Source organism: Triticum urartu, chromosome 3A (genome assembly GCF_056163025.1).
Source record: "Triticum urartu cultivar PI428250 chromosome 3A, HENAU_Tu73, whole genome shotgun sequence".
NCBI classification, from domain to species: domain Eukaryota; kingdom Viridiplantae; phylum Streptophyta; class Magnoliopsida; order Poales; family Poaceae; genus Triticum; species Triticum urartu.
In genome coordinates, this window is record NC_141875.1 from 618,708,754 (window position 1) to 618,780,842 (window position 72,089).

The 72,089-nt window shown below is 45.1% G+C and overlaps 2 protein-coding genes across 4 annotated transcripts; both read left to right on the forward strand.

Moving 5' to 3' along the window:
• Positions 1-22,668: 22,668 nt before the first annotated feature.
• On the forward strand, positions 22,669-27,537 carry LOC125545460 (tetratricopeptide repeat (TPR)-containing protein). 3 transcript variants are annotated; one of them, XM_048709399.2, is made up of 12 exons: positions 22,670-22,965; positions 23,396-23,469; positions 23,541-23,605; positions 23,811-23,903; positions 23,981-24,082; positions 24,180-24,344; positions 24,446-24,534; positions 24,604-24,725; positions 24,885-25,069; positions 25,830-26,114; positions 26,241-26,388; positions 26,830-27,537. In XM_048709399.2, the coding sequence occupies exons 1-12, from the start codon at positions 22,784-22,786 to the stop codon at positions 27,168-27,170; spliced, it is 1,851 nt and encodes a 616-aa protein (XP_048565356.2). In that variant the 5' UTR covers positions 22,670-22,783; the 3' UTR covers positions 27,171-27,537. The 3 variants fall into 3 exon arrangements, with proteins under 3 accessions (XP_087369737.1, XP_048565356.2, XP_048565357.2); XM_048709400.2 differs by having other exon boundaries at positions 24,888-25,069; XM_087513611.1 differs by having other exon boundaries at positions 22,669-22,965; positions 24,446-24,725; positions 24,888-25,069.
• A 1,580-nt stretch (positions 27,538-29,117) lies between these two features.
• Positions 29,118-37,640, forward strand: HIT1 (Membrane trafficking VPS53 family protein). Its single transcript, XM_048709401.2, has 24 exons — positions 29,118-29,470; positions 29,648-29,742; positions 29,979-30,035; positions 30,247-30,397; positions 30,515-30,585; positions 30,746-30,870; positions 31,423-31,583; positions 31,690-31,831; positions 32,052-32,115; positions 32,482-32,670; positions 32,759-32,800; positions 32,908-33,012; positions 33,102-33,161; positions 33,393-33,470; positions 33,993-34,100; positions 34,189-34,254; positions 35,033-35,110; positions 35,204-35,337; positions 35,906-35,999; positions 36,104-36,181; positions 36,257-36,319; positions 36,670-36,738; positions 36,848-36,943; positions 37,052-37,640. Exons 1-24 carry the CDS (start codon positions 29,422-29,424, stop codon positions 37,391-37,393), a joined length of 2,517 nt encoding a protein of 838 aa, XP_048565358.2. The 5' UTR covers positions 29,118-29,421; the 3' UTR covers positions 37,394-37,640.
• Positions 37,641-72,089: the final 34,449 nt, after the last annotated feature.

Genomic DNA, 72,089 nt, shown 5'->3' on the forward strand with positions numbered 1-72,089 from the left:
TTGGCAGACTTGGCAGTCTCAAGGGCCGCCGCGAGCTCGGACGCTTGGGTCTTTGACTCAAGCTCCAAACTCTCATGTTTTTTCATGAGAGCCTGAAGCTCTTGCTGCACCTCGCCGACCTGAGCCCCAAGTTTCTCTCGCTCGGTGCGCTCCGCGGCCGTTTTCTTTTCGGCCTCGGACAGCACCTGCTTGAGGGTCGCCACCTCAGTCGTGGCCCCTATAATAAGCAGTGCAATCCTGTTATTTTTTGCAATCACGCCTCTCTATAGGCACTTTTTTTGTAAGGTATTTCCTACCTTCTTTTTCCTCGAGCTGCCGCTTGGCAAGGCCGAGCTCTTGCTCGGTCCGCTTGAGGTCCTGTTTCAGGACACCCACCTCCGCAGTCAGTGCGGCGGTGGATAGCAGCGAAGCCTGCACACGCATATTGACTCTTTATTGTTAGACTCCTGCGAAATTTACTAGATCCTCTATTCGGCTTTTCTTTCCGAACGCCAAATAGAGCATCAGGGGCTACTGTCTATGCGGTTATATTTTTACATATTTTTACTTACCTCGAAGCCCGTTAGGAGGCTAGCGCAAGCTTCACTCAGTCCGCTCTTGGCGGACTGAACCTTCTGGATCACCGTACTCATAATAGTACGGTGCTCCTCGTCGATGGAGGCGCCATCAAGCACCTCGAGCAGATTGTCCGGCACCTCCGGTTGGACGGAGGCCGCCGGCTCAGAAGGCTTGCTCCTCTTGGAAGGAGTTCGCCTACCGCGGTCCGGAACTGTTGAAGATTCCGGCGCGGTGTCCGGCACAAAGCCGGACTTGGAGCCCTGGGGGTCTTGTCCCCTTTACTCCTGGGGTCCGGGAGGTCGCCCTGCGGATCCTCCAGGACCACCTCCTCCTGCCCCGGAGCTCATTGCGACGCCACTTCGGCGTCGTCCACAGTGCGGGGGGAGAAAGAGGGCGGAACTGAGTTCACGTCCGATGAATCCAGGGAGCCGCTCGACGACTCGTTGAGTTCGGCCCGGGGCGGGCTGCATATTATGTTCGACATTAGGGAGAGCTGTGCAACAAAGGAACATCATGAGTTATTCTGATATCCGAACTTACGATTTCGCCGGACGCTTGGCCCTGTTTGGCCACTCCTCTTTGCTCTCTTCGGCGTTGGGGGCGTAGTCTGGCGGAGGGGTCTTCATTTTCCTAGACCCCTCGGCCTCCCCCGTTGGGGCGGCCTTCCTCTTCTCTCCTCCCCCCGCTGGGGGGGAGAGGTTTCTTATTCCTCCTCCTCGTCTTCACGGGGGGAGTGCGTCTCGGACTCGTCGGACGACGAGTCCGACACCACCATATGCCGGGAACTCTTTCGAGTCCCCGTGGCCTTCTTCTTCTTGGCCTTCTTCTCCGGCACCACATAAGGTGCCGGAACCAGCAGCTTCGCTAGTAGAGCGGGGGCTGGGTCTTCGGGCAAGGGAGTCGGACAGTTAATCGATCCGGACTTCGCCCGCCAAGCCTGTCAAAGGTAAGGGAGCTTAGATCCCGCATAGAGTCAAACTATGAAAAAACTTAACATCCTGTAAAAGGTGAAAATAGCTTACCTCGCTAGCGTGACGCTGCGAGCTGTAACCGCGGTCCTCGGAAGCGGATGTGGGAGCCTCGGCGCCTTTGGTTAGCACCTTCCAGACATCTTCATACGTTGTGTCGAATAGCCTGTTAAGGGTTTGGTGCTGCGCCGGGTTGAACTCCCATAGATTAAAGCCCCGTTGTTGACACGGGAGGATCCGGCGGACGAGCATAACCTGGACTACATTGACGAGCTTGATCGGCTTGCTCACCAGGGACTGGATGCATGTCTGCAGTCCGGTCACCTCTTTTTCGTCGCCCCACTACAGGCCCGTCTCTTTCTAGGACATAAGCCGCGTGGGGGGTCCGGATCGGAACTCGGGGGTTGCGATCCATTTCGGATCACGCGGCTCGGTGATGTAAAACCACCACGATTGCCACCCCTTCAGGGTCTCCACGAAGGAGCCCTCGAGCCATAGGACGTTGGCCATCTTGCCCGCCATGGCGCCTCCGCATTCCGCCTGGCTGCCGCGCACCACCTTGGGCTTGACATTGACGGTCTTGAGCCAGAGGCCGAAATGGGGGCGGATGCGGAGGAAGGCCTCGCACACGACGATAAACGCCGAGATGTTGAGGACGAAGTTCAGGGCCAGATCGTGGAAATCCAGGCCATAGTAAAACATGAGCCCCCGGACAAATGGGTGGAGTCCGCGGAGGAAGTGGGGAAGAAATACTACCCTCTCATGGGGCCTTGGGGTGGGGAGAAGCTGCCCCTCCTCGGGAAGCCGGTGCGCGGTGTCTTTGGACAAGTATCCGGCCTTCCTTAGCTTTTTGACATGGCCCTCCGTGACGGAGGAGACCATCCACTTGCCTCCCGCTCCGGACATTGCTGGAGAAGGTTGAGGTGGGAAGTGCGGGCTTGGGCGCTGGAGCTCGAGTGCGCAGGAGATGGATAGGCAAAAGAGGAAGAAGGCGGAGGTAAAAGGGTGGATCCTTATCCCCTTATATGGGCGGATGCGGTTGTGCGTCCCCGCCAGCCTAGTAAAACTCGCTTGCCCCCCAAGCGCCGTGATAAATGGCGCGGTTGGGTTACCCACGTCCGTATTGATGAGAATCCCGTAAAGGGGGTACACGATCTCTACTTTAACAAGACGTGCCAAGGAAACCGCCTCGCAAAACATGCTGAGGTGGAAAAGTAAAAACGATTCGAGTAAAGGACTTGGCCATAGTGTGATGACGCACTACGGAATACGTCGGTAGATTTGATTTGTGTCAATATTATTCTCTCTATGGCAATATGTGGAACCATATTTTGCAGAGCCGGACACAACTCTTGGTGTTTACAATCTTCTACGAAGGACTTGGAGGAGGAACCCGCCTTGCAATGCCGAAGACAATTTGCGCGCCGGACTCATCGTCATTGAAGCCTGGTTCAGGGGCTACTGAGGGAGTCCTGGATTAGGGGGTGTTCGGGTAGCCGGACTATACCTTCAGCCGGACTCCTGGACTATGAAGATACAAGATTGAAGACTTCGTCCCGTGTCCGGATGGGACTTTCCTTGGCGTGGAAGGCAAGCTTGGCGATGCGGATATTCAAGATATCCTACCATTGTAACCGACTTCATGTAACCCTAACCCAATCTGGTGTCTATATAAACCGGAGGGTTGTAGTCCGTAGGCAATCAACTCCATATACAACAATCATACCATAGGCTAGCTTCTAGGGTTTAGCCTCCTTGATCTCGTGGTAGATCTACTCTTGTACTACCCATATCATCAATATTAATCAAGCAGGAGTAGGGTATTACCTCCATTGAGAAGGCCCGAACCTGGGTAAAAACATCGTGTCCCTTGTCTCCTGTTACCATCCGGCTTTGACGCACAGTTCGGGACCCCCTACCCGAGATCCGCCGGTTTTGACACCGACAGCAGGTCTCTTCCGCCCTTGCTGACGAGGCGGAGAAGGAGGAGGCTGGCTGCTCGGGCGCGTCGGTGCAGGCGGAGAAGGAGGCGGAGTGCCGCCATGCGCTGGAGAAGGAGCCGGTCGAGTTCCCTGATCGTCACTCGCCGAAGGAGGAGTCGGTGGAGGAGGCGGAGTGCCCTGATGTCGCTTTGACTGAAAAACAGCAAATGATGTCAGAACATGTTGGAAATTGATGACGTCGCTTTGAATGCTGCATACTGAACACACAAGAAGTCTGGAGTTCAAATAACTTTAAAAAACATTGAAGTGCCCGTGTAATAGATGAGTTCTCGTCCGAAACCCTGATACTCCGAAAGAGATTATCCAGTTTGTACACGAAGTGCGTCCAGTTTTTGCCATGACCCTCTCTACTCTTTCGCACATGCTATGCGGGTGAAATGATGATGCCATGCCAAGTTTCAACAATTTCACAGTTCATTTTGTAGTTATTTTCAATTTCACGGTCATTTAGCTCTCTAAACAATTAGGTAAATTACTGAAAAACAACAAATGATGTCAGAACATGTTGGAAATTGATGATGTCGCTTTGAATGACGCATAATGAACACACAAGAAGTCCGGAGTCCAAATAAGTTTAAAAACCATTGAAGTGCCCATGTAACAGATGAGTTCTCGTCTGAAACCCTGATACTCCGAAAGAGATTGTCGAGTTTGTACACGAAGTGCGTCCAGTTTTTGCCGTGACACTCTCTACTCTTTCTCACATGCTATGTGGGTGAAATGATGATACCATGCCAAGTTTCAACATTTTCACAGTTCATTTTGTAGTGATTTTCAATTTCACGATCATTTAGCTCTCTAAACAATTAGGTAAATGACTGAAAAACAACAAATGATGTCAGAACATGTTGGAAATTGATGACGTCGCTTTGAATGACGCATAATGAACACACAAGAAGTCCGGAGTCCAAATAAGTTTAAAAAACATTGAAGTGCGCATGTAACAGATGAGTTCTCGTCCGAAACCCTCATACTCCGAAAGAGATTGTCCAGTTTGTACATGAAGTGTGTCCAGTTTTTGCCGTGACCCTCTCTACTCTTTCGCACATGTTATGCGGGTGAAATGATGATACCATGCCAAGTTTCAACATTTCCGCAGTTCATTTTGTAGTGATTTTCAATTTCACGATCATTTAGCTCTCTAAACAATTAGGTAAATGACTGAAAAACAGCAAATGATGTCAGAACATGTTGGAAATTGATGACGTCGCTTTGAATGTTGCATACTGAACACACAAGAAGTTCGGAGTTCAAATAACTTTAAAAAACATTGAAGTGCCCGTGTAACAGATGAATTCTCGTCCGAAACCCTCATACTCCGAAAGAGATTGTCCAGTTTGTACACGAAGTGCGTCCAGTTTTTGCTGTGACCCTCTCTACTCTTCCGCACATGCTATGCGGGTGAAATTATGATGCCATGCCAAGTTTCAACATTTTCACAGTTCATTTTGTAGTGATTTTCAATTTCACGGTCATTTAGCTCTCTAAACAATTAGGTAAATGACTGAAAAACAACAAATGATGTCAGAACCTGTTGGAAATTGATGACGTCGCTTTGAATGATGCATAATGAACACACAAGAAGTCCGAAGTCCAAATAAGTTTAAAAAATATTGAAGTGCCCATGTAACAGATGAGTTCTCGTCCGAAACCCTGATACTCCAATAGAGATTGTCCAGTTTGTACACGAAGTGCGTCCAGTTTTTGCCGTGACCCTCTCTACTCTTTAGCACATGCTATGCGGGTGAAATGATGATACCTTGCCAAGTTTCAACATTTTCACAGTTCATTTTGTAGTGATTTTCAATTTCACGGTCATTTAGCTCTCTAAACAATTAGGTAAATGACTGAAAAACAACAAATGATGTCAGAACATGTTGGAAATTGATGACGTCGCTTTGAATGATGCATAATGAACACACAAGAAGTCCGGAGTCCACATAAGTTTAAAAAACATTGAAGTGCCCATGTAACAGATGAGTTCTCGTCCGAAACCCTGATACTGCGAAAGAGATTGTCCAGTTTGTACACGAAGTGCGTCCAGTTTTTTCCGTGACCCTCTCTACTCTTTCGCACATGCTATGCTGGTGAAATGATGATACCATGCCAAGTGTTAACATTTTCAAAGTTCATTTTGTAGTGATTTTCAATTTCACGGTCATTTAGCTCTCTAAACAATTAGGTAAATGACTGAAAAACAGCAAATGATGTCAGAACATGTTGAAAATTGATGACGTCGCTTTGAATGCTGCATACTAAACACACAAGAAGTCTGAAGTTCAAATAACTTTAAAAAACATTAAAGTGCCCGTGTAACCCTGATACTCCGAAAGAGATTGTCCAGTTTGTACACGAAGTGCGTCCAGTTTTTCCCGTGACCCTCTCTACTCTTTCGCACATGCTATGCGGGTGAAATTATGATGCCGTGCCAAGTTTCAACATTTTCACAGTTCATTTTGTAGTGATTTTCAATTTCACGGTCATTTAGCTCTCTAAACAATTAGGTAAATGACTGAAAAACAACAAATGATGTCAGAACATGTTGAAAATTGATGATGTCGCTTTGAATGATGCATACTGAACACACAAGAAGTCCGGAGTCCAAATAAGTTTAAAAAACATTGAAGTGCCCATGTAACAGATGAGTTCTCGTCCGAAACCCTGATACTACGAAAGAGATTGTCCAGTTTGTACACGAAGTGCGTCCAGTTTTTGCCGTGACCCTCTCTACCCTTTCGCACATGCTATGTGGGTGAAATTATGATACCATGCCAAGTTTCAACATTTTCACAGTTCATTTTGTAGTGATTTTCAATTTCACGGTCATTTAGCTCTCTAAACAATTATGTAAATGACTGAAAAACAACACATGATGTCAGAACATGTTGAAAATTGATGACGTCGCTTTGAATGATGCATACTGAACACACAAGAAGTCCGGAGTCCAAATAAGTTTAAAAAACAATGAAGTGCCCATGTAACAGATGAGTTCTCGTCCGAAACCCTGATACTCCGAGAGAGATTGTCCAGTTTGTACACGAAGTGCGTCCAGTTTTCGCCGTGACCCTCTCTACTCTTTCGCACATGCTATGCTAGTGAAATGATGATACCATGCCAAGTTTCAACATTTTCAAAGTTCATTTTGTAGTGATTTTCAATTTCACGGTCATTTAGCTCTCTAAACAATTAGGTAAATGACTGAAAAACAGCAAACGATGTCAGAACATGTTGGAAATTCATGACGTCGCTTTGAATGCTGCATACTGAACACACAATAAGTCCGGAGTTCAAATAACTTTCAAAAACATTGAAGTGCCCATGTAACAGATGAGTTCTCGTCTGAAACCCTGATACTCCGAAAGAGATTGTCCAGTTTGTACACGAAGTGCGTCCAGTTTTTGCCGTGACACTCTCTACTCTTTCTCACATGCTATGTGGGTGAAATGATGATACCATGCCAAGTTTCAACATTTTCACAGTTCATTTTGTAGTGATTTTCAATTTCACGATCATTTAGCTCTCTAAACAATTAGGTAAATGACTGAAAAACAACAAATGATGTCAGAACATGTTGGAAATTGATGACGTCGCTTTGAATGACGCATAATGAACACACAAGAAGTCCGGAGTCCAAATAAGTTTAAAAAACATTGAAGTGCGCATGTAACAGATGAGTTCTCGTCCGAAACCCTCATACTCCGAAAGAGATTGTCCAGTTTGTACACGAAGTGTGTCCAGTTTTGCCGTGACCCTCTCTACTCTTTCGCACATGTTATGCGGGTGAAATGATGATACCATGCCAAGTTTCAACATTTCCGCAGTTCATTTTGTAGTGATTTTCAATTTCACGATCATTTAGCTCTCTAAACAATTAGGTAAATGACTGAAAAACAGCAAATGATGTCAGAACATGTTGGAAATTGATGACGTCGCTTTGAATGTTGCATACTGAACACACAAGAAGTTCGGAGTTCAAATAACTTTAAAAAACATTGAAGTGCCCGTGTAACAGATGAATTCTCGTCCGAAACCCTCATACTCCGAAAGAGATTGTCCAGTTTGTACACGAAGTGCGTCCAGTTTTTGCTGTGACCCTCTCTACTCTTCCGCACATGCTATGCGGGTGAAATTATGATGCCATGCCAAGTTTCAACATTTTCACAGTTCATTTTGTAGTGATTTTCAATTTCACGGTCATTTAGCTCTCTAAACAATTAGGTAAATGACTGAAAAACAACAAATGATGTCAGAACCTGTTGGAAATTGATGACGTCGCTTTGAATGATGCATAATGAACACACAAGAAGTCCGAAGTCCAAATAAGTTTAAAAAATATTGAAGTGCCCATGTAACAGATGAGTTCTCGTCCGAAACCCTGATACTCCAATAGAGATTGTCCAGTTTGTACACGAAGTGCGTCCAGTTTTTGCCGTGACCCTCTCTACTCTTTAGCACATGCTATGCGGGTGAAATGATGATACCTTGCCAAGTTTCAACATTTTCACAGTTCATTTTGTAGTGATTTTCAATTTCACGGTCATTTAGCTCTCTAAACAATTAGGTAAATGACTGAAAAACAACAAATGATGTCAGAACATGTTGGAAATTGATGACGTCGCTTTGAATGATGCATAATGAACACACAAGAAGTCCGGAGTCCACATAAGTTTAAAAAACATTGAAGTGCCCATGTAACAGATGAGTTCTCGTCCGAAACCCTGATACTGCGAAAGAGATTGTCCAGTTTGTACACGAAGTGCGTCCAGTTTTTTCCGTGACCCTCTCTACTCTTTCGCACATGCTATGCTGGTGAAATGATGATACCATGCCAAGTGTTAACATTTTCAAAGTTCATTTTGTAGTGATTTTCAATTTCACGGTCATTTAGCTCTCTAAACAATTAGGTAAATGACTGAAAAACAGCAAATGATGTCAGAACATGTTGAAAATTGATGACGTCGCTTTGAATGCTGCATACTAAACACACAAGAAGTCTGAAGTTCAAATAACTTTAAAAAACATTAAAGTGCCCGTGTAACCCTGATACTCCGAAAGAGATTGTCCAGTTTGTACACGAAGTGCGTCCAGTTTTTCCCGTGACCCTCTCTACTCTTTCGCACATGCTATGCGGGTGAAATTATGATGCCGTGCCAAGTTTCAACATTTTCACAGTTCATTTTGTAGTGATTTTCAATTTCACGGTCATTTAGCTCTCTAAACAATTAGGTAAATGACTGAAAAACAACAAATGATGTCAGAACATGTTGAAAATTGATGACGTCGCTTTGAATGATGCATAATGAACACACAAGAAGTCCGGAGTCCAAATAAGTTTAAAAAACATTGAAGTGCCCATGTAACAGATGAATTCTCGTCCGAAACCCTGATACTCCGAAAGAGATTGTCCAGTTTGTACACGAAGTGCGTCCAGTTTTTCCCGTGACCCTCTCTACTCTTTCGCACATGCTATGCGGGTGAAATTATGATGCCGTGCCAAGTTTCAACATTTTCACAGTTCATTTTGTAGTGATTTTCAATTTCACGGTCATTTAGCTCTCTAAACAATTAGGTAAATGACTGAAAAGCAACAAATGATTACAGAACATGTTGGAAATTGATGAAGTCGCTTTGAATGATGCATACTGAACACACAAGAAGTCCGGAGTCCAAATAAGTTTAAAAAACATTGAAGTGCCCATGTAACAGATGAGTTCTCGTTTGAAACCCTGATACTCCGAAAGAGATTGTCCTGTTTGTACACGAAGTGCGTCCAGTTTTTGCCGTGACCCTCTCTACTCTTCCGCACATGCTATGCGGGTGAAATGATGATACCATGCCAAGTTTCAACATTTTCACAGTTCATTTTGTAGTGATTTTCAATTTCACGGTCATTTAGCTCTCTAAACAATTATGTAAATGACTGAAAAACAACACATGATGTCAGAACATGTTGGAAATTGATGACGTCGCTTTGAATGATGCATACTGAACACACAAGAAGTCCGGAGTCCAAATAAGTTTAAAAAACAATGAAGTGCCCATGTAACAGATGAGTTCTCGTCCGAAACCCTGATACTCCGAAAGAGATTGTCCAGTTTGTACACGAAGTGCGTCCAGTTTTCGCCGTGACCCTCTCTACTCTTTCGCACATGCTATGCGGGTGAAATGATGATACCATGCCAAGTTTCAACATTTTCGCAGTTCATTTTGTAGTGATTTTCAATTTCACGGTCATTTAGCTCTCTAAACAATTAGGTATATTACTAAAAAAAACAAATGATGTCAGAACATGTTGGAAATTGATGGTGTCGCTTTGAATGACGCATAATGAACACACAAGAAGTCCGGAGTCCAAATAAGTTTAAAAAACATTGAAGTGCCCATGTAACAGATGAGTTCTCGTCGGAAACCCTCATACTACGAAAGAGATTGTCCAGTTTGTACACGAAGTGCGTCCAGTTTTTGCCGTGACCCTCTCTACTCTTTCGCACATGCTATGCTAGTGAAATGATGATACCATGCCAAGTTTCAACATTTTCAAAGTTCATTTTGTAGTGATTTTCAATTTCACGGTCATTTAGCTCTCTAAACAATTAGGTAAATGACTGAAAAACAGCAAACGATGTCAGAACATGTTGGAAATTCATGACGTCGCTTTGAATGCTGCATACTGAACACACAATAAGTCCGGAGTTCAAATAACTTTCAAAAACATTGAAGTGCCCATGTAACAGATGAGTTCTCGTCCGAAACCCTGATACTCCGAAAGAGATTGTCCAGTTTGTACACGAAGTGCGTCCAGTTTTTGCCGTGACCCTCTCTACTCTTTCGCACATGTTATGCGGGTGAAATAATGATGCCATGCCAAGTTTCAACATTTTCACAGTTCATTTTGTAGTGATTTTCAATTTCACGGTCATTTAGCTCTCTAAACAATTAGGTAAATGACTGAAAAACAACAAATGATGTCAGAACATGTTGGAAATTGATGAAGTCGCTTTGAATGATGCATACTGAACACACAAGAAGTCCGGAGTCCAAATAAGTTTAAAAAACATTGAAGTGCCCATGTAACAGATGAATTCTCGTCCGAAACCCTGATACTCCGAAAGAGATTGTCTAGTTTGTACACGAAGTGCGTCTAGTTTTTGCCGTGACCCTCTCTACTCTTTCGCACATGCTATGCGGGTGAAATGATGATACCTTGCCAAGTTTCAACTTTTTGACAGTTCATTTTGTAGTGATTTTCAATTTCACGGTCATTTAGCTCTCTAAACAATTAGGTAAATGACTGAAAAACAGCAAATGATGTCAGAACATGTTGGAAATTGATGACGTCGCTTTGAATGATGCATAATGAACACACAAGAAGTCCGGAGTCCACATAAGTTTAAAAAACATTGAAGTGCCCATGTAACAGATGAGTTCTCGTCCGAAACCCTGATACTACGAAAGAGATTGTCCAGTTTGTACACGAAGTGCGTCTAGTTTTTGTCTTGACCCTCTCTACTCTTTCGCAGATGCTATGCGGGTGAAATAATGATACCATGCCAAGTTTCAACATTTTCACAGTTCGTTTTTAGTGATTTTCAATTTCACGGTCATTTAGCTCTCTAAACAATTAGGTAAATGACTGAAAAATAACAAATGATGTCAGAACATGTTGGAAATTGATGACGTCACTTTGAATGACGCATAATGAACACACAAGAAGTCTGGAGTCCAAATAAGTTTTAAAAACATTGAAGTGCCCATGTAACAGATGAGTTCTCGTCCGAAACCCTGATACTCCGAAAGAGATTGTCCAGTTTGTACACGAAGTGCGTCCAGTTTTTGCCGTGACCCTCTCTACTCTTCCGCACATGCTATGCGGGTGAAATAATGATGCCATGCCAAGTTTCAACATTTTCACAGTTCATTTTGTAGTGATTTTCAATTTCACGGTCATTTAGCTCTCTAAACAATTAGGTAAATAACTGAAAAACAACAAATGATGTCAGAACATGTTGGAAATTGATGACGTCGCTTTGAATGATGCATAATGAACACACAAGAAGTCCGAAGTCCAAATAAGTTTAAAAAATATTGAAGTGCCCATGTAACAGATGAGTTCTCGTCCGAAACCCTGATACTCCAATAGAGATTGTCCAGTTTGTACACGAAGTGCGTCCAGTTTTTGCCGTGACCCTCTCTACTCTTTCGCACATGCTATGCGGGTGAAATGATGATACCTTGCCAAGTTTCAACATTTTCACAGTTCATTTTGTAGTGATTTTCAATTTCACAGTCATTTAGCTCTCTAAACAATTAGGTAAATGACTGAAAAACAACAAATGATGTCAGAACATGTTGGAAATTGATGACGTCGCTTTGAATGATGCATAATGAACACACAAGAAATCCGGAGTCCACATAAGTTTAAAAAACATTGAAGTGCCCATGTAACAGATGAGTTCTTGTCCGAAACCCTGATACTCCGAAAAAGATTGTCCTGTTTGTACACATAGTGCGTCCAGTTTTTACCGTGACCCTCTCTACTCTTTCGCACATGCTATGCGGGTGAAATAATGATACCATGCCAAGTTTCAACATTTTCACAGTTCATTTTGTAGTGATTTTCAATTTCACGGTCATTTAGCTCTCTAAACAATTAGGTAAATGACTGAAAAACAACAAATGATGTCAGAACATGTTGGAAATTGATGACGTCGCTTTGAATGATGCATAATGAACACACAAGAAGTCCGGAGTCCAAATAAGTTTAAAAAACATTGAAGTGCCCATGTAACAGATGAATTCTCGTCCGAAACCCTGATACTCCGAAAGAGATTGTCCAGTTTGTACACGAAGTGCGTCCAGTTTTTGCCGTGACCCTCTCTACTCTTCCGCACATGCTATGCGGGTGAAATGATGATACCATGCCAAGTTTCAACATTTTCACAGTTCATTTTGTAGTGATTTTCAATTTCACGGTCATTTAGCTCTCTAAACAATTATGTAAATGACTGAAAAACAACACATGATGTCAGAACATGTTGGAAATTGATGACGTCGCTTTGAATGATGCATACTGAACACACAAGAAGTCCGGAGTCCAAATAAGTTTAAAAAACAATGAAGTGCCCATGTAACAGATGAGTTCTCGTCCGAAACCCTGATACTCCGAAAGAGATTGTCCAGTTTGTACACGAAGTGCGTCCAGTTTTCGCCGTGACCCTCTCTACTCTTTCGCACATGCTATGCGGGTGAAATGATGATACCATGCCAAGTTTCAACATTTTCGCAGTTCATTTTGTAGTGATTTTCAATTTCACGGTCATTTAGCTCTCTAAACAATTAGGTAAATGACTGAAAAACAACAAATGATGTCAGAACATGTTGGAAATTGATGACGTCGCTTTGAATGATGCATAATGAACACACAAGAAGTCCGGAGTCCACATAAGTTTAAAAAACATTGAAGTGCCCATGTAACAGATGAGTTCTCGTCCGAAACCCTGATACTGCGAAAGAGATTGTCCAGTTTGTACACGAAGTGCGTCCAGTTTTTTCCGTGACCCTCTCTACTCTTTCGCACATGCTATGCTGGTGAAATGATGATACCATGCCAAGTGTCAACATTTTCAAAGTTCATTTTGTAGTGATTTTCAATTTCACGGTCATTTAGCTCTCTAAACAATTAGGTATATTACTAAAAAAAAACAAATGATGTCAGAACATGTTGGAAATTGATGGTGTCGCTTTGAATGACGCATAATGAACACACAAGAAGTCCGGAGTCCAAATAAGTTTAAAAAACATTGAAGTGCCCATGTAACAGATGAGTTCTCGTCGGAAACCCTCATACTACGAAAGAGATTGTCCAGTTTGTACACGAAGTGCGTCCAGTTTTTGCCGTGACCCTCTCTACTCTTTCGCACATGCTATGCTAGTGAAATGATGATACCATGCCAAGTTTCAACATTTTCAAAGTTCATTTTGTAGTGATTTTCAATTTCACGGTCATTTAGCTCTCTAAACAATTAGGTAAATGACTGAAAAACAGCAAACGATGTCAGAACATGTTGGAAATTCATGACGTCGCTTTGAATGCTGCATACTGAACACACAATAAGTCCGGAGTTCAAATAACTTTCAAAAACATTGAAGTGCCCATGTAACAGATGAGTTCTCGTCCGAAACCCTGATACTCCGAAAGAGATTGTCCAGTTTGTACACGAAGTGCGTCCAGTTTTTGCCGTGACCCTCTCTACTCTTTCGCACATGCTATGCGGGTGAAATAATGATGCCATGCCAAGTTTCAACATTTTCACAGTTCATTTTGTAGTGATTTTCAATTTCACGGTCATTTAGCTCTCTAAACAATTAGGTAAATGACTGAAAAACAACAAATGATGTCAGAACATGTTGGAAATTGATGAAGTCGCTTTGAATGATGCATACTGAACACACAAGAAGTCCGGAGTCCAAATAAGTTTAAAAAACATTGAAGTGCCCATGTAACAGATGAATTCTCGTCCGAAACCCTGATACTCCGAAAGAGATTGTCTAGTTTGTACACGAAGTGCGTCTAGTTTTTGCCGTGACCCTCTCTACTCTTTCGCACATGCTATGCGGGTGAAATGATGATACCTTGCCAAGTTTCAACTTTTTGACAGTTCATTTTGTAGTGATTTTCAATTTCACGGTCATTTAGCTCTCTAAACAATTAGGTAAATGACTGAAAAACAGCAAATGATGTCAGAACATGTTGGAAATTGATGATGTCGCTTTGAATGATGCATAATGAACACACAAGAAGTCCGGTGTCCACATAAGTTTAAAAAACATTGAAGTGCCCATGTAACAGATGAGTTCTCGTCCGAAACCCTGATACTACGAAAGAGATTGTCCAGTTTGTACACGAAGTGCGTCTAGTTTTTGTCTTGACCCTCTCTACTCTTTCGCACATGCTATGCGGGTGAAATAATGATACCATGCCAAGTTTCAACATTTTCACAGTTCGTTTTTAGTGATTTTCAATTTCACGGTCATTTAGCTCTCTAAACAATTAGGTAAATGACTGAAAAATAACAAATGATGTCAGAACATGTTGGAAATTGATGACGTCACTTTGAATGACGCATAATGAACACACAAGAAGTCTGGAGTCCAAATAAGTTTTAAAAACATTGAAGTGCCCATGTAACAGATGAGTTCTCGTCCGAAACCCTGATACTCCGAAAGAGATTGTCGAGTTTGTACACGAAGTGCGTCCAGTTTTTGCCGTGACCCTCTCTACTCTTCCGCACATGCTATGCGGGTGAAATAATGATGCCATGCCAAGTTTCAACATTTTCACAGTTCATTTTGTAGTGATTTTCAATTTCACGGTCATTTAGCTCTCTAAACAATTAGGTAAATAACTGAAAAACAACAAATGATGTCAGAACATGTTGGAAATTGATGACGTCGCTTTGAATGATGCATAATGAACACACAAGAAGTCCGAAGTCCAAATAAGTTTAAAAAATATTGAAGTGCCCATGTAACAGATGAGTTCTCGTCCGAAACCCTGATACTCCAATAGAGATTGTCCAGTTTGTACACGAAGTGCGTCCAGTTTTTGCCGTGACCCTCTCTACTCTTTCGCACATGCTATGCGGGTGAAATGATGATACCTTGCCAAGTTTCAACATTTACACAGTTCATTTTGTAGTGATTTTCAATTTCACAGTCATTTAGCTCTCTAAACAATTAGGTAAATGACTGAAAAACAACAAATGATGTCAGAACATGTTGGAAATTGATGACGTCGCTTTGAATGATGCATAATGAACACACAAGAAATCCGGAGTCCACATAAGTTTAAAAAACATTGAAGTGCCCATGTAACAGATGAGTTCTTGTCCGAAACCCTGATACTCCGAAAAAGATTGTCCTGTTTGTACACATAGTGCGTCCAGTTTTTACCGTGACCCTCTCTACTCTTTCGCACATGCTATGCGGGTGAAATAATGATACCATGCCAAGTTTCAACATTTTCACAGTTCATTTTGTAGTGATTTTCAATTTCACGGTCATTTAGCTCTCTAAACAATTAGGTAAATGACTGAAAAACAACAAATGATGTCAGAACATGTTGGAAATTGATGACGTCGCTTTGAATGATGCATAATGAACACACAAGAAGTCCGGAGTCCAAATAAGTTTAAAAAACATTGAAGTGCCCATGTAATAGATGAATTCTCGTCCGAAACCCTGATACTCCGAAAGAGATTGTCCAGTTTGTACACGAAGTGCGTCCAGTTTTTCCCGTGACCCTCTCTACTCTTTCGCACATGCTATGCGGGTGAAATTATGCTGCCGTGCCAAGTTTCAACATTTTCACAGTTCATTTTGTAGTGATTTTCAATTTCACGGTCATTTAGCTCTCTAAACAATTAGGTAAATGACTGAAAAGCAACAAATGATGTCAGAACATGTTGGAAATTGATGAAGTCTCTTTGAATGATGCATACTGAACACACAAGAAGTCCGGAGTCCAAATAAGTTTAAAAAACATTGAAGTGCCCATGTAACAGATGAATTCTCGTCCGAAACCCTGATACTCCGAAAGAGATTGTCCAGTTTGTACACGAAGTGCGTCCAGTTTTTGCCGTGACCCTCTCTACTCTTCCGCACATGCTATGCGGGTGAAATGATGATACCATGCCAAGTTTCAACATTTTCACAGTTCATTTTGTAGTGATTTTCAATTTCACGGTCATTTAGCTCTCTAAACAATTATGTAAATGACTGAAAAACAACACATGATGTCAGAACATGTTGGAAATTGATGACGTCGCTTTGAATGATGCATACTGAACACACAAGAAGTCCGGAGTCCAAATAAGTTTAAAAAACAATGAAGTGCCCATGTAACAGATGAGTTCTCGTCCGAAACCCTGATACTCCGAAAGAGATTGTCCAGTTTGTACACGAAGTGCGTCCAGTTTTCGCCGTGACCCTCTCTACTCTTTCGCACATGCTATGCGGGTGAAATGATGATACCATGCCAAGTTTCAACATTTTCGCAGTTCATTTTGTAGTGATTTTCAATTTCACGGTCATTTAGCTCTCTAAACAATTAGGTAAATGACTGAAAAACAACAAATGATGTCAGAACATGTTGGAAATTGATGACGTCGCTTTGAATGATGCATAATGAACACACAAGAAGTCCGGAGTCCACATAAGTTTAAAAAACATTGAAGTGCCCATGTAACAGATGAGTTCTCGTCCGAAACCCTGATACTGCGAAAGAGATTGTCCAGTTTGTACACGAAGTGCGTCCAGTTTTTTCCGTGACCCTCTCTACTCTTTCGCACATGCTATGCTGGTGAAATGATGATACCATGCCAAGTGTCAACATTTTCAAAGTTCATTTTGTAGTGATTTTCAATTTCACGGTCATTTAGCTCTCTAAACAATTAGGTAAATGACTGAAAAACAGCAAATGATGTCAGAACATGTTGAAAATTGATGACGTCGCTTTGAATGCTGCATACTGAACACACAAGAAGTCTGAAGTTCAAATAACTTTAAAAAACATTGAAGTGCCCGTGTAACCCTGATACTCCGAAAGAGATTGTCCAGTTTGTACACGAAGTGCGTCCAGTTTTTCCCGTGACCCTCTCTACTCTTTCGCACATGCTATGCGGGTGAAATTATGATGCCGTGCCAAGTTTCAACATTTTCACAGTTCATTTTGTAGTGATTTTCAATTTCACGGTCATTTAGCTCTCTACACAATTAGGTAAATGAGTGAAAAACAACAAATGATGTCAGAACATGTTGGAAATTGATGACGTCGCTTTGAATGATGCATAATGAACAAACAAGAAGTCCGGAGTCCAAATAAGTTTAAAAAACATTGAAGTGCCCATGTAACAGATGAATTCTCGTCCGAAACCCTGATACTCCGAAAGAGATTGTCCAGTTTGTACACGAAGTGCGTCCAGTTTTTGCCGTGACCCTCTCTACTCTTTCGCACATGCTATGCGGGTGAAATAATGATGCCATGCCAAGTTTCAACATTTTCACAGTTCATTTTGTAGTGATTTTCAATTTCACGGTCATTTAGCTCTCTAAACAATTAGGTAAATGACTGAAAAACAACAAATGATGTCAGAACATGTTGGAAATTGATGACGTCGCTTTGAATGATGGATACTGAACACACAAGAAGTCCGGAGTCCAAATAAGTTTAAAAAACATTGAAGTGCCCATGTAACAGATGAGTTCTCGTTTGAAACCCTGATACTCCGAAAGAGATTGTCCAGTTTGTACACGAAGTGCGTCCAGTTTTTGGCGTGACCCTCTCTACTCTTTCGCACATGCTATGCGGGTGAAATGATGATACCATGCCAATTTCAACATTTTCACAGTTCATTTTGTAGTGATTTTCAATTTTACGGTCATTTAGCTCTCTAAACAATTAGGTAAATGACTGAAATACAACAAATGATGTCAGAACATGTTGGAAATTGATGACGTCGCTTTGAATGATGCATACCGAACACACAAGAAGTCCGGAGTCCAAATAAGTTTAAAAAACATTGAAGTGCCCATGTAACAGATGAGTTTTCGTCCGAAACCCTGATACTCCGAAAGAGATTGTCCAGTTTGTACATGAAGTGCGTCCAGTTTTTGCCGTGACCCTCTCTACTCTTTCTCACATGCTATGCGGGTGAAATGATGATACCATGCCAAGTTTCAACATTTTCACAGTTCATTTTGTAGTGATTTTCAATTTCACGGTCATTTAGCTCTCTAAACAATTAGGTAAATGACTGAAAAACAACAAATGATGTCAGAACATGTTGGAAATTGATGACATCACTTTGAATGACGCATAATGAACACACAAGAAGTCTGGAGTCCAAATAAGTTTTAAAAACATTGAAGTGCCCATGTAACAGATGAATTCTCGTCCGAAACCGTGATACTCCGAAAGAGATTGTCCAGTTTGCACACGAAGTGCGTCCAGTTTTTGTCGTGACCCTCTCTACCCTTTCGCACATGCTATGCGGGTGAAATGATGATACCATGCCAAGTTTCAACATTTTCACGGTTCATTTTGTAGTGATTTTCAATTTCATGGTCATTTAGCTCTCTAAACAATTAGGTAAATGACTGAAAACAGCAAATGATGTCAGAACATATTGGAAATTGATGACATCGCTTTGAATGTTGCATACTGAACACACAAGAAGTCCGGAGTTCAAATAACTTTAAAAAACATTGAAGTGCCCGTGTAACAGATGAGTTCTCGTCCGAAACCCTGATACTCCGAAAGAGATTGTCCAGTTTGTACACGAAGTGCGTCCAGTTTTTGCCGTGACCCTCTCTACTCTTTCGCACATGCTATGCGGGTGAAATGATGATACCATGCCAAGTTTCAACATTTTTCACAGTTCATTTTGTAGTGATTTTTAATTTCACGATCATTTAGCTCTCTAAACAATTAGGTAAATGACTGAAAAACAACAAATGATGTCAGAACATGTTGGAAATTGATGACGTCACTTTGAATGATGCATAATGAACACACAAGAAGTCGGGAGTCCAAATAAGTTTTAAAAACATTGAAGTGCCCATGTAACAGATGAATTCTCGTCCGAAACCGTGATACTCCGAAAGAGATTGTCCAGTTTGTACACGAAGTGCGTCTAGTTTTTGCCGTGACCCTCTCTACTCTTTCGCACATGCTATGCGGGTGAAATGATGATACCTTTCCAAGTTTCAACTTTTTGACAGTTCATTTTGTAGTGATTTTCAATTTCACGGTCATTTAGCTCTCTAAACAATTACGTAAATGACTAAAAAACAACACATGATGTCAGAACATGTTGGAAATTGATGACGTCGCTTTGAATGATGCATACTCAACACACAAGAAGTCCGGAGTCCAAATAAGTTTAAAAAACATTGAAGTGCCCATGTAACAGATGAGTTCTCGTCCGAAACCCTGATACTCCGAAAGAGATTGTCCAGTTTGTACACGAAGTGCATCCAGTTTTTGCCGTGAGCCTCTCTACTCTTTCGCACATGCTATGCTGGTGAAATGATGATACCATGCCAAGTTTCAACATTTTCACAGTTCATTTTGTAGTGATTTTCAATTTCACGGTCATTTAGCTCTGTAAACAATTAGGTAAATGACTGAAAAATAACAAATGATGTCAGAACATGTTGGAAATTGATGACGTCACTTTGAATGACGCATAATGAACACACAAGAAGTCCGGAGTCCAAATAAGTTATTAAAAATAAAAAAAGAGGTGCAATGCTGGTTAATTTGCTTCAAGCCTTTCGGAATAGTGTAGACTGCACTGCACATAGCTCAGTTCAATCTATGCTATTCCGAAAGGCTTGAAGCTAATCAACGTGCAGGTGAGCATTGCGCCTCTTCGTCATTGTCTCTGCACTCACGGCTTATAAACCGTTCATACTGCCTCTCCCTTGGCGAGGTGGGACTAAAAATCAGCTTAATAAGAAACTCTAGTACCGGTTCATGCCATGAACCGGTACTAAAGGTCTTTGTGGGGGCCCCAGCCTGACCACAGCCGCACTGGCCTCATTAGTACCGGTTCGTGGTATGAACCGGTACTAAAGGTTGCCCACGAACCGGTACTAATGATGTTCGCCCGCCTAGCCGTTGGAACCGGCACTAATGGTCACATTAGTGCCGGCTCAAATTCAAACCGGCACTAATGTGCTTCACATTTGACCCTTTTTCTATTAGTGAAAATCCAACAAAAAATATACTTCTTCCGACTCTGCCCACATTGCTTTGGAAAACAACAAACTGTCATTTGTTTTTTAGGGGTATTTGTGAACAACAATACTTTTGAGGCATTTGTGAACAACAAATGAATAAGGCAATAGTTGCTGCCGGAAAATCCATTCGCCCATGCCGCGCCTCAAAGAATAGCTGGGCCTACCTCAGTGCACTGATACAGCCGTAGCAGCCTCACTCGGTTCTGAGGTTGACAACTGGTACGAGGTTCCGGCTCTGATCATGGACTGCTGGTCGCTTGATACCCCCCCCCCCCGAGATAGAGATAAGGCCGAAACTTGCCTGCATTACCTTTTTCATGGCTTGACAATTATGAGAAGAAAAAAAATGACAAGGTGAACATGGCCAGCCTTGTTGCTCATACCCACGGCAAAGAAGATGAGGCGGAACCAAAACTATGGGAAAAGCTAAACGTTTGTTATAATGGGGTTGATAGTTATCTAAATAGTATATGAACCATGTATTCAGATGATAATTATTGAAATATAGTGTCCGACATCTATTAACAAATTATTTTTTATTGGTGTTGATGATACATTTCATAAAATATAATTGTAGGCAATATTTTAAGACAAATCTAAAATGGTCTATGATATGATGTGGTATCATCCACAAAATATAATTATGAACAAAACTTGACCAAGTTCATATGGTATTGTAAATGTTTATCATTTTGTCTATAAACTTGGTCAAAGTTCAAAAAGTTCGACTTTATCTAAATATTGTATGCACACTATAATTTGGTAGGTAGGAGGCGTTGTGGTAAAATAGTATAGTGTGTCGAACGAGAAAAATATAATAACAAATAAATCATAGACATAACTTTATATTGGGATTCTACAAATATATAAATAAACAAAATGATAATTCAATATATACTAGTATATGACTTCAATGCATCAAGGGGTGATATCTAGGAGTATTATGATACTAGTATATGCTACCAAATATTACGAGAGATCCGAGATCTAAACACCTGGGTTTTTTTTTTACATATGACACATATGAAGAGGAATGGAGGAGTAAAAGGTAGCAAAAAAAATTCTATAGACTAGGCAATCTCATAAAACTTTGACTTGGGACAATGCTAAAACTTTAGATATTTTGGAACAAAGTCAAACTTTGTGAACTTTGAGTCTGTATTGAATTATCACTTTATTTATTTATTTATTTATATATTTTTAGAATTATACAAACTCGACGGTCTCCTAGGGCTTGGTGGCGGCAATAGCTCTTGTCACAGACAATGAGATCTACAGGAGGCAATTCTCCTACCGCCTCCCGCCGCCCCCTCTCCTTCGGGTTCCTCACACTTCGTGCGCTCGGCGACGAGTCGACCTTCACATTGACCGCATGTTCAGAAAGACAGAGTCACCAACCTTCAACTTCGTGCTTCTCCAGTGAGCAATGTGGCTGAGAAGCGGGTCGACATTCATCCGTTCATATTCTCCGCCATGGAGCAGTCATCACTGGGGTGACAACCATGGCGTACGTGGTGCTCTCCTTGGTCTTCAAGGATGAGATGATGCAGTTGCTGTCAGCCGAAACACCGAGCGACATCTTGAACACCTACTTTGATTTCGTCGGGAAAAGCAACATCATGACACAACGTGTGACGTTGTCGCTATGTTTTTTCTTTGTGTGTGTGTGGGGGGGGGCAATTGCCCCAGCCTTACAGAAAATATAGTAGAAAAATGAAAGTGTTTTGCTCACTCCAAACAAGTTATTTCGTGTTTTGCCTCCCCCAAATTTTTGTGTAGTTCTGCCACTAATGGACGAAGGATGCGTTGCATTTGCGACCATCAACGACATCAGCATCATTGGCAATGTCCAGCAGCGGCGGTTCGAGAATCTGTAGACGTTGGTTGAGGCCACGTCAGTTTCTAGGCAGACGCTTGTTGATCGATTTCGCACAGACATGGGTATGTGAACGTTGTACTAAATAAGTAAGCCTTGTGCATTAGGATGTGTGTTTTTGAGTGAGTTCATGTTAAACCCGAGTAGTATCTGCTTCATGTTGAGTTGAGTCGGTGATTTTTTTTTAGAAACACCAATTATAATGTAGGCGCACACACACTACAGTATGCCTGTGGAACGTCGAGCTGAGTCAGTTTTTTTTAGAACCGGAAAAGGCAGTGGTTTTTTTTAGGCAAGGAAAAGGGAATAGTTTTTTCTTTGAGAAATGGTTGCTGCCATGCATTCGACCTTGTTCATGCCTCAACGAGTAGCTGGGCCTGCCTCAGTGCGGCCCATCACAGCTACACGCCGTAGCAGTCTCACTCGGCCCACTGTACGCAGTCCACGGCGACGTACCACCGCAGACCCGGCCTCACTCCCATCGACCCACAGGGAGGACATCTCGTCGCTACTGTACGCGGCAGCGCATCCGCAGGCCGGAGCTCGCCCCCTCGCCGGAGACACGGGCGGAGACGATGCTGGAGGCCCAGCCTCCGCCGCCCTCGAGGGCGATGATGCTCGCCGACCTCAACGTCGACCCGCCGGAGAGCGACGGCGAGGATCACCCACCAACCCCCAAACCCAACCCCGCCATCGCCGCCGCGGCCGTAGCAGCCGCCGCCGCTGCTCCGGTGGTCCCCGTCGACTCCTCCACTAGGTACGAGCATAGAGTTCGAATTCGATCTGACTGTGCTGGACTGCTGCTACTCGTGGGTTCATCCCCCCTGCAAATAGTTTCGAATTGGGCGTTCTTCCTCGCGCACTCACGGTCGTCACTCGTAGGTCATAACCCTAGGATGTGCTCTCTCTTTCTTTTTTTGCGTGGGAGGGTGATCCTGCCATAACATTGAACTTCTCTGGCGAATTGTGTTGAGTTCAGCACGATCCCTTTACATGGACTGCTAGGTTTACTGCACATGCTCATCCAACGAAGTTCGAAGCTTGCTTAGCAGTCTTTTAGAATTAGCAGTTTAGCACACATCTCTTCAGCACTTGATGACCTTTATTATCACTTGCCTGGTAATTTCCTGGTTCTCTGTTGAGTGCTTAGGCCATATGCATTGATAATTTGTATATTTTACTTGCAGGAGTTGCAACGAGGAGGGTAGTTTGGCAAAAAACACGACCGTGGTGAAGGAGCCTGATACTGTTGAATGCGAAGGTAAGGCATGCTAAGCAGTGGAAGGAAAGTTTTCTGTAGTGAATTGATTACTTAGGGTTCTTTGTGAACAGATGTCGAGCAACATTGTCCAGGGGCTTCCGTTTCACGCGAGGAGAAAGTTAGCAACCTGAAAGCTGTGAGTATCAGAGATGCCACCGGAGAATGAGCATTCATAGTTATTTTTTATATCTCTAATACAAAAAAGGTTAAACTGCATTTAGACTCCATTTAATATTGTATCGACCACGGGGTTGTCATCCCATCGCTTTGAGTGCAAGTTGGTGATTTGAAGGGGAATTCCCAGTATGATTATGGTTACAAACTTAATGTTCGTTTTGCAGGCTCTAGTAAATGTTGCCCGGAAGATGCCTAAGAATGCTCATGCCCATTTTATGTTGGGTTTGATGTACCAAAGGCTTGGTCAGCCACAGAAGGTAAATGTTCCTTCACCTCGGAAAGTTAAACTCTGTAACATATGCATAGAGCTTAATCGACTCCTGAAATCTGCCAGGCAATAATAGCATATGATAAGTCGTCTGAAATATTGCTACAAGATGAACAAGAAGTGCGGAGGCCTGATTTACTCTCATCAGTGAGGATTCACCATGCTCAGGTTCATCAGCCTACCTTCTGTTTATGTTTTTCTTGCTACTCTTCTTCTGGCTGTGTATTCCCCCAACTGCCACTTGATGCAGCTATTTCTCATGCAGTGTATTTTGCAAGCAAGCATGGGTGATAGTTTTGACGAAGAGCTTGACACTAGTGAATTGAGTGAAATCCTTGTTAAGCTGAAGAGTTCAGTTGAATTGGACCCCAGGCAGGCCGCTGTTTGGAACATTCTCGGTTTAGTTCTTCTTCGGGGTGGTCAACTTCAGGTACTAATATGCTGATTGTGGTGCGATTCTTTCGATTTGTCACATGTCAGTGCCTAAAAGGAAATTTCTTGGAATACTACCTGATTGTTCACCCTGTCCAGAGTGCTATCTCAGTTTTTTCTACTCTCGCGACTGTTGCTCCAGATTACCTGGACTCGCTTGCCAATCTTGGTGTTGCATATATTCAAAGGTGTGAACTTGAAATTACCATTCCCATTTTCCTTTGTTTCACACTGTTAATATATTTATCAATTTTCAGTGGGGATCTAGAATTGTCCACAAAATGCTTTCAAGAGCTCGTTCTGAAAGATCAAAGTCACCCAGCTGCTCTGGTGAACTACGGTGCTCTCCTTCTATGTAAATATGGGTCTTTGGCCGCAGGTACACGAGCAACGTCTTTGCCATAGTCTTCTCTTTTTAGTCTTTTCATATCTTATCTTAAAGCTGTGTGGTCGCCATTTAGAACCAAGCTTATCTATATCATGGTATTTTGATGAGTGGATATTACTTTTAGTTGCTGCCTAATACATTGTCACATAGCAGGGGCAAGTGGTACTGTCAGTGCAGGGTCTTATCTGCATCAGAAAGAAGCCTTAGTTGCTGCAAAAGAGTGCTTACTTGCAGCTGTGAGGTCTGATCCTAAAGCTGCATCGATATGGGTCAATCTTGCAAATGCATATTACATGGCTGGTGAACATAGAAATTCAAAGAGGTGTTTGGAGCAGGTAACAACTGTTGTTATTTAGTGTTGCTGAAATGAGTTGTCATATACACTTGTTTATTGATACTGTATATCTTATAAGCACACTAGGTACCAGCTTTTAGTAATTTTTTAATGACAATTCATTCTTTGATGTGTCTTGTCTCTTTTCCGTGTGCAAATTTCTGTATGTGTGTTTTTTGGAGGTGGGGGGGGGGGGGGGGGGAGGTGCATGAAGTCCATTGCTAAGAACACTACTATGGTTCATCCAAATAAACTGTGGCCTGTTTGCCAGCTGGTTACCACGTGTGTTGTGACATGATGTCCTGCGCTTGTTATATTGGAGTTATTAGCTACTCCCTCCGTCTCATAATATAAGACGTTTTTGCAAGCTAACATAGCTTGCAAAAACGTCTTATATTATGGGACGGAGGTAGTAGTTCTTGGCGCTTGCCCTGCCAGTACCTCAAACTGGACTAGTCACGGAGCTTCCAACTGGTTTAAACTGTGGATCCTGGCTGTTATCACTGAGTTTGTGGTATAGTAACTTCAGTGAAATTTACAATATTCAAGTTGAGAAATGCTTGTCCACCAGCCAATCTCCCTCCAGCTCCACCATTGCCTAACACTGTAGCGTACTCAATACCATGAAGTACTTCCTTTTTGTTATGGTACTACTTACTAGATGGTCCCAGTGTTACAACATTTCATTGTGACGAAGTTGCTGATGGTTTGGTAAATGGGCAAAGTAGATATCACATTCTTTTTTTTTCTATTATTTGCAGGCAGCAAAATTTGAACCCAATCATATGCCTGCCCGGTATGCTATTGCAGTTCACCGTATCAGAGATGCTGTAAGATTGCAATGTTCTGATGATCAGCTTATCTGGGCTGCAAATGAGATGGCAACGGTTCTAAAAGAAGGAGACACTTCAGTAGTTGATCTCCCAGTTGCATGGGCGGGGTTGGCAATGGCTCACAGGGCACAGCATGAAATTGCAGCTGCTTATGATGGTGAACAGACAATTCTAAATGAGGCAGAAGAGCGAGCTCTTTATACACTAAAGCAGGTGACGTTTGCAAACTATCACCACCACGAAACCATTCACTTCATCCTGAACTGACAAAGTGCAAAATATGGGTACTGGAAAACAGCAGCAAAAATTGATAATATTATATTGACATCTTATTTGCAGGCAATCCAAGAGGACCCAGATGATGCTGTTCAATGGCATCAGCTTGGCTTATACAATATGTGCACAACTCAGTTTAGTCGATCTGTAAATTTTCTCAAGGCTGCAATAGCTCGTTCCCCAGAATGCTGCTATGCTTGGTCTAATCTCGGTAAGTTTGAAGCTCAGTTTAGTCATGTACTCCCTCCGTTCGGAATTACTTGTCTCGGAAATGGATGTATCTAGAACTAAAATACGTCTAGATACATCCATTTCTGCGGCAAGTAATTTCGAACGGAGGGAGTATATATCTTGAGTAAGCAAGCCAGCAGAATGTTATTTTTTTATGTTTGTCAATGTCATGTGTCATATGCTTAAATAAACGGTCTGACATTTTCTTGTTAGTATACTTGGTTAAAGTTCCATCAATCTTCAAATTTTATCAAGTTATCTGATTATTCTAGCAATGCTCTCTAAGTCATACCTTTGGAAAAGGAACTTCACCGCCATAGTTGATTTACCAGAACTCCCAATCATTATCTGTGATTCCCTAAACATTATTTCTGAATTAACTGCATGACTAATGTGTATGCACCGATGGCTGTTTACACAGGTATTGCGTTACAGTTATCGAATGATCCGTCCTCTGAAACTGTGTATAAACGGGCACTAGTGCTATCGTCAAGCCAGCAGTCGTACGCAATCCTCTCGAACATTGGGATCCTTTATCGGCAGCACAGGCTGTATGAACTTGCAAGAAAGATGTTATCCAGGTCTTTGGAAATTTGTCCCGGATACGCCCCAGCCAACAACAACCTGGGGCTTGTGTTTGTCGCGGAGGGCCGTTGGGAGGATGCTGTAAGCTGTTTCGAGAAGGCTGTCAAGTCTGACGACTTGCTTGATGCTGCCAAATCGAACTTGGCAAAAGCCCTTGCGTTGGCTAAGAAACAGTAGAGCAAGAGATGATGAACGGTGATGACCTTTCATCCATTGCGCTGGAGCTTCGAACAGGAAGGACCTGTCCATGCAAACCTCGTATCTGGAATGTCAACTTTCAAGGGGCCAACTCAGAAGCTATGCTTGGTGACTCTAAGGCTGCTCCCATCCGTGTGCAGCGGATCAGCCCCCAGGCTCCGCAGTTGCGCTGGTAGGTTTTCTGTGGCCGGTCACTCGGAAAGGGCAGAGTTTGAAGAAATTCTGGAGTAGGATTTGACTGTAAGTTTGTAACAGGCATGCGACATGAACATGAACCGACTGTACCTGTACCCTGTACATAACACCTCAAAGTTTTAGCTACAAACACAACTCACTTTCACTGTAAGATCAGTTGTCACAACGCCGTCTCTTTTCTTTTTTTGGCGACACCATCTCCGGTTTGAAGTTGTGTTAACACCAGTATCAGTATTCAGTAGTACTCCCTCCGTCCGGAAAAGCTTGTCCCTCAAATGGATATATCTAGCACCAAGTTAGTGCTAGATACATCCATTTGAGAGACAAGCTTGGGACAAGTTTTTCCGGACGGAGGGAGTATCACCTGAGAGTTTGTATGAGTTCCTGGTTCCCCACTACTTCCTCTATTCACAAATATAAGATGTTCTAATTCTTTTCTGAATAGGATGTATATAGACATGTTTTAGTGTGTGTGTTCACTCATTTCAGTCCGTATGCAGTCTTTGAAATATCTAAAACATCATATATTTGTGAACAGGGGGAGTACTATGGAAGCAACTTATTTCCCCACAACATATGGTGCCTTTGTTCCACCAAATTTCCTCTGTTGCTCTTTTAATTTGACACCAAGTCCAGTTCCCTGTCCTTTTCAGTTATTGCCGTCTGAGTTTTATACTGAACTGAAATGGTGTGTTGTTTAACTGGTATTGGTTTCACACTATTTTAGCCATGTTTCACTGATTTTACTTTAGTTAATCTTTGTTCCAATCTGGCATAACAACTTGCATGCATACACAGCGATCACCATATATCACAAAAATCATGACATATCATAGATCCATGAGTTAAATTACGATCAGATGGCACATCGATCCATCTGTGAAACTAAAAAAAATTGCACAAAAAAACCTGCATCAACTACGCAACAATAAAAATTGAAATATTCAACTACACAGTAAACAATTTCTCCTCTGCATCAACTACACACATCAACAAGAAAAGCAATTCTATGAGCATACAGATGAACAAGAGCAATGAACAGTACCAAATGAACTACACAATCGACACAACGAAAACTTGTATCGCCTATGCCACCAAGATTTGGACGACCATACAACAATTACATGAGCAAAGCCAAGTCCACCAAATACCCGCTTTGCAGTCCACGCAAAATTCAAAGAATTAGACCAAGTCACTGTTAGGGCCTAGTCACTATTGTGGGAAAGCGACGAGCGCAACGAGCGGATTTGTTACCATCTATATGATCTTAGTTGCGGTAGCATTGATCAACAACGCATTCATGCGAGGGCTTGATGATGTTGTGGTAATCGGCTTTCCCCCTTACTTTGTGAATGCGTTAGAAGCTACGTGCTCGGCTCTTCCTCCACCAAACCCTAACCTCGTTGGAACTCGCAACCTTGAAATTTGAACTTTAAGTGTAGGTTTTAGAAGCTTATGTACTCCCTCCGTCCCAAAATTCTTGTCTTAGATTCGTCTAGATACGGATGTATCTAATACTAAAACGTGACTTGATATATTTGTATTTAGACAAATCTAAGACAAGAATTTTGGGACGGAGGGAGTATATTTGAATATTCGTACCATTATTAGCTCACTAATTCTGCATGCCCCCCTCACTAGCAAGAAAGTCACTACGTGCATTTCATTTTACTCGACCAACAAGTTAAAAAAAAAATAGCCTGACTACCAGTGATGAAGTTCGGGTTCAGAGCAGGAAAGCGGGTATACCGGGGCTCCACCTGCCAGCAACCGACTCGTCACGACTCGGCGCCCACCGCCGCCGAGCACAAATCGGTCGAGCGGGCGACGCCGACGCCGACGCGGACGACCCCGCCGAGGAGTCCCCGCCTTCCATTTCCTCCCCCGCGCACGCGGGAGGGAGCCCGGCTCCCCAACCGCCCGGGTCCCATCGGATCGGCCCCCTTCCAGTCGCGCTCCCCTGCTCCCAGATCCTTCTAGAACCCTCCAGATCCTCGGGGAGCCAGCGCTCGGGGCGGCGAGATCTCTGCCCGGCATGGACAAGTCCAGCGCCCTCGAGTACATCAACCAGATGTTCCCCACCGGTACGCCCGCCGCTCGAATTCGATTCCCGTTTCCTCGGCTAGGCTGCTCGCTCGCGATGCTGCTGCTGCGGCGGCGGCAATGCGCTCGTTTCGAGCTTCGCTGTCCCGAGATTTAGCATTGGTTGCTCGAGGATTATAGGGTTTACAGCTTGCGTTTGTTCTTCTGCGGCTTGGCAGAGGCGTCGCTGTCGGGGGTCGAGCCGCTGATGCAGAAGATTCAGAGCGAGATTCGCCGGGTGGACGCCAGCATCCTCGCCGCCGTCCGGCAGCAGGTTCGGGCTCGTTATCTCGTGATCCATTTGTAGCAGTGTTGTGGTTCGCAATATCCACGCTCTTTGCATTTAGAACTGATGTGTTATGTACTTTGGTACGAGGAAGTAGTGTGGTATTATGATGATGCAATTGCAGTGAATTTACTTTGAATATGCTCCAGAATTGTTTGGTATTTGCTTATTGTTGCTTATGGTTATACTATATCTGATAACGGGAAGATATTGCTACTCCACAGAGTAACTCGGGAACCAAGGCCAAGGAAGAACTTGCTGCAGCCACAAATGCTGTTCAGGTTATACTTCCCCCTTTCTCTATGATTTGCATTTTGCCCACAATGAACTTACTCGATAATCGATTGAGTGGCAAGTCTTACTAAGCTGTAGTTGGATTAGCTCTGGAAAGGGTAGGATGTCTATTTAGGGGAAAAGGGTAGGATGTTAATCAGGTACTGGAGTGAATACTTTATGGAATGATTGGAGTTTAACTTTGCTCTGTACTAACAGGAACTAATGTATAAGATACGTGAAATAAAAACGAAGGCTGAACAAAGTGAAACAATGGTTCAAGAAATCTGCCGGGACATAAAGAAGTTGGATTGCGCCAAGAGGCATATAACAACTACAATAACGGCTCTTCACCGCCTTACTATGCTTGGTTAGTTTCTTTACTTCCCTTTATTTGGAGTACGCGCTACTGTGCTTAAAAAGAAATGTTCAGCAGAAAAAATACATCTACCTAAGCTAATTCATAATGTGCATATGTCATGTCCAGTTTCTGCTGTCGAGCAACTTCAGGTCATGGCCTCAAAGCGTCAGTACAAAGAAGCAGCTGCACAACTCGAGGTAAGCGTGTAGGACACATTAATCGGCGATACATCTGCAAACTTTCTAGCGTTGATCTCCATGCTACCTCTTACTGTAACCATTTTGAATTGGCATGCTGGTGCTTTTATTTGTGTGCATATGTTATTCAGGAAAGTTCATTACCCTTTTTTTCCTTCAGGCAGTGAACCAGCTGTGCAGTCATTTTGAAGCCTATCGGGATGTGCCAAAAATATCAGAGCTCAGAGAGAAACTCAAGAACATCAAGAAAATCCTCAAATCTCATGTATATTCAGATTTTACAAGGTACACAACAAATGAACTTTATTTTGTCCTTGGTAGCAACACTATCTGGAGTAGTAAACCAGTCAGGTACTGCAAGTAAGATCAATGCAAATGACAGTTAATCCCTGAGTAAGCTAGAAACAGGTGTCCAAACTTGGGAAGTGGCACCTTTTCATTTCCTCGTCATTTTTCAAGTATTATCACTCAATGAGTGAGGTTTTATCAGCGGCTATAGTTCGAATCCAGTGAATAGCAAATAACTTGATTGAAAAAGCCATAAAAATTTATATTCCCTAAATAGGCTACTTTATCAAATACTTTCCCTGCTGGACCGGCAGTTTGGGAATCCTGACTATTTCATGCCTGAGAAATGGGAACACATTGAAGCACTGCCAAAGTTGTACTCCCTCTATCTCAAAATAAGTGTCTTCGATTTAGTACAACTTTAGTACAAAATTGTACTAAATCAAAGACACTTATTTTTAGATGGAGGGAGTATTTATTAACCAACTATTTTGTTTGCTATATAATTCAAACTATGAAACAGATCCACAAATTAGTATAACTTTGCAGCTTAGGGACTGGGAAGGAAACAGAAGATGAGGATCTATTGCAGCAGCTATCTGATGCTTGTTTGGTGGTTGATGCTCTGGAACCGTCCGTGAGGGAAGAACTAGTAAAGAATTTTTGCAGCAAGGAGCTTATCTCGTATAAGCAGATCTTTGACGGAGCAGGTCAAAACCTTGTATATGTTACATACATCAGTTGTCTAGTTCACTTTATTACAAATGTGTGTACATGTTGCTCCATTATTATTCTGATGCTTCTTTGGGGGAACAGAATTGGCCAAGTTAGACAAGACTGAAAGGAGATATGCATGGATTAAGCGTCGATTGCGGTCAAATGAAGATACCTGGAAAATATTTCCACCTTCCTGGCATGTTGATTATCTCTTGTGTATCCAGTTCTGCAAGATTACAAGGTTTGATTTTGCTTCTCCACTTTTGCATTTTATGAACTTCCTACTTTTCTTCGCCAAGCACGGAGTTTTACATAGAACTAAAGCAACCATCACTTAACTTAGTTTACATCCTCTTTTATGCATCATGTCGCTAATTATATTTGACCATTCAGATGTCAGATCAATTATTATCTTCTGCTGGACGAATTAGTTTACTGGTAACAAATTGCTTCTTTTCCAGGACCCAACTTGTCGATATCCTGAATAATCTCAAAGAAAAGCCAGATGTTGCAACTTTATTATTGGTAAGTGCTTGTTATTTCTTGGAAGTATGGGTGACAGATGGGAATTACTATGTGCCCTTTGTCTTACCATTTTGTGCAGACGACTGATACCTATATCATATCAAATCATTTTATCTTTTGGATGATTTTTCTATTGGTTTCATCTTGCTTCTGGTATACTGTTAGATTTCTGTTGGTTTTAATGCGACAAATATCAATGAAGTAACGGAATTATGTACAACATAATGCATTAATGCCGTAGCAGCTTATATCTTGGATTATGAGCTGTGTCATACTACATATGTCGAATGTTTTAACTGAGTGTGCAATCATTCATTTACGATATGGAACTTCTGCGCCAAACACTCTGCGATTCGTGCAATGCAGGCGTTGCAAAGAACCCTTGAATTTGAGGAAGAACTGGCTGAGAAATTCAGTGGAGGAACCACGACTGCTCGGAATAAAGAGCTGGAAAGTGATGATGAAAATGAGGGTACGGAACACAATAAAATTGTTTCAGATATACGGAAGAAATACGAGAAGAAACTGGGAGTGCCCAATGATGAAGCTGAACAAGTATTTGCTGCTTACTTGCTTAGTCTCAACTGTTTTCTTCCTCTGTTGATATTTTCTTTCCAACTCTTCTGCAATTCTTTACTGGCAGGACAAAGAGAAGCAGAAAGATTTGTCAGTTCCTGGTGCTGGGGTTAGTAGTTTATCAACTATGGGCCAGTGCATGTTTATTACTTCTTTGAATTACGAGCTATGTGTCATATACTCATATATATCATATTTTGCTCTGTACTCTGGCAGTTCAACTTTCATGGGATTATATCATCTTGTTTTGAGCCATACATGGCTGTGTACATAGAACTAGAGGAGAAATCTTTGGTCGAACAATTAGATAAACTTATCCAGGTACGCTAGACAAGTATAGACATACTTAAAAGTTTGAACTCTTGGTGTTTGAGCCTGCTTAGCTTGATTTCGCCCTTCTATGCTGGCAGGAAGAAAAATGGGAAATTGAGGAAGGGAGTCAAACAAACATTCTATCAAGCAGCATGCAGGTATGGGAAATAATTCTTGCTACTTCGAAATCTTGTTTCTGGCAAATTTACTACATGTGACTGATAGCAAATAGCAATTCAAGATTGGTCAAAACTTTGCCGGTGTGCTATAACTATGTTTGTTTTTCCTGAAGCCGTCCGTAGCAGATCTCATGTGCAAATCTGCATTTGATGGTCCACAACATATTTCAAAACATTATGTTAATCTGCTTTGCAATTTCTCTTATGCAGGTGTTCTTGGTAATTAGAAGAAGCTTAAAGAGGTGCAGTGCATTGACAAAGAACCAAACATTATTCAACTTGTTTCAGGTATACAGTGTTTCCAGATTTTGTTAACAGTTTTCCTTTGTATGGATAATTCCATGTTCTTTCCAAATGTTATGCCTTCATGCATACTGTTTGCGCACCTATCAGATTTTCTTTAATTTTCCAATTCCATCGACTTTCTCCATATGTGATTATTGAGCATTTTGTTTTGCTATGTATAATGATGCTTGATCCAGGTGTGCTAAAATTTAATATGGACTCGACATTAGGCGATTTGGCATTTCCATCACCGAAAATTGCTGCATATGGAGAACCATATATGTTTCCTTGCAATGTCTAATGTTGATTCTTATCCACCGTTCAATTGTTAAAAAGAGTATAGGACAGGTATCATCCTACAGAACAAGAATGCGCCATGAAATAACCTTGAATAATCAACCATATGGTTCAACTGAACACACGTTTATTAGTTCAGCGACTATGGTTCTGTCTGCCGATTTTATAAGTTATCACATCTGATAAATTTAAACAGATTCATTGATGATGAAATACATTTGTTTTTAGGTATTTCAAAGAATACTTAAGGCCTATGCAGCAAAATTATATGCCAGGTTGCCAAAAGGTGGTACTGGCATTGTTGCAGCTGCTACTGGTACCGACGGGCAGATCAGGGTATGACAATCATCATTGCACCGGTTGCTTTTCGATCACTTGTTTTCCTCATCTGGTAACAGCATTTTATGTTCTGTGGGCACTGCAGACCTCTGACAGGGACGAGAAAATGATATGTTACATTGTAAATACCGCAGAATATTGTCACCAAACGGTAAGTTTTCTTTCTATTAAGCCATAGCTGGTAGGTGTAGAAGAAAACAGAAATAAATTACTGTCCACGACAAGAATTATGGAACTTGCTTGGAGAGACAGAAACAACATGTTCGGACTAAATAAATTCTAGGTTTATGCATTCAAGTAGTAGCGTTCTATTCTCCAGTAAATGTTTACAGTTCTGCTGTTCACCAAAACATTTCTTCCCCTTCTGGGGAAAGTTAGCTATGTGTCATAAATTATTACCGCACTTCAAAAAAAAAAACCACTGCAAACAAGTGTGTAACACATGCTGCCAACATTGGTTACTTTTGGAATCGAACCCCTGCATATTTTCAGTTACCTAGCCCTTCTCCACAGTTCTCCAAGCGTACCATGTTGTGATGCCCATAGCATAACACCTGGCACTTTTCCAGTCCCTCGTCATAAGACCCAGCCACCATGCATTTCACATCGGAAAGCTGGCATTGGAAGTGGGTGGCACCAGAGATGGGCCGCACAGTGCTTCCTGGGTGAAAGTCCCTTCAATAGCTTTACGTTTCTTGATTAAAAAAAGATGGTATACTATTCTGATTGCAATTGAGCAAAAAACGGCATCATATATGCTGGTTTGTCAGCATAGCTGGCCTGTTGTCAGTCTCGGTGCAAAGTTGGTTGGAGGAGAGGGAAGCCTAGTACGGAGCAGCATGTACCTAATCTTTCCTTATGTCTGTGCTTGCATGTGTGTGATGCCTCTGTATGCTCATGTGAATTAACTTTCTCTGTAAATTTGGCAGTCTGGTGAGCTAGCTGAGAATGTTGCTAAGATAATTAGTTCTCAGTTTTCTGACAAGGTGGACGTGTCTGACGTTCAGGTGACTGATCTTTCTGTTTTATTCTTCTTTCTACCTAATTCTAATATCACTATTAGATTTCTAGGAAATATCTTAATACTTCAATGCTTGCAGGATGAATTCTCAGCTGTGATCACAAAAGCATTGATGACACTTGTGCATGGCGTAGAAACCAAATTTGACGCTGAAATGGTTGCAATGACTCGCGTTCCATGGTCGACTCTTGAAAGTGTCGGCGATCAATCCGAGTAGGATTTTGCCAAATCCCCTTTATAGCACACCCCCCACTAATATTTGAAAGTAATATGAAGTTATGCTAAGCCACTCACTGCCCCATGGCCTATATTTCATGGGCTGTGAAAAATGTATCTGTTCCATAAAATTGCAATGATGTCACATATCTCATAGCTGATGTAGTTGGTTTTCTCTGACTGAAAAGAAGAGGATATTTGATATGAACTGCCAATTGGGGTCTGTATTATGGGAAGCGGCATGCCGTTACTTGTAAAGAGATGCATATACACCAACTCTCATGGCAGAAGCATGGATGCAGAATTTGCATGCAATCCCCTAAAATTCGAAGTTATCGCCCCATCGGGTTTTTCTAAATAGTCCAACCAATGGCTCATGCTAAAACTAGCACACTCGAGCACAAATATGTTTGCACTACATATTTATTGTCATAAAAATCAGTTCATTGAAAGTTTGGAACGCTGTATTCTTCAGTTTATTCAACTTTATAAATAACTGCTAAGTGGTTTCACTGAGTTTTTCCCTACTCTATTTGAAGCTAAGTTTTACATTGTTCCATTCCAGGTACGTGAATGGTATCAGCTCTATTTTGACCAGTACCGTTCCTGCGCTAGGTAGCCTGCTTTCACCTACTTACTTCCAGTATTTCCTCGACAAAGTAAGTTCAGCATTTTCTTTATTATAGATAAAACCTTGTAGGTCCTTATCACTTGTTTTTCTATCAACGTTGTTTATTATACCTTTTTCATTGTTGTGCTGCAGCTGGCTGCCTCGCTTGGTCCTCGGTTTTATCTCAATATATACAAGTGCAAGCACATATCGGAAACTGGTGCACAGCAGGTGCGTATGAATTTTAAAAAGCTATTTAGTACTACTATTTAGCACAGATTTCATCACTTTGCATTGTTTCTTCAGATGCTTTTGGATACTCAAGCGGTTAAGACTGTTCTATTGGACATCCCAGCTCTTGGGAAACAGGTAACCTTGTCTTGCCAGAACAAAATCATCACGCCATACTGCATAGCCTACGTATTTTCAGTTAACAGTGACTGGTTTAGGAAACCAGCCAGGTGGAGTAGTAATTATTTTGTACTAAGTCTTCATTGAATCTTTGAAAGAAATTTGGCCACGCAAATAGTAAAATATGTTTAGAATTGTTCAAATTCAAAATGTTACTCAAAGAAGGTTGGCAGCCAATGAGTGCAATAAATTTGCTTTGTTGGCTTCACAAGGCAGCATATTTGCACTTTATACTTGGTTGCAAAAAGACTTTTTTTTTGCGTTATTTTTCGTACCTCACACTTGGTTTTTTGTATTGCATGTAACAGACTACAGTTGCGGCTAGCTACTCAAAGTTTGTAACCCGGGAAATGAGCAAAGCTGAAGCACTCCTCAAGGTAAATTGGGAAAAATGAATTTAGGTTCCGATGGTCTATATGAGTATTGTGGAAAGGCACTTTGCATTACACCCAGATAGGATCAAGCTAATAACATTACTCAATGCAGGTTATTTTGTCACCAGTTGATTCTGTTGCCAGTACCTACCGTGCTCTCCTTCCAGAAGGCACGCCTCTTGAGTTTCAGCGGATACTTGAGCTTAAGGTTTTTGCTTAAAAATTTGAACTCCTTATACGCCAGGTGCAGCTTTCCATCGGTATGGTTGCCTAACACAGCTTCATTGTTTCTGTTGCTCTTTGCGCGTTGCCACAGGGCTTGAAGAAAGCAGACCAACAAGCTATACTGGAAGACTTCAACAAGCACAGTCCCAGCATCAAGCACCCTACCATTACCCCCACAGCCGCGCCACCAGTTGCCACAGCCACAGCATCAGTCCCGATGGCACCAGTCCCGCTCCCAACCCAAGCCGTCGCAGCGTCACCGAGCATGTCCACCGCCTTGACGGGCGCTCTGGCCAACCGGGAGGACGTGCTCGCCCGCGCCGCAGCGCTCGGGCGCGGCGCCGCCACGACGGGGTTCAAGAGGTTCCTAGCATTGACAGAGGCGGCCAAAGACCGGAAGGACGGGCCGTTCCGTAAGCTGTTCAACGCGTAAAGTTTTGCCCCTGCTTGTTGATAGTTTACGCCTCTCTTTGCAGTGCACATAGCTATAGGAAATTCTTCCCACACCGTGTGTTGTTCCTTGTGTGTACCCTGACCGTCAGTGTATGATGGTTAGATCTTTTTTGACGCGACGCTCCCCATTTTGCGGAGGAACTGGTAGCTCAGCTGTATTGTGGACATTCTGTTGGAGGAATAAGCTTCCATTGTATGTGAAGGCTCAAGATCGCCCATCATTTGAAGTCGCAAGTGCACTATTTGCATGCATAAAATTTGTCCGGAAAAGCGCTTAGGCACGGCATGCTTACATTTGGACTCATTGTCAGCTATTTAGAATTATACTGCGCTACTTTATAATTCTGTTTGGGTGCTTGACAGTGACTCGGTGTGTATTTAGCCCTTGAAATTTCGGTAAGCAAAAGTTAGGAGTGGAACCCTTTTTTAGATCAGCACTCCGTCTGCCCCATAATATAAGAACATTTTTCAAGCTATAAATGTTCTTTTTCTTAGTAACAGCTAAAAATGTTCTTATATTATATTATGAGATGGAGGGAGTAGTAGTTTAACCGAACATTCCCTGGTTAGTTTCTTTTTTTGAAGGGACCTGACAGTGCTAATCTGATCCTTGAGCGAAATTCACGGATTACTTTTTTTAGTGCTAATTCACGGATTACTGTGACACGTAGCCGGCCTTTTCATCTGTTGGGCTGGGCCTGGGCCATCCGTCTCCCTTATAATAAGCGGACGACCTTCCATGCTTGAACGCAGGTTCTTGTCTGAAGTCTGATGCTTTGTGTAACAGCCGTCAAGCAGCTACTACGTACTAGTGAGGTGAGGTCCGCTCAAAAAGAAAAAGAAGAAGAAGAGAAAAAAAAAAGCAGCTAGTGAGGTACAGTACAACAAATAATCAAAGTGAATTGGAACAAGTACGTATCAAACAACTACTCCCTCTGTAAATTAATATAAGAGCGTTTAGATCATTATTTTAGTATTCTAAACGCGTTTATATTAATTTACGGAGGGAGTATTACAAACATTTTGTAGTTTGACTTTAGACAAATCTTATACGTGGTAGTAGTCCGGTGCTTCCATCTCAACAAAGAAGACCACCGGTGCCGTCATTGGTTGACCCCCAGTTTGGAGATCGCGCAGGAACAACTAGGAACAGGGTGCCAAACGAGTTAACAGCACGGGCACACGGACACCGATTGGCTGGCCCGTTCCACTTCCAGGAGTGAGAAAGAAAGAAGCTGGGCACCCACTAGGATCAGGATATGCTGCTACCAATGCCATCCGCGTCCTGCCAAACGGATATTCTCGTCTCATATTCCCCTCCTCGCAATCATCGAAGCCGCCATCTCCCGCTGCCGCTCCCACTCCCCTGACCCGGCCCGTCGTCACGTCAGTCTGGCACGACGCCAAACCAGACCGGCAACCTTGACTGTCTGTAACTGTAAGCAATCAAGCAGAGCCACGGCGTTTTCTTCTCTGAACAAGCGTAGCGCCACCCCATTCGCAGCCGTCTCAGACTTGGCCAGCCGCCCGTAAACATACACAGCGGTCGCACTCGCACGTCACCACGAAGATCTGCACATCCACATTTTCAGTTCTTATCTTGCCATGCCCATCAATGCCGCGCGACGTGTCGACTCGCCCGGACCCCGTCCCCGTGGTGTGCTTCGTGCGCCCGGTTTTCCCAATTTTCTCAAGCTCGCGTGGTCTCCAGCATCGCTCGTGTGGTCAGTCTCGTGAAGCTTTCAGAGGTGACCTGGAACGGAGGACTGCAGGGGGCGCGAGTTGGGCGGGCACGGAAAGGGATTCGGCGTCAGTTCTGGGAAAAAGGCCGGGTTCGGCTTCGTCCCTCTGTTAAAGAGCCTTTTCTGGCTTTCTGCGGCGACGAATCGGTTTGGTTCTGCTGTAGCGAGATCAGCGCACCGGCATCGCCAATCAACGGATCCATGTGGTGCTCCCACGGCGTCGTGCGCCTGCCCGCCTGCCTTTCTTTGGGAACTTCTTTGCCGCTGTGAGTGTGTGTGAGATTGCGCAGCTGCCAGTGCCAGCCAGCGGAAGCAGCAGCACATGCACATGGACGCATGATCCGCCACATGCTTGTGCACGCAAGACAGCCGGGTGCGCAGGGCCAGGGCGGGCATCGTGCCACTGTGCTACATGCACCTGCACGTCCCTACCCGGTCTTTCCCAGCGCAGAGCCCGACGGCAACGCGGATCCCCGTAGCATTCCGAGCTCCTTTTCCACACTGCTATATGCAATTTTACCTCTTCTAGCCTGACAGCTGTGAGAAAATTTTCTCGGCCATTGCGTCTGAGTTGTAGTTTTTTTTTTCTAGAAAAACAAATGAGAAACGGTGGGTTTTCGCGATTTTAACCACAGATTGTCATGGGTTTATGTTGTTTCTCGTAATGTCATGTGTTGCACAGTAACTTTATAGGGTTTCGCTTGTAGGAAGCGCCCAACACTTGCCCTCGGCCCGCTGGCGGCGGCATGGGTTCCCTGCCCTCTTCTCGCCTCTACGGCGACGGGAGGGGATGGGGGAACGAAAAAAAATTGTGTTCTTCATCGACGATGAAGTTGGGACAACGGGTGCTATCAAAGTAATGGTTCCTCAACTTTCCTCATGTCGATACCCTTCCTCATAGTGGTAACGGGAGGATGGTGTCCATCAACACACATTCAGTCTGACGTCCACGGCAGCGGCTCCTTGCAAAGGGGATGGCGTCGCGACGTGTTTTGATTCTCTAGTTTCATTTTAGTTCGATGAAGCTCGACCCAATATGGCTCCGCCAGGGAACTTACGAGGTTTGTGTCCCATGGAGTTCGGGTTAGCTTCAGACCCTCCTTGGTACCAGCTTCTCTAGGAGAGACGGTCTATCCATAACCCAATCGTGAGTGTCTTCTCTACATCGACGACTTCTCAGTCGCTGCTTCTACAAGTTCCTGGGTTTTAACAAGGCTGTTCCAGAGGCAAGCCCTGAATCGTTTTGTTAGGGTTCCGAGCGGCAACATGGATGGTGATTTCTGATCTCCGGGGCACGATCATGATTCCTGTGGTAGTGCTATCTGACCTGTTAGGTCAGTGCCCGCCTCATCCATTGGGTTGTCGCACTTGAGGTTGATTGTGGGGGGTTTCCTATTGTCCCACCCAACCTTGGTGGGCACGTCGAGAACTAGGGTTTTGGTGGAGGGCGACGGACATGGTAAGCTCGGATAATCGGGGCAAGGATGGTGGGGGAGTGGAGAGAATGGTGGGAAGGGTGACTTCGCCGAAGAAGTAAAGCACATAATTGATAGTGGATGACCAGGTGGAGAATCAGGGGCTCCCGTAGTGGGCGCTGATTAGCAAGGTTCTGCACCGAAAATGCTACATGTGAACACAATTGTAGATTCCCTACTCCTAGGGTGGGGTAACCCGAGAGGTTTCTCATTTAACTCAGTTGGAGAAAAATGTGTGTGGCCAATCTTGAGGGAAAATAGGATAGAGATAGGATAGAGGGAAAATGTGTGTTGTAGAGTTTTTATCACCGGTCTTGCCCAGCAGATTGAAAATTTGAGAAATTGTAGATATGAGTTAGAATTATTAAGCGGACATTTAATCTTCGATATCATCCATTGCCACTAAAAATTGTGGAGATGTTAGGTGAGGTGATTAAAGTCGATGTCAGTGCTAAAGGATTCGCTTATGGTGAGTCATTGGGGGTAAGAAGATCAATGTTAATGAGCCATTAATAAGATTGGTGCAACTCAAGTTAGCTCGAATGAGGGGGCGGGTGTTCTATGATAACTAATGAAAATCTACCATACTTTACTTCTCATGTAGTTTAGTTGGGCATGCAGACGATTTCTTCCCAAATCCAAGAGAGAGGGGTGAACAAAGCCACCTCTCATACAGTGAGAAATTTCATTGAAAAAGCAGTAGGAGAATTTGGAGAGGGGGGAGGGGTGCCAAGATACCAGGTTGGCCCTTCGGGGTGTTAGAATTAATCTGAAGCCACCGTCGATCTATCAAGAACCAAGCAATCACACGAAGCACGACACTGAGATTTGTTAACGAGGTTCACCGATATGGCTACATTTCCGGGGCCTGACTACGGGCGCTCCTCCCCGTGGCACCGTCACAATACCGCACCCTGGCCACCCGGGCGCCGGCACACGCCGCCGGTTCCTCCGCGTGCCTGTGCTATTATGTTGGCATAGGTTACATCATGTGTCTACCCTCGCTATATATGAGAGGCCTAGGATATATGTTACATCCAACTGTAACCAACTCTCGACACAATACAACTACATATCCAACTGTAACCAACTCCATATCCTATCTAAACACAATACAACTACAAATCCAACTGTAACCTACCTTGTACAATAATATTCGACACAACTCTAACAAACTCCACATTGGCGAATATTCTTCACCATCTTGGATTCATCCATGCGTCGAACCTCCATGTACATTGGACTTGAGATACACCATGAGCACCGCTGCTACTCCCAGACTCCATATGACTCCACCTGCAACTGTAGTCCCTTCTCGTCTTCTTCACAGTCAACACTCGAGCAAAATTAAGTTCCTCATTACTCTACTTTGTGCTCTCAACTTCCGGAGAATCTGTTCAACGCCATCACACACCGACCATTGTCTGCGTGAAAATGAACAACTCACATATTGGACACCACATATAAGAGTTATCTGAACTCAACGTCACCACTCTTTCTTGACTGCTTGTTTGGAACTCGAAGGGATTTCACCGTCGCCCTGTCTCACCCTGAGTCAAATCCACAGTTGTCTCACCCTTTTCCTGGATAGTCTCTGACATGTCCCACGGCTATAGCACTCCACCTCCTTCTGTATTTGTCATTCGCACTTTTCTCATGTGCACCGAACACCACAGAATATACGGCCATGTACTCTCTCAGCCTTTGACAATTTCAAATTTTCCGACACTTTCTCAGATTCCCTATGGTCCACTCTAATCCACCTGACATGTCAAACTCGATAGATCTAGTCACCAAGTTGAACCTGGTACTCGTCAACACTGCTTCAGCACCCTGCACACTTTGTGTGACCACATGTTTCACCATTAGTGCCTTGGTCTGTCGCTGTGTCCCGTGCTTACCGCACGCCTCGCCGCTATCACTGCGTCGAGCCTCTACTATCCTGGTCGAGTCTCCCAAGGTCGTGAACCCACACCACTCAACCCCCACTACAGAGAACCACCGATCATCACCGACCGATGCCGAGTATCACGTCTTCATCAGACCACTGGTACCCAGTCCGATCCACGTGTCTCTCGTTATCCCGCTAAAATAGGCTTCGACTCTCCATGCATTTACGTCGTAGCCCCTCCATCAGCAGAGAGTGAAGTCCTCCGTCAGACTCCAGCTCCACCTTCAACATGACTCCATGTAGCTGCGCTATGCTATCCCACGCTCCGTCGACTTCAAGCTCTCATGTGTACACTGCCTTGAATCAACCCTGCGCCACAGTCTTGTCGAAGCCGCACAAACCCTCAGGCCTGCACCACGTGTTTCCACGCCCCAGAATTTGGCCACCATCAGCATCACGCTCCTATGTCGTCGTCGTTGAAATCACTGCCATCTTCTGCTTTGACCGACATCCACGTCGATCCATTAGACTATCCAGTCCGACCCAGTCGAAATTATTCGACTGCAACCATGCTCCACCCCGCATCTTGTCCGCCCGCACATCTCCGTGCATTGTTTTAACGCCCTGTGTATGCATGAACCTGATGCGCTCCATGCTCCTCCGAACCTTATGCACGTGTCACCAACCTGCAAACCTCCTGGTAAAACCACATGTGCAATTAGCAATGCAACCCAAAAAAAAGTTACTTCCATGGTATCTTCCATGGCTGCACCATGCATGCCTCAACAAGTCCCATTGCTCCTCTTTTTTATACCATTGTTGTCCACGACACGTATACACCACACGTTGCAGTTTTTTTCTTCACAAATCTCGTGTCACTACTCGCTAGCACTTTGCTCTGTAGCCTTCCAGCCTGCTCACGTCTGAGCCACAAGGCAACCTCTGCCTGCGTGCAACCAACCCCGCCTGGCCACGCACCAGCGCCCCTCTGGGCCTTAGCGCCTCGTCACTGTAGAGAGGATATTTGGTGCAACTCATTGTATTCCATGGAGTAGGTTACATTATATACACAGAATGTCTTGCGTGACAAGGTAACTAATCCTACCATATCTCTAGGAGTTAGTTATACAAGGCTAGAGAAGATAAGATTAGAAATACAAGATATGTCACGTTCAACACCCCCCCCCCCCCCCCGCAGTCGAAGCGTCGACGTCGGCGATGCAAAGACTGGAACGAAACTCCTGGAATGTAGCGGTTGGAAGCCCCTTGGTCATAATGTCGGCAAATTGCTGGGTGGTCGGTACATGAAGAACACGAAGCTGACCCAAGTGTACCTTCTCGCGGACGAAGTGAACATCAAGTTCAATATGCTTGGTGCACTTGTGCTGCACTGGGTTGGCCGCGAGATAGGTGGCCGAAACATTATCACAGTAAACCACCGTGGCTTTCGGGATGGAAACCCGAAGTTTGCCAAGTAACTGATGGAGCCAATATGTCTCGGCAACAACATTGGCGACGGCACGGTACTCGGCCTCGGCACTCGAGCGAGAGACGGTGGGCTGCCGCTTGGAGGACTAAGATATGAGAGAGTCACCGAAGAAGACACAATATCCCGATGTGGACCGTCGAGTGTCGGGACAGCCAACCCAATCCGCATCAGTGTAAGCAAGCAGCTCGGTGGAGGTAGAAGCACGAAGACGAAGACCGAAGGTCGGTGCGCCACGAATATACCGAAGAATGCGCTTGACCAAGGACCAGTGAACGTCACGGGGCGAGTGCATATGCAAGCAAACTTGCTGGACCGCAAACTGAATGTCTGGTCTGGTGAGCGTGAGGTACTGAAGAGCACCAACAATACTGCGGTATAGAGCGGCATCGGTAGCAGGTTGCCCAACAGTGGCAGAAAGCTTCGGCTTAGCCTCGGCAGGGGTGGCAGCAGGCTTGTAGTCGGTCATACCAGCACGATCCAGGAGATCAAGAACATACTGTCCTTGATGGAGAAAAAATCCGGAGGCATCACGTCGCACATTAATGCCGAGGAAGAAGTGCAATGCGCCCAAGTCCTTCAGCCGAAACTCAGAACCAAGACGACCGATGATGTCGCGAAGTATGTCTGCGTGAGAGGCGGTGATGACAATGTCGTCAACATACAAGAGAAGCATGGCGACATGATCAGCTCGATGAAGCACAAAGAGCGACGTGTCCGAGGTGGTGCTGCAAAACCCAAGAGCAGTGAGAAATGATGCAATGCGGTGATACCAAGCACGAGGCTCCTGCTTCAGACCATAGAGAGACCGTGAGAGCAAGCAGACATCATCAGACCGAGTGGGATCAACAAAACCAGTGGGCTGCTGACATAGAACACGCTCCTGGAGATGACCATAAAGAAAGGCGTTGTTGATGTCGAGCTGATGAACAGGCCAATGACGAGATGCAGCGAGCTAAAGAACATCGCGTATCGTGGCCGGTTTGACAACCGGAGAAATGGTCTCCAAGAAATCAACGCCGGCACGTTGCGCAAAGCCACGAACAACCTAACGGGCCTTGTACCTGTCCAAAGAGCCATCCGGAAGAAACTTGTGCCGGAATACCCGCTTGCTAGTAATAATGTTAGCACCAGGGGGACGGGGAACCAGCGTCCAGGTCCGGTTGGCGACGAGGGCATCATACTCAGAGCGCATGGCGGCAAGCCAATGCGGATCACTCAGTGCAGAGCGCACCGAGCATGGCACGGGTGAGACGACCGTGACACTGAGGTTATGATAGCGAGGGTTCGGTTGCCGGATCCCGTCCTTGGCGCGTGTCACCATAGAATGATGAGGCGGCGGAGGTGGTGGCCAAGGCCGCCGTCGAGGAGGAGCCACAACCTCGGGAGAAGGTGAGGCGATAGTGACATCCGGTGACGAGGCGGCAGGCAAAGCCGGAGATGGGACCGTCGATGATGACGGAGTAACCGCGGCCGAGACGGCGGGTGATGAGGGCGGCGAGGCCGCAGGTGGCAATGACGAAACCGCGGGCAAAGCCGCGGTTGGCAGCGTCAGCAACGGCGACGGGGCCATCAACGAAGCCGTGGGTGACCGTACCAGCAGCGGCGACGAAGCCGCGGACGAGGCCGCGGGTGACCGTGATGACAATGGCAACAAGGTCATGGGTAGCCGCGACGGTGACAGCGACAGGGCCGCAGGTGGAGCCGCGGGTGGCGGAGTGGCCGCGGGTGGCGGGGAGGCCACGACGTGCATGGGTGACGCCGACCGAGGCAAAGTCGGCTCCTCCTGGGCCGGTGAGTGAGACCCTGCCGAGAGGCCTGAGGGGCCCACGGAAGAAGAGGGCGGGCACGGCGAAGGAAGCGCAAGGGCTCCCCGAGACCGTCGAGTGGGAGCGTCCAAGGTTGGAGCTGCTGTCGATGAAACCTACTCAAAGGGAAAAACAGCTTCATCAAAGTAAACATGTCGTGAGATGAACACTCGACGAGAGACCGGGTCGAAGCAGCGAAAGCCTTTGGTGTTGGGTTGATAGCCAAGAAAGACACAAGCGAGAGAGCGTGGTGCGAGCTTGTGTGGCACAGTAGCAGTGATGTTGGGATAACACAAACAACAAAAGACGTGAACATCATCATATGATGGAGGAGACCCGAACAGAAGATGGTGAGGGGTATAGTTCCAGCATGGTTTACACGGCCGGAGGTTGAGAAGGAGAGTGGCGATGGCGAGCGCATCGGGCCAAAAGCGAGGTGGCATGTGTGCATGAAAGAGCAAGGCGCGGACACTCTCATTGAGGGTGCGGAGAACACGTTTGGCACGGCCGTTTTGTTGGGATGTGTATGGACAAGTTAAGCAAAAAATAGTGCCATGCGTGGATAGAAGATGGCGAATGGCGAGATTATCAAATTCTTTTCCGTTATCGGTTTGAAGATGAGCAATGGTGTGATGAAAGTGGGTGTTGACATAGGCATAAAATGAGTGAAGGGTGGAGGCGACGTCGGATTTGCGGCGTAACGGAAAAGTCCAAGTGAAGTGTGAAAAGTCATCTAAAATCACAAGGTAATATGATAAACCTGAATTGCTAGGCACTGGGGATGTCCAAACATCACAATGAATAACATCAAAGGGAAAAGTTGGAATCGATGAAGATGAAGAAAACGGTAGACGAACGTGTTTTCTGATGCGGCAAGCATGACAAGTGTGAGCCGCTGATTTATTAAATGAAAAGAGAAAAGTTCTCAAAAATTTATGAAGAGCGTCGGCGCCGGGATGACCGAGACGAGCGTGCCAAAGCGAGACGTCGGCATGAAGAGCAACCGGGCCACTGCGAGTAGAAGCACCGCATGGGTAGAGATCATCAGGAGAGTCACATCGGTGCAGAACCCTCCGGGAGCGAGCATCCTTAACATAAAAACCGAGAGCGTCAAACTCAACAGTGACAGGACTTTCACGAGTAAGAGTACGAATAGAACAAAGATTTTTAATTAAGGATGGTGAAACAAGCACATTATTGAGAGTTAAAGAAGAAGAAGAGGGTAACGGAAGAGAGGATGAACCATGATGGGTGATGGGAAGAGAGCTGCCATCACCAACCATGATGCGGGAGGAGAAGGGATAGGGAGCGGAACGGGATAAGATACCGGGGTTGGAGGCCATGTGAGCGGCGGCACCGGTGTCCATGTACCAATCGCCGCCTCCGTTGTAGGCGCTCGGCGAGGGGGTAGCATGGAGGGCGGAGAGAAGCGTCGGGTCGTAGACCGGAGGGGCGCCACCATATGCACCATAGCCCGGCACACCGCCGTATGCGGAGGGGCCACCATAGGCCGACGAGCCATCGTAGGCCGCGGCAGCGCCATACGCGGCAGGAACCAGTGCGGTCAGCAGCGCCTGAGGGGTGCTCGGCCATGGCTCGAGGATGCTCGGAGTTGGTGGGCGGGGGACGGGCATGGAGTAGGCATGCACTACTCCCGTCCATGGGTTATACCCCGAGAGCCAAGGCGGGGAAGGTGCAGCTGCCGCGGGCGCAGGAGGGCGCGACGTCGTGTTGGAGTTGCGGCCCCGGCCCCCGCGACCCTTTTGCTTGCGACCGCTGGAGGGCGCAGGCGCGGGTGGCGGGGCAGGAGCGGGAGCGCGCGGCCCCGGCTGGATTGGAGTAGAGCCGTGGCCGGCGGCGAGGCCGACGTGGGGAGCGGCGTGGGTCGCCTACCGAGCGGTGTGATGGAGACGCTTTTCCTCCATGCGAAGGTATGTGACCGCCTTCGCGTACGTCAGCGTGATGAGGGAGAGGTTGGCGGCGGACTGGCCAAGGTCAGGGTGGAGGCCGCGGACGTGGTTGGTGAGGAGGACCGAGTCATCGATTGTCATGCCGACGTCGCGTAGCTCATCGGCGAGAACCTTCAGCCACGTGCAGTAGTCGTCGATCGAAAGATCGTTTTGCTGCATAGTGAAGAACTCCCCTTGAAGAAAGACGCGGCGCTGCAGTTGATTGTCAAGGAAGAGATCACACAGGCGCGTACACATAGCATATGCGGACGGATCGCGGGCATTCACCATGTTGAAGAGGCTGCTGGAGATGGTGAGGAAGAGCCACTTGACGATGCAGGCGTCCACAGCGAGCCACTCGTCTGTTGGGGAACGTAGTAATTTCAAAAAAATTCCTACGCACACGCAAGATCATGGTGATGCATAGCAACGAGAGGGGAGAGTGTGATCTACGTACCCTTGTAGACCGACAGCGGAAGCGTTAGCACAACGCGGTTGATGTAGTCGTACGTCTTCACGGCCCGACCGATCAAGCACCGAAACTACGGCACCTCCGAGTTTTAGCACACGTTCAGCTCGATGACGATCCCCGGACTCCGATCCAGCAAAGTGTCGGGGAAGAGTTCCGTCAGCACGACGGCGTGGTGACGATCTTGATGTACTACCGTCGCAGGGCTTCGCCTAAGCACCGCTACAATATTATTGAGGATTATGGTGGAAGGGGGCACCGCACACGGCTAAGAATATGATCACGTGGATCAACTTGTGTGTCTATGGGATGCCCCCCTGCCCCCGTATATAAAGGAGCAAGGGGGTGGAGGTCGGCCCTAGGAGGGGCGCGCCAGGGAGTAGGATTCCTACTCCTAGTTGGAGTAGGTTTCCTCCTTTCCTAGTCCAACTAGGAGAAGGGGGGAAAGGGGGGAAGAGGGGAAGGAAGGGAGAGAGGGGCCGCGCCCCAAACCCCTTGTCCAATTCGGACTGGGCTTGGGAGGGGCGCGCGCCACCTCCTGGTCCTTCCCACTAAGGCCCATTAAGGCCCATTGCTTCTTCCTCGTATTCCCGTAACTCCCCGGTACCTCCGAAAATACCCGAATCACTCAGAACCTTTCCGATGTCCGAATATAGTCGTCCAATATATCGATCTTTAAATCTCGACCATTTCGAGACTCCTCGTCATGTCCCCGATCCCATCCGGGACTCCGAACTCCTTCGGTACATCAAAACTCATAAACTCGTAATATATCTGTCATCGAAACCTTAAGCGTGCGGACCCTACGGGTTCGAGAACAATGTAGACATGACCGAGACACGTCTCCGGTCAATAACCAATAGCGGAACCTGGATGCTCATATTGGCTCCCACATATTCTACGAAGATCTTTATCGGTCAGACCGCATAACAACATACGTTGTTCCCTTTGTCATCGGTATGTTACTTGCCCGAGATTCGATCGTCAGTATCTCAATACCTAGTTCAATCTCGTTACCGGCAAGTCTCTTTACTCGTTTCGTAATACATCATCTCGCAACTAACTCATTAGTTGCAATGCTTGCAAGGCTTATGTGATGTGCATTACCGAGAGGGCCCAGAGATACCTCTTCGACAATCGGAGTGACAAATCCTAATTTCGAAATACGCCAACCCAACATGTACCTTTGGAGACACCTGTAGAGCTCCTTTATAATCACCCAGTTACGTTGTGACGTTTGGTAGCACACAAAGTGTTCCTCCGGCAAACGGGAGTAGCATAATCTCATAGTCATAGGAACATGTATAAGTCATGAAGAAAGTAATAGCAACATACTAAACGATCGGGTGCTAAGCTAATGGAATGGGTCATGTCAATCACATCATTCTCCTAATGATGTGATCCCGTTAATCAAATGACAACACATGTCTATGGTTAGGAAACATAACCATCTTTGATTAACAAGCTAGTCAAGTAGAGGCATACTAGTGACACTCTGTTTGTCTATGTATTCACACATGTATTATGTTTCCGGTTAATACAATTCTAGCATGAATAATAAACATTTATCATGTATAAGGAAATAAATAATAACTTTATTATTGCCTCTAGGGAATATTTCCTTCAGTCTCCCACTTGCACTGGAGTCAATAATCTAGTTCACATCGCCATGTGATTTAACATCAATAGTTCACATCACCATGTGATTAACACCCGTAGTTCACATCGACATGTGACCAACACTCAAAGGGTTTACTAGAGTCAATAATCTAGTTCACATCGCTATGTGATTAACACCCAAAGAGTACTGAGGTGTGATCATGTTTTGCTTGTGAAAGAAGTTTAGTCAACGGGTCTGCCACATTCAGATCCGTAAGTATTTTGCAAATTTCTATGTCAACAATGCTCTACATGGAGCTACTCTAGCTAATTGCTCCCACTTTCAATATGTATCTAGATCGAGACTTAGAGTCATCCAGATCTGTGTCAAAACTCGCATCGACGTAACTTTTTACGACGAACCTTTTGTCACCTCCATAATTGAGAAATATTTCCTTATTCCACTAAGGATAATTTTGACCGCTATCCAGTGATCTACTCTTAGATCACTATTGTACTCCCTTGCTTAACACAGTGTAGGGTATACAATAGATCTGGTACACAGCATGGCATACTTTATAGAACCTATGGCTGAGGCATAGGGAATAACTTTCATTCTCTTTCTATCTTCTGCCGTGGTCGAGCTTTGAGTCTTACTCAATTCCACACCTTGTAACACAGCCAAGAACTCTTTCTTTGACTGTTCCATTTTGAACTACTTCAAAATCTTGTCAAGGTATGTACTCATTGAAAAAACTTATCAAGCGTCTTGATCTATCTCTATAGATCTTGATGCTCAATATGTAAGCAGGTTCACCGAGGTCTTTCTTTGAAAAACTCCTTTCAAATATTCCTTTATGCTTTCTAGAAAATTATACATTATTTCCGATCAACAATATGTCGTTCACATATACTTATCAGAAATGCTGTAGTGCTCCCACTCACTTTCTTGTAAATACAGGCTTCACCGCAAGTCTGTATAAAACTATATGCTTTGATCAACTTATCAAAGCGTATATTCCAACTCCGAGATTCTTGCACCAGTCCATAGATGGATCACTGGAGCTTGCATATTTAGTTAACACCTTTAGGATCGACAAAACCTTCTAGTTGCATCGTATACAACTCTTCTTTAGTAAATCCATTAAGGAATGCAGTTTTGTTTATCCATTTGCCAGATTTCATAAAATGCGGCAATTGCTAACATGATTCGGACAGACTTAAGCATATATACGAGTGAGAAAATCTCATCGTAGTCAACACCTTGAACTTGTCAAAAACCTTTTGCGACAATTCTAGCTTTGTAGATAGTAACACTACTATCAGCGTTCGTCTTCCTCTTGAAGATCCATTTAATCTCAATGGCTCGCCGATCATTGTGCAAGTCAATCAAAGTCCATACTTTGTTCTCATACATGGATCTCATCTCAGATTTCATGGCCTCAAGCCATTTCGCGGAATCTGGGCTCATCATCGCTTCCTCATAGTTCGTAGGCTCGTCATGGTCAAGTAACATGACCTCCAGAACTGGATTACCGTACCACTCTGGTGCGGATCTCACTCTGGTTTTACCTACGAGGTTCGGTAGTAACTTGATCTGAAGTTACATGATCATCATCATTAGCTTCCTCACTAATTGGTGTAGTAGTCACAGGAACAGATTTCTGTGATGAACTACTTTCCAATAAGGGAGCAGGTACAGTTACCTCATCAAGTTCTACTTTCCTCTGTTGGAAATATGCCCTAGAGGCAATAATAAATTGGTTATTATTATATTTCCTTGTTCATGATAATCGTTTATTATCCATGCTAGAATTGTATTGATAGGAAACTCAGATACATGTGTGGATACATAGACAACACCATGTCCCTAGTAAGCCTCTAGTTGACTAGCTCGTTGATCAATAGATGGTTACGGTTTCCTGACCATGGACATTGGATGTCATTGATAACGGGATCACATCATTAGGAGAATGATGTGATGGACAAGACCCAATCCTAAGCCTAGCACAAGATCATGTAGTTCGTATGCTAAAGCTTTTCTAATGTCAAGTATCATTTCCTTAGACCATGAGATTGTGCAACTCCCGGATACCGTAGGAGTGCTTTGGGTGTGCCAAACGTCACAACGTAACTGGGTGGCTATAAAGGTACACTACAGGTATCTCCGAAAGTGTCTGTTGGGTTGGCACGAATCGAGACTGGGATTTGTCACTCCGTGTAAACGGAGAGGTATCTCTGGACCCACTCGGTAGGACATCATCATAATGTGCACAATGTGATCAAGGAGTTGATCACGGGATGATGTGTTACGAAACGAGTAAAGAGACTTGCCGGTAACGAGATTGAACAAGGTATCGGTATACCGACGATCGAATCTCGGGCAAGTATCGTACCGCTAGACAAAGGGAATTGTATACGGGATTGATTAAGTCCTTGACATCGTGGTTCATCCGATGAGATCATCGTGGAACATGTGGGAGCCAACATGGGTATCCAGATCCCGCTGTTGGTTATTGACCGGAGAGTCATCTCGGTCATGTCTGCATGTCTCCCGAACCCGTAGGGTCTACACACTTAAGGTTCGGTGACGCTAGGGTTATAGAGATATTAGTATGCGGTAACCCGAATGTTGTTAGGAGTCCCGGATGAGATCCCGGACGTCACGAGGAGTTTCGGAATGGTCCGGAGGTAAAGAATTATATATAGGAAGTGCTATTTCGGCCATTGGGACAAGTTTCGGGGTCACCGGTATTGTACCGGGACCACCGGAAGGGTCTCGGGGTCCACCGGGTGGGTCCACCTGCCCCGGGGGGCCACATGGGCTGTAGGGGTGTGCGCCTTGGCCCAGGGCACCAGCCCCAAGAGGCCCATGCGCCAAGAGATAAGGGAAAGAAAGAGTCCTAAAGGGGGAAGGCACCTCCTAGGTGCCTTGGGGAGGATGGACTCCTCCCTGGCCGCACCCTTCCTTGGAGGAAGGGCCAAGGCTGCGCCCCCCTCTCTCTTGGACCTATATATAGTGGGAGGAAGGGAGGGCAGCCGCACCTAAGCCCTGGCGCCTCCCTCTCCCTCCCATGACACATCTCCCTCCTCCCGCAGCGCTTGGCGAAGCCCTGTTGGAATCCCGCTACTTCCACCACCACGCTGTCGTGCTGCTGGATCTCCATCAACCTCTCCTTCCCCCTTGCTGGATCAAGAAGGAGGAGACGTCGCTGCTCCGTACGTGTGTTGAACGCGGAGGTGCCGTCCGTTCGGTGCTAGGATCATCGGTGATTTGGATCACGACGAGTACGACTCCATCAACCCCGTTCTCTTGAACGCTTCCGCGCGCGATCTACAAGGGTATGTAGATCCACTCCTCCCTCGTTGCTAGATGACTCTATAGATTGATCTTGGTGACACGTAGGAAAATTTTGAATTTATGCTACGTTCCCCAACAGTGGCATCATGAGCTAGGTCTATGCGTAGTTTCTATGCACGAGTAGAACACAAAGTAGTTGTGGGCGTTGATTTTGTTCAATATGCTTACCGTTACTAGTCCAATCTTGTTTCGACAGTATTGTGGGATGAAGCGGCCCGGACCAACCTTACACGTACGCTTATGTGAGACCGGTTCCACCGACTGACATGCACTAGTTGCATAAGGTGGCTGGCGGGTGTCTGTCTCTCCCACTTTAGTCGGAACGGATTCGATGAAAAGGGTCCTTATGAAGGGTAAATAGCAATTGGCATATCACGTTGTGGTTTTGCGTAGGTAAGAAACGTTCTTGCTAGAAACCCATAGCAGCCACGTAAAACATGCAAACAACAATTAGAGGACGTCTAACTTGTTTTTGCAGGGTATGCTATGTGATGTGATATGGCCAAGAAGAATGTGATGAATAATATGTGATGTATGAGATTGATCATGTTCTTGTAATAGGAATCACGACTTGCATGTCGATGAGTATGACAACCGGCAGGAGCCATAGGAGTTGTCTTTATTTATTGTATGACATGCGTGTCATTAAACAACGCCATGTAATTACTTTACTTTATTGCTAACTGTTAGCTATAGTAGTAGAAGTAATAGTTGGCGAGACAACTTCATGAAGACACGATGATGGAGATCATGATGATGGAGATCATGGTGTCATGCCGGTGACGATGATGATCATGGAGCCCTGAAGATGGAGATCAAAAGGAGCAAAGTGATATTGGCCATATCATCTCACTATTTGATTGCATGTGATGTTTATCATGTTTATACATCTTATTTGCTTAGAACGACGGTAGTAAATAAGATGATCCCTCACTAAAATTTCAAGAAGGTGTTCCCCCTAACTGTGCACCGTTGCGAAAGTTTGTCGTTTCGAAGCACCACGTGATGATCGGGTGTGATAGATTCTTACGTTCGAATACAACGGGTGTTGACGAGCCTAGCATGTACAGACATGGCCTCGGAACACATGCGAAACACTTAGGTTAACTTGACGAGCCTAGCATGTACAAACATGGCCTCGGAACACAAGAGACCAAAAGGTCGAGCATGAGTCGTATAGAAGATACGATCAACATGAAGATGTTCACCGATGTTGACTAGTCCGTCTCACGTGATGATCGGACACGGCCTAGTTGACTCGGATCATGTAATCACTTAGATTACTAGAGGGATGTCTATCTGAGTGGGAGTTCATAAGATGAACTTAATTATCCTGAACATAGTCAAAAGGTCTTCGCAAATTATGTCGTAGCTCGCGCTTCAGTTCTACTATTTAGTTATGTTCCTAGAGAAAATTTAGTTGAAAGTTGATAGTAGCAATTATGCGGACTAGGTCCGTAAACTGAGGATTGTCCTCATTGCTTCATAGAAGGCTTATGTCCTTAATGCACCGCTCAGTGTGCTGAACCTCGAACGTTGTCTATGGATGTTGCGAACATCTGACATACACATTTTGATAACTACGTGATAGTTCAGTTAAACGGCTTAGAGTTCAGGCACCGAAGACGTTTTGAAACGTCGCGAAACATATGAGATGTTTCGAGGGCTGAAATTGGGATTTCAGGCTCGTGCCCACGTCAAGAGGTATAAGACCTCCGACGATTTTCTTAGCCTGCAAACTAAGGGAGAAAAGCTCAATTGTTGAACTTGTGCTCAGATTGTCTGAGTACAACAATCGCTTGAATCAAGTGGGAGTTGATCTTCCAGATGAAATAGTGATGGTTCTCCGAAGTAATTACCACCAAGCTGCTTGAGCTTCGTGATGAACTATAATATATCAGGGACATATATGATGATCCTTGAGATATTCGCGATGTTTGACACCACAAAAGTAGAGATCAAGAAGGAGCATCAATTGTTGATGGTTGGTGAAACCACTAGTTTCAAGAAGGGCAAGGGCAAAAAGGGATGCTTCATGAAACGGCAAATCAGCTGCTGCTCTAGTGAAGAAACCCAAGGTTGAACCCAAACCCGAGACTAAGTGCTTCTGTAATAAGAGGAACAGCCACTGGAGCAGAATTACCCTAGATATTTGGTAGATGAGAAGGCTGGCAAAGTCAATAGAAGTATATTGGATATACATTGTGTTAATGTGCACTTTACTAGTACTCCTAGTAGCACCATGGTATTAGACACCGGTTCGGTTGCTAAGTGTTAGTAACTCGAAATAAAAGGTACGGAATAAACGGAGACTAGCTAAAGGTGAGCTGACGATATGTGTTGGAAGTGTTTCCAAGGTTGATATGATCAAGCATCGCACGCTCCCTCTACCATCGAGATTGGTATTAAAACCTAAATAATTGTTATTTGGTGTTTGCGTTGAGCATAGACATGATTGGATTATGTCTATCGCGATACGGTTATTCATTTAAGGAGAATAATGGTTACTCTGTTTATTTGAATAATACCTTCAATGGTCTTGCACCTAAAATGAATGGTTCATTGAATCTCGATCATAGTGATACTCATGTTCATGCCAAAATATATAAGATAGTAATGATAGTACCACCTACTTGTGGCACTGCCACTTAAGTCATATCGGTATAAAACGCATGAAGAAGCTCCATGTTGATGGATCTTTGGACTCACTCATTTTTGAAAGGATTGAGACATGTGAACCATGTTTGTTGGTAGATATGCATGAAGAAACTCTATACAGATGGATCGTTTGGACTCACTTGATTTTGAATCACTTGAGACATGCAAATCATACCACGCGGGCAAGATGACTGAAAGCCTCGTTTTCAGTAAAATGGAACTAGAAAGCAACTTGTTGGAAGTAATACATTTTGATGTGTGCAGTCCAATGAGTGCTGAGGCGTGTAGTGGATATCGTTATGTTCTTACTTCACAGATGATTTGAGTAGATGTTGAGTATATCTACTTGATGAATCACGAGTCTGAATTATTGAAAGGTTCAAGTAATTTCAGGGTGAAGTTGAAAGATCGTCGTGACAAAAGGATAAAAGATCTATGATATGATCATAGAGATGAATATCTGAATTACGAGTTTGGCACAGAATTAAGACATTGTGGAAATTGTTCCACAACTAATACAGCCTGGAACACCATAGTGTGATGGTGTGTCCGAACATCATAACTGCACCCTATTGGATATGATGCATACCGTGATGTCTCTTATCGAATTACCACAATAGTTTATGGGTTAGGCATTAGAGACAACCACATTCACTTTAAATAGGGCACCACGTAATTCCGATGAGATGACACCGTATGACCTATGGTTTAGAGAAACCTAAGCTGTCATTTCTTAAAAGTTTGGGGCTGCGACGCTTATGTGAAAAGTTTCAGGCTGATAAGCTCAAACCCAAAGCGGATAAATGCATCTTCATAGGACACCCAAAACAGTTGGGTATACCTCCTGTCTCAGATCCGAAAGCAATAAGGGATTGTTTCTAGAGTCGGGTCCTTTCTCGAGGAAAAGTTTCTCTCGAAAGAATTGAGTGGGAGGATGGTGGAGACTTTATGAGGTTATTGAACCGTCTCTTCAACTAGTGTGTGACAGGGCACAGGGAGTTGTTCCTGTGGCACCTACACCAATTGAAGTGGAAGCTTATGATAGTGATCATGAAACTTCAGATCAAGTCACTACCAAACCTCGTGGGATGACAAGGATGCGTACTACTTCAGAGTAGTACGTAATCCTGTCTTGGAAGTCATGTTGCTAGACAACAATGAACCTACGAGCTATGGAGAAGCGATGGTGGGCCCGGATTCCGATAAATGGCTTGAGGCCATAAAATCCGAGAGAGGATCCATGTATGGAAACAAAGTGTAGACTTTGACAGAACAGCTCGATGGTCGTGAGGCTGTTGAGTACATATGGATTTTAAAAGGAAGACGGACAATGATGGTAAGTATCACCATTAAGAAAGCTCGACTTGTCGTTAAGATGTTTTCCAACAAGTTCAAGGAGTTGACTGCGATGAGACTTTCTCACTCGTAGCGATGCTAAGAGTCTGTTGGAATTATATTAGCAATTACTGCATTATTTGTGAAATCTTGCAGATAGGATGCCAAAAACCATTGTTTCCTCGACGATTTTTGAGGAAAGGTTGTATGTGATACAACCGGAAGGTTTTGTTAATCCTGAAAGATGCTAATAAGTATGCAAAGCTCCAGCAATCCTTCTAAGGACTGGAGTAAGCATCTCGGAGTTGGAATGTATGCTTTGATGAGATGATCAAAGATTTTGGGTGTATACAAAGTTTATGAGAAACTTGTATTTCCAAAGAAGTGAGTGGGAGCACTATAGAATTTCTGATGAATATGTGTTGTTAACATGTTGTTGATCGGAAATGACGTAGAATTTCTGGAAAGCATATAGGGTTATTTGGAAAGTGTTTTTCAATGGAAAGCCTGGATTAAGCTACTTGAACATTGAGCATCAAGATCTATAAGGATAGATCAAAACGCTTAATGGTACTTTCAAATGAGCACATACCTTGACATGATCTTGAAGGTGTTCAAGATGGATCAGTCAAAGAAGGAGTTCTTGCCTGAGTTGTAAGGTATGAAGTTAAGACTTAAAGCTCGACCACGGTAGAATAGAGAGAAAGGACGAAGGTCGTCCCCTATGCTTAAGACATAGGCTCTACAATATGCTATGCTGTGTACCGCACCTGAAATGTGCCTTGCCATGAGTCAGTCAAGGGGTACAAGAGTGATCTAAGAATGGATCGCAGGACAACGGTCAAAGTTATCCTTAGTAACTAGTGGACTAAGGAATTTTCTCGATTATGGAGGTGGTAAAAGAGTTCGTCGTAAAGGGTTACGCCGATACAAACTTTGACACTAATCCAGATTATTCTGAGTAGTAAACTGGATTCATATAGTAGAACAGTTATTTGGAATAGCTCCAAATGTAGCGTAGTAGTTGCATCTACAAGATGACATAAGAAATTTGCGAAGTACATACGGATCTGAAAGATTTAGACCCGTTGACTATAACATCTCTCACAAGCATAACATAATCAAACCCAGAACTCATCGAGTGTTAATCACATGGTAATGTGAACTAGATTATTGATTCTAGTAAACTCTTTGGGTGTTAGTCACATGGGGATGTGACCTTGAGTGTTAGTCACATAGCGATGTGAACTGGATTATTGACTCTAGTGCAAGTGGGAGACTGTTGGAAATATGCCCTAGATGCAATAATAAATTGGTTATTATTATATTTCCTTGTTCATGATAATCGTTTATTATCCATGCTAGAATTGTATTGATAGGAAACTCAGATACATGTGTGGATACATAGACAAGACCATGTCCCTAGTAAGCCTCTAGTTGACTAGCTCGTTGATCAATAGATGGTTACGGTTTCCTGACCATGGACATTGGATGTCATTGATAACGGGATCACATCATTAGGAGAATGATGTGATGGACAAGACCCAATCCTAAGCCTAGCACAAGATCATGTAGTTCGTATGCTAAAGCTTTTCTAATGTCAAGTATCATTTCCTTAGACCATGAGATTGTGCAACTCCCAGATACCGTAGGAGTGCTTTGGGTGTGCCAAACGTCACAACGTAACTGGGTGGCTATAAAGGTACACTACAGGTATCTCTGAAAGTGTCTGTTGGGTTGGCACGAATCGAGACTGGGATTTGTCACGCCGTGTAAACGGAGAGGTATCTCTGGGCCCACTCGGTAGGACATCATCATAATGTGCACAATGTGATCAAGGAGTTGATCACGGGATGATGTGTTACGAAACGAGTAAAGAGACTTGCCGGTAACGAGATTGAACAAGGTATCGGTATACCGACGATCGAATCTCGGGCAAGTATCGTACCGCTAGACAAAGGGAATTGTATACGGGATTGATTAAGTCCTTGACATCGTGGTTCATCCGATGAGATCATCGTGGAACATGTGGGAGCCAACATGGGTATCCAGATCCCGCTGTTGGTTATTGACCGGAGAGTTATCTCGGTCATGTCTGCATGTCTCCCGAACCCGTAGGGTCTACACACTTAAGGTTCGGTGACGCTAGGGTTATAGAGATATTAGTATTTGGTAACCCGAAAGTTGTTCGGAGTCCCGGAAGAGATCCCGGACGTCACGAGGAGTTCCGGAATGGTCCGGAGGTAAAGATTTATATATGGGAAGTCTTGTTTTGGTCGCCGGAAAAGTTTCGCGCATTATCGGTATTGTACCGAGAGTGCCGAAAGGGGTCCGGGGGTCCACCAAGGGGGTCCACATGCCCCGGGGGGCCACATGGGCTGTAGGGGTGCGCGCCTTGGCCTATATGGGCCAAGGGCACCAGCCCCAAGAGGCCCATGCGCCAAGAGATAAGGGAAAGAAAGAGTCCTAAAGGGGGAAGGCACCTCCTAGGTGCCTTGGGGAGGATGGTCATGTCCCCAATATATCGATCTTTACATCTCGACCATTTCGAGACTCCTCGTCATGTCCCCAATCCCATCCGGGACTCCGAACTCCTTCGGTACATCAAAACTCATAAACTCGTAATATATCTGTCATCGAAACCTTAAGCGTGCGGACCCTACGGGTTCGAGAACAATGTAGACATGACCGAGACACGTCTCCGGTCAATAACCAATAGCGGAACCTGGATGCTCATATTGGCTCCCACATATTCTACGAAGATCTTTATCGGTCAGACCGCATAACAACATACGTTGTTCCCTTTGTCATCGGTATGTTACTTGCCCGAGATTCGATCGTCGGTATCTCAATACCTAGTTCAATCTCGTTACCGGCAAGTCTCTTTACTCGTTTCGTAATACATCATCTCGCAACCAACTCATTAGTTGCAATGCTTGCAAGGCTTATGTGATGTGCATTACTGAGAGGGCCCAGAGATACCTCTCCGACAATCGGAGTGACAAATCCTAATCTCGAAATACGCCAACCCAACATGTACCTTTGGAGACACCTATAGAGCTCCTTTATAATCACCCAGTTACGTTGTGACGTTTGGTAGCACACAAAGTGTTCCTCCGGCAAACGGGAGTTGCATAATCTCATAGTCATAGGAACATGTATAAGTCATGAAGAAAGCAATAGCAACATACTAAACGATCGGGTGCTAAGCTAATGGAATGGGTCATGTCAATCACATCATTCTCCTAATGATGTGATCCCGTTAATCAAATGACAACACATGTCTATGGTTAGGAAACATAACCATCTTTGATTAATGAGCTAGTCAAGTAGAGGCATACTAGTGACACTCTGTTTGTCTATGTATTCACACATGTATTATGTTTCCGGTTAATACAATTCTAGCATGAATAATAAACATTTATCATGATATAAGGAAATAAATAATAACTTTATTATTGCCTCTAGGGCATATTTCCTTCAGTCTCCCACTTGCACTAGAGTCAATAATCTAGTTCACATCGCCATGTGATTTAACATCAATAGTTCACATCACCATGTGATTAACACCCGTAGTTCACATCGACATGTGACCAACACTCAAAGGGTTTACTAGAGTCAATAATCTAGTTCACATCGCTATGTGATTAACACCCAAAGAGTACTGAGGTGTGATCATGTTTTGCTTGTGAAAGAAGTTTAGTCAACGGGTCTGCCACATTCAGATCCGTAAGTATTTTGCAAATTTCTATGTCAACAATGCTCTACATGGAGCTACTCTAGCTAATTGCTCCCACTTTCAATATGTATCTAGATCGAGACTTAGAGTCATCCAGATCTGTGTCAAAACTCGCATCGACGTAACTTTTTACGACGAACCTTTTGTCACCTCCATAATTGAGAAATATTTCCTTATTCCACTAAGGATAATTAATTTTGACCGCTATCCAGTGATCTACTCTTAGATCACTATTGTACTCCCTTGCTTAACACAGTGCAGGGTATACAATAGATCTGGTACACAGCATGGCATACTTTATAGAACCTATGGCTGAGGCATAAGGAAACAAATAATAACTTTATTATTGCCTCTAGGGCATATTTCCTTCATCGTCATCGTCCTTCATGTCGCGGAAGTCAACGCTCCCGTCAACATGCTCGATGAGACGGTAAGAGCGGAACAACAGCGCGAAGTACGTGCGCCATGTGTTGTAGGACGACGAGTCGAGGTCGAGGATGACAGGTACGTGGTCCTTGATGTGGATCTCGTTGAGGCGGTCGGAGGTGAACATGGCACCGGAGAAGGAACCGGCGTCGGATGCCTCAGCCTTGGCCATGGAGACGGCGGGTGGTTAGGGTTTTGGGTGATGGTGAGAGGAGGAGGGAGCGGTGGCTGCGATGGGTGTGGAGAAGAGGGCGGCGGCGGCTACAGAAGGAAGAGAGGAGCGTGGGCGGCCCTTAGGGTTTCGGGAGAGAGGTAGTGGGGGCAGGGGGAAGAAGAGAAGCGGCGGCGGCGGCTACGGGAGAGGTGGCGGTGGCGGCGGCGGCTTGATGTGTGGGAAGGAAGCGGCGGCGGTGGCTACGTGAAGGGTAGCGACGGCGGCGGCAGGAGGGTTGAGAAGTTGGCGCGGAGGCGACTAGGGGTAGGCGCGGCGGCGTAGGGGTGCGGAAGCGACAGATGATCGCGGTAAAACTGATACCATGTAGAGAGGATATTTGGTGCAACTCATTGTATTCCATGGAGTAGGTTACATTATATACACAGGATGTCTTGCGTGACAAGGTAACTAATCCTATCATATCTTTAGGAGTTAACTATACAAGGCTAGAGAAGATAAGATTAGAAATATAAGATATGTCACGTTCAACAGTCACCATGCACAATGGCCGCCTAATTAAGCTGGCCCCGAATCCGCTTGGGTCTACCTTCAGGCCACGCCCGCGTACACACCGCCGCCACGTGTCCAGTCCGGCTTAGTATACCTGGCTCCTGCCCAGCTTTGCGCCTTGATCTGTACCAGCCACCGCCTGCCTATCAAGCAGAACGCCAAGTCTCGTACACGTATCCCTGGTTAGGCCGCCGCCGTTGCTGCTGATGCCTTTTTGCTGGACCACACCTCAGGCTGCAGGTGGGACTGCTCGTGGGAGTCCCACCTCAGCCCACTGCATCCCACTACAGTTTGGCGGGCGTGAGCGGACAGCCCGCGAAAGCATAGTCGGGTTAAGTGGGTTGGCAAGTAAAATCCCACCAGAGAATAGAGCTTGTGTACACGAAAGATCGATGTTGGTATTACGGGCTGAAACTAAGAAGACGCGACTTCTTTTCCTGGGCGTAAACAGGAAATCAGACTGAAACGCAAATTAGTGATAGTTATCTCTCCAGCAGCTTGACCTCGGGCCTGCGGTTGACGGGGCTCCGGCCGGAGCCGGCGCCCGTGCCGAGCTCCCTTTCAATAGACTCGAGCACGTCCACCCCTGCATCAACCTCCGCCGCGGGGCCCCTGCCCACCCGCTGCAGCTCGAGCACCGCCCACAGACAGCGCCACGGCAGTGCCACTGCGCCCCCTCCGTAACAATGGTCGCGGCTCCGTCTTCTCCGGTGTCACCAGATCCGCCGCGGCCGACGCCCCGGCTGCACCCATCATCTTCATCTTCTCCGGCCATCCGGCATTCCGGCGTCGCGAACTGATTGGGGCTGCCACCGTCTTCTTCATCTTCTCCGTCATTGCGAACTGGTCGGCCGACGAGGCGACCCCAGCCACCGACTTCTTCATCTTCAACGGCGACCCGGCGCAGGAGGTCGTCTTGGGCTTCTTGGATGGGGGTGGCGAAGTCCATCGCGAGGAGGAGGGAGAGGAGGACGAAGATGCAGAGGGAGGTGGGCGACGACAAGCAAAACTGAATCCATTGCGCCTGGAATCTGTGCGCTCGGGCGGCTTGCTCTATCCTCTCGTAACAAGTGGGTTAGGGTGGGTTCCAATGGGCTAATAGGGTTAGCCCACTTAATATTTTGTCTGTCCACTTAATATTTTGTCTGTCCAGTGGAGGCGATCAAAGAAGGAACGACAGCAGTTTATGGAGCAGTGGTACATGAAATAATGGATAGAGCTCGTTTTTTCTTATCTTGTTCTTTTAGTCATGAATTTAGATCCTCGAACTTTGACGCTCACAACCTCGCAAAGAATGCATTAACGTTGGGGACCGGCCGCCATGTCTGGTTAGGCCACCTCGGCGATCTTTTGTTCGTCCCTGTAAATATTGTGACAGTTGAATAAAAATTTCACGAGTTTGTCTCAAAAAAAAAAACTAATGCAATTTAAGTGGGATGGGATTCTTAGTCCCACTTATTGCCACCCCCACCTGCAGCGTGAACCACACCGCACCAAGTTGCTGCCTCGGCTTCGATCTCGTCGAAACACGACGATCCGATCTGAATCCGCCGTTGCTATATGTTTGGTCGCCTGCTACTGCCAATCCCGATTACTTCTTGAAGAACTACAACAACCACGAACACATCATCGCTGCCTCCTGGTTACAACTCGCCAGCGATGACTCGCCGACTAACTCCGCTCCCACGGAGCCCTTTGCACACAAGTCCGTCGATACGTTCTTCCTGCTCTAAATCAACTTTCACGGCCCCTTCGAACCTTGCTCATGATACCACTTGTTAGAATTAATCCGAGACCATCGTCGATCTACAAGGACCAAGCAATCAAACGAAGCACGACACCGAGATTTGTTAACGAGGTTCACCGATATGGCTACATCCCCGGGGCCTGACTACGGGCGCTCCTCCCCGTGACACCGCCAATATCGCACCCCGGCCGCCCGGGCGCCAGCACATGACGCCGGTTCCCCCGCGTGCCTGTGCTATTATGTTGGCATATGTTACATCGTGTGTCTACCCTCGCTATATATAAGAGGCCTAGAATACATATGGCATACTAGGACACGACTCCATATGCTATCTAAACACAATGCAACTACAAATTCAACTGTAACCTACCTTATACAATAATATTTGACACAACTCTAACACGGGGGCGAGTAAGATGAATGATGAGTGGGATGACGATGAAGTTGAACAAGGGGAAGAAGTAACCTTCCTAGAGAAACTGTTGGAAATATGCCCTAGAGGCAATAATAAATTGGTTATTATTATATTTCCTTGTTCATGATAATCGTTTATTATCCATACTAGAATTGTATTGATAGGAAACTCAGATACATGTGTGGATACATAGACAACACCATGTCCCTAGTAAGCCTCTAGTTGACTAGCTCGTTGATCAATAGATGGTTACGGTTTCCTGACCATGGACATTGGATGTCATTGATAACGGGATCACATCATTAGGAGAATGATGTGATGGACAAGACCCAATCCTAAGCCTAGCACAAGATCATGTAGTTCGTATGGTAAAGCTTTTCTAATGTCAAGTATCATTTCCTTAGACCATGAGATTGTGCAACTCCCGGATACCGTAGGAGTGCTTTGGGTGTGCCAAACGTCACAACGTAACTGGGTGGCTATAAAGGTACACTACAGGTATCTCCGAAAGTGTCTGTTGGGTTGGCACGAATCGAGACTGGGATTTGTCACTCCGTGTAAACGGAGAGGTATCTCTGGGTCCACTCGGTAGGACATCATCATAATGTGCACAATGTGATCAAGGAGTTGATCACGGGATGATGTGTTACGAAACGAGTAAAGAGACTTGCCGGTAACGAGATTGAACAAGGTATCGGTATACCGACGATCGAATCTCGGGCAAGTATCGTACCGCTAGACAAAGAGAATTGTATACGGGATTGATTAAGTCCTTGACATCGTGGTTCATCCGATGAGATCATCGTGGAACATGTGGGAGCCAACATGGGTATCCAGATCCCGCTGTTGGTTATTGATCGGAGAGTCATCTCGGTCATGTCTGCATGTCTCCCGAACCCGTAGGGCCTACACACTTAAGGTTCGGTGACGCTAGGGTTATAGAGATATTAGTATGCGGTAACCCGAAAGTTGTTCAGAGTCCCGGATGAGATCCCGGACGTCACGAGGAGTTCCGGAATGGTCCGGAGGTAAAGATTTATATATGGGAAGTCTTGTTTTGGTCGCCGGAAAAGTTTCGTGCATTATCGGTATTGTACCCGGAGTGCCGAAAGGGGTCCGGGGGTCCACCAAGGGGGTCCACCTGCCCCGGGGGGGCACATGGGCTGTAGGGGTGTGCGCCTTGGCCTATATGGGCCAAGGGCACTGTAACGCCCCAGATATACTTTCCCAATTTGTACTCCAACTCTTGCCGTTTCCGGCGTTAAGTTATATTTATTTCTCGGGTTCGGGTCTTTGTCTCCGTGTGTTGTTTTTCTTTTTCGTGCATCTCTTATCATGTCATCTCGTGCATTGCATTTGCATACATATTCATCTCATGCATTCGAGCATTTTCCCCGTTGTCCGTTTTGCATTCCGGCGCTTCGTTCTCCTCCGGTGGCCATTTCTAGCTTTCTTTCGTGTGTGGGGATTAAACATTTCCGGATTGGACCGGGACTTGCCAAGCGGCCTTGGTTTACTACCGGTAGACCGCATGTCAAGTTTCGTATCATTTGGACTTCGTTTGATACTTCAACGGTTAACCGAGGGACCGAAAAGGCCTCATGTGTGTTGCAGCCCAACACCCCCAAATTTGGCCCAAAACCCACCAAACTCTGCTCCTTCGTCTCGGTCGTTCGATTACGATCGTGTGGGCGAAAACCGCACCTCATTTGGACTCTCCTAGCTCCCTCTATGCCTATATATAGACCCCCTCCTCCAAATCCCGGATCCCCTCGCCTAAAACCCTAGCTAAAAGAAAACAGCTCCCAGCCACCGACAGACATGTCCGCCGCCTGACCGGACACGTCCGCCGGCGCCCCCGACCACTCCGGTGCCGCCACGTGGCAGGCGCACCTCCTCGCCGCCGCGGGCCCTCCGCGCCGCCTCCCGGCCCACGTCGCCCGCCGCCCGCGTCCCGGCGCCCGCCGCTTCCTTCTCCGGCTCCGGCAGCCCGCGCCACCGCGAGCGCCATCGCCGGAGCTCGCCGCTCCACCGCGCCCGACCTCGCCTCCGGCCGCATCGCCGCCCCGCGCCACGCCGCGACTCCGCCGGGGCTCCTCATCGCCGGCCGCGCCGCCCCGGCGTCCTCCCCGCGCCGCCCCGGCGTCCTTCTCCGGTCTCCTTCCTCCACGCGGGCCGCCGCCGCGGCCATTTCCGGCGACCTCGGACCGGACTGCTACAGTAGTCGGATCTAGATCTGGGTTGACCCCTCTCCCCCGAAACCCTAATTCCCAGTTTTTTTTTGCATTCTTTGTCGCATCATAACCTTGCATCCGTGGCTCCGTTTTGGGCATATGATATATCAAAATCTTCGCCTCGACATGTACATCATTTCATTCCATTACATCATTTGCATTTGAGGTCATCTTGTTACCCAAAATGCTGTTAGAAGGAGGCTTCGTGAGTTAAATTGCAGATCCGTTAGTTCATCATGCACTTTTGTCGTTTTTGCCATGTTTAATTCGTGCATGATATGCCTGTGCCCCTTTGGGATGAATTGTTAAGCATCTTGTCTTCTTTCCAGAGGTGCCACCCATGCATTTTTAGGATGTGTGTGTTGTCTTGTGCAAGCTTGCGAAGAGAGGTACCTGAGATTGCTGATTTCAGGGACTTAGTGATTTTCACTATGTCTGGGATATTTTAGTTCATGGTACTATATGTCCAGCTTGTTTCCTAGTGATCCGTACCTCTTTTGAGGATGATCAGTAGGGGAGTTTTGATATTTATGTTATGCTCTATCCATCCATGTCTTTGTTTGCATATGTGGAGTGCTCTAGGTTGACTCAATCGAGCTCAACTTTTGCTTCGTTGTTAATCTGGGCAGATCGTCAACTTGTTTGCGATTTTGCCGATGCTATTGTTAGTGATCCATGCATGCTATGCCATTGTTCTTGCCATGTGTAGCTAGCATATTGTGCCTTCTTGCTGGATATATGCTTGCCTTGCCATGACTTGCACCGTAGTGAGTGCATCGAGCTTGTTTACATGCCTTCGTGAGTTAAATTTCTGCATGTCTCAGTTTTCACTAAGTCTGAAAACTGATTGTGTTCGAGCTATGTTCGTGAGCTCGGTAGAGTATTTTGTGAACCCTTTTGGACCCAGGTCACTTTGGGTGTTTTGTTAAGCTTGTTGAGTAGCTCCAAGTCATGTTCTTACTTGTCATGTTCAGGTTTCGCTTCATGTTGTTTTGCTGCTCCGAAGAGGGCTTCGTGATCTGAAATTTCAGGCTAGTGTTAATTTCACTAAGTCTGGAATCTGTTTTGCGTTTGCGTTTTTGCCATGCTTGTTTGAACCTCTTAATGGATGAATTTGCCTATGGCTCAGTGCTAGTGTTTTGTTAACCATCTTGTGTACATCACTGCCATGTATTTTGTTTTCATGATTGGTGGCTGTAGCATGTTCATTTCGTTGCATTTAGGAGCCTACTTGCTGTATATCGCAGACCGGTTCGTTTCGTAAAACGCTCGCCATTTCCAAACCGTAGCTCCGATTCCTATGATCTTTATATCGTTTTCAGGTGATTTCTTCCCCTACATCCAGTGGCACACTTGGTTTTCCAAGTTGAGGCCAAGTTCATGCATTTTCGGTGACGTCTTGCATTTTGCATCTCGCATCGCATCCCGCATAGCATACCGTCTTTGCATATTATTGTTGCCCTTGCACGTGGTTGATTGTATTCTTGTTGCTTGTTTGTGTTGTTGGGTAGAGCCGGGAGATGAGTTTGCTAACGAGGATCCCGTTGAGTGTGCTTTTGAGGATCCAGTCAACACTGACAGCTTTGCAGGCAAGATGATCATACCCTCGAAATCACTACTATCTTTGCTATGCTAGTTTGCTCGCTCTTTTGCTTTGCCACTGCTACGATGCCTACCACTTGCTTGTCAGCCTCCCAATTGCATGATTGAACCTCTAACCTACCATTGTCCTAGCAAACCGTTGATTGGCTATGTTACCGCTTTGCTCAGCCCTTCTTATAGCGTTGTTAGTTGCAGGTGAAGATTGGAGCCGTTCCTTGTTGGAACATTTATTTACTTGTTGGGATATCATTATATTGCTATGTTATCTTAATGTATCTATGTACTTGGTAAAGGGTGGAAGGCTCGGCCTCTCGCCTAGTGTTTTGTTCCACTCTTGCCGCCCTAGTTTCCGTCATATCGGTGTTATGTTCCCGGATTGTTGCGTCCCTTACGCGGTTGGGCTATAATGGGAACCCCTTGATAGTTTGCCTTGATTAAAGCTTTTCCAGCAATGCCCAACATTGGTTTTATCATTTGCCGCCTACCCCTTTTCCCTTGGGTTTCCGGAGCTCGAGGGTCATCTTTATTTTAGCCCCCCACGGGCCAGTGCTCCTCTGAGTGTTGGTCCGAACTAGAGCCCTGTGCAGCGCCACCTCGGAGAAACTCAAGGGCTGGTTTTAGTTGTACGGATTGCTCATCTGAGTGTTCCCTGAGAAAGAGATATGTGCAGCTCCTATCGGGATTTGTCGGCACATTCGGGCGGTGTTGCTGGACTTGTTTTAACCTGTCGAATCATCTTGTTGTACCGAGATACCGAGTCTGATCGGTGTGTCTTGGGTGGAGGTCTATTCCTTCATTGACCATGAGAGCTTGTTATGGGCTAAGTTGGGACTCCCCTGCAGGGATTGATCTTTCGAAAGCCGTGCCCGCGGTTATGGGCAGATGGGAATTTGTTAATGTCCGGTTGTAGATAACTTTAACTAAACTTAATTAAAATGAATCAACCGTGTGTGTTACCGTGATGGCCCCTTCTCGGCGGAGTCCGGGAAGTGGACACGGTGTTGGAGTTATGCTTGCGCAGGATGTTCCTTTAGCTTCTCGCTCGTGCTACGCCTTCTCTTCTCGCTCTCATTTGCGTATAAGTTAGCCACCATATATGCTAGTCGCTTGCTGCAGCTCCACTTATATTGCGGTACCTGTCCTATAAGCTTAAATAGTCTTGATCGCGTGGGTGTGAGATTGCTGAGTCCCTGTGGCTCACAAATACTACAACTCCAGATGCAGGTCCAGGTGTTTCTGCTCCGGTTTACGATTATGAGCTCAAGTGGGAGTTCGACGAGGACTCTCAGCGATACTACGTGTCTTTTCCGGATGATCAGTAGTGGTGCCTAGTTGGGGTTATCGATTCAGGGCCTTGTCGCATGTTGGGGGTCTTTTCTATTTTGGCACCGTAGTCGGGCCATGAGTGATTTGTATGATGGATGTTATTTATGTACTTTGATGTGACGTGGCGAGTGTAAGCCAACTACGTTTCTCCCCTTTATATTATTTATGTACATGGGATGTGTAATGATTTCCCGACTTGCGACATTGCTTTCAATGCGGTTATGCCTCTAAGTCGTGCCTCGACACGTGGGAGATATAGCCGCATCGAGTGCGTTACAAGTTGGTATCAGAGCCATCCCCGACCTTAGGAGCCCCATTGCTTGATCGTTTTTAGCAGCCGAGTTGTGTCTAGAAAAATGTTTTGAGTCCTTAGGAATTATATATCGGAGAGCTTAGGAATTCTTTTTACTTCCCAGTCTCCTCATCGCTCTGGTAAGGCATCCTGACGTAGAGTTTTGACTCTTCTCTTCTCAAATTTCACAAAAAAAAAAATTTAGGATCACGCGTGTATCTTGGTTTTGTTCCGATGGTTTTGTGACGAGAACATTGTTCTTGGTGCCTCCTGTCTTTAGGGGTTGTGGCAGTGTCCCGGGGAGTTGAGCTTCGAGGTGTTGTCGTCACAATTTTATCGTTGCAATTCTGGTATACTTGAGATTTGTGCGCGACATCGAAAATCTCCTTTATGCAGTTCGTTGGTGAGATAACCTTGACGCCGCCCAGTACTGGGGCGGGAGTTCGGGAGTATCGCCATAACTTGTATAACGGATGCTTTTCGAAGGTTGAGATAGATGGTTTCCGAAGGTTTCTTGGTTATGTGTTGAAGGATGGATACAGCTGGATGTAGGATTTGCTAGCTTGGGTGAGATATTATGCTTCCCCTGTATCCCCAACACCTGATTGCATAACCGGGAAAATTTCGGAAATTTCATAGGTGGGAATTCAAGTAGCCTTAGGATATCTTTCCGACAGATGTATGATATGAAATTGGGGTTCGACGTCTAGTGGTTCGCCTATTCACGGTCGATTTTACAGTGGTCTCGTTGTGTCTTAAAGAGTCCTTCGCTATGCTGACTCGGGGACGCTTCGTATGTCATGTGCACTGCCTTGTACATGATGGTGCTGTACGATCGAGCCCGTGTAGGTCCCACCACGAAAACTTCGGACGAAATTTCTATCATGTATTTGTTCCGGCTTATTCCGCAAGCCAACCCTTGGTTTTATTTCGAGTTGTGGCATTCGTTTTGCTTCGACGTCATATGTTGATTCCATCCCTCGTTGTTGTACTCCTTCTACCTGATTCTTCGTGGCTTCGCAATTTAGGAATATGTGACCATTTCAAGAGAAATGCATTCGTTCATTTTGTTCGGATGTGAAGACTATGTTGCAATTTTCATTCCGTTGGATTCAGCTTCAATATTTATCTGTCTATGTGCTAACGGTGGTCAACCTCTTCAGGATGGCTCCCGCTAAGAGCACCAGTCAGAACCAGAATCAAGATCCGCCACCGCCTCCACCTCCTCCAGAGGCATGGCAAGCTGTGATGGACGCAACCAATGCAAACACTCAGCTGATCATGCAAATTCTCCAAGAGCGCAATCAAGGCAGTCAAGGGAATCAAGGCAGCAACCAGGGTCACTTTGCTACACTCAACCAGTTCCTTGCTAATGGGCCAAAGACTTTCAGCAATTGTGTTGAGGCAACCGATGCTGACAATTGGCTTGTGGATCTGTGTAAGCATTTCGAGTGCAGCAACGTCAGGCCTGAGGACTTTGTGAAATTCGCTTCCTTCCAACTCAAAGATCAGGCTGCAGAGTGGTTCCAGCAGTACAAGGATTCCAGAGGTGGACGTTTGATCACTTGGGATGATTTCCGTCAAGATTTCCGCGCTCATCACATTCCTCAAAGTGTGGTTGAAAGCAAGCGTGAGGAATTCCGCAATCTGAAGCAAGGTTCTTTGTCTGTCTATGACTACAACAAGTTGTTCCAGAAGCTCACCCGTTTTGCCAAGCAGGATGTTCCTGATGAGAAGAGCATGATCTATCAGTTCAGGGGTGGTCTTCGTGAAGAAATTCAGCTCGCTCTTGTCCTCTTCGAGCCATTGAGATACGATGAGTTCTACAACATGGCACTGAAGCAAGAGGCTGCTCAGTTGAGGTGTGATGCTTCCAGGAAGCGAGTCAGAGATGTTACTCCTTCTTCCTCTACTCAAGTGGCCAAGCAGCAGAAGTTTTGGCTTCCTCCTCCTCCGTTCCATCAGCCGTATCAGCAGAAGAGCAAAGGTGGCAGTAGTTCTTCCCACCCACCCAACCCAGGCTTTCAGAACAAGTCTTCGTCTCAAGCTCCAAGACCGAGTGCTCCGTATCACCGTCCGCTTTCAGAGGTCATGTGCAACAAGTGCCAACAGAAGGGTCACTATGCCAACAAGTGTACCAACCAGAGGCGTCTTCCTCCTCCTCCTGTCAGATCGGCAAGTACAACTATGGTCAAGCACAATCCCAAGCATGCCAAGGTCAATATGGTGAATGCAGCTCAGGCTGAGGATTCTTCAGATGTCATCATGGGTAACCTTCCTGTTAATGATATTCCTGCAAAAGTTCTTTTTGACACTGGTGCATCGCATTGTTTCATCTCGAGACCTTTTGCTTCCAAGCATGATTTTGTTACTCAAATGTTGCCGAGACCGTTGTCTA

Bases quoted from the DNA above. Each gene is read 5' to 3' on its own strand.
- LOC125545460 (XM_087513611.1), top strand. From the start codon at position 22,784: ATGCTGGAGGCCCAGCCTCCGCCGCCCTCGAGGGCGATGATGCTCGCC. The intron at 22,966-23,395 runs GTACGAGCATAG...TTTTACTTGCAG, and splicing joins CCCGTCGACTCCTCCACTAG to GAGTTGCAACGAGGAGGGTA. The intron at 23,470-23,540 runs GTAAGGCATGCT...CTTTGTGAACAG, and splicing joins TGATACTGTTGAATGCGAAG to ATGTCGAGCAACATTGTCCA.
- HIT1 (XM_048709401.2), top strand. From the start codon at position 29,422: ATGGACAAGTCCAGCGCCCTCGAGTACATCAACCAGATGTTCCCCACC. The intron at 30,398-30,514 runs GTTAGTTTCTTT...TGTCATGTCCAG, and splicing joins TCACCGCCTTACTATGCTTG to TTTCTGCTGTCGAGCAACTT. The intron at 35,338-35,905 runs GTAGGATTTTGC...GTTCCATTCCAG, and splicing joins AGTGTCGGCGATCAATCCGA to GTACGTGAATGGTATCAGCT.